General features: G+C 40.3%; 4 protein-coding genes and 2 long non-coding RNA genes across 6 annotated transcripts; 2 read left to right on the top strand and 4 right to left on the bottom strand.

Moving 5' to 3' along the window:
* Window positions 1–9,683: 9,683 nt before the first annotated feature.
* LOC144531344 (bile salt-activated lipase-like) lies at window positions 9,684–13,885 on the bottom strand. The gene is made up of 11 exons (XM_078271430.1): window positions 13,820–13,885; window positions 13,252–13,399; window positions 13,011–13,130; window positions 12,730–12,927; window positions 12,464–12,594; window positions 12,224–12,331; window positions 11,976–12,090; window positions 11,017–11,203; window positions 10,666–10,869; window positions 10,059–10,268; window positions 9,684–9,950 (listed from the first exon to the last, which is right to left on the bottom strand). Exons 1-11 carry the CDS (start codon window positions 13,883–13,885, stop codon window positions 9,770–9,772), a joined length of 1,668 nt encoding a protein of 555 aa, XP_078127556.1. The 3' UTR covers window positions 9,684–9,769.
* Window positions 13,886–16,995: 3,110 nt separating this feature from the next.
* On the bottom strand, window positions 16,996–23,508 carry LOC144531483 (bile salt-activated lipase-like). Its single transcript, XM_078271639.1, has 11 exons — window positions 22,551–23,508; window positions 22,084–22,231; window positions 21,054–21,173; window positions 20,775–20,972; window positions 20,510–20,640; window positions 20,259–20,366; window positions 20,011–20,125; window positions 18,548–18,734; window positions 18,203–18,406; window positions 17,616–17,825; window positions 16,996–17,507 (listed from the first exon to the last, which is right to left on the bottom strand). The coding sequence occupies exons 1-11, from the start codon at window positions 22,614–22,616 to the stop codon at window positions 17,327–17,329; spliced, it is 1,668 nt and encodes a 555-aa protein (XP_078127765.1). The 5' UTR covers window positions 22,617–23,508; the 3' UTR covers window positions 16,996–17,326.
* Window positions 23,509–23,610: 102 nt separating this feature from the next.
* gtf3c5 (general transcription factor IIIC, polypeptide 5) lies at window positions 23,611–39,338 on the bottom strand. The gene is made up of 11 exons (XM_078271638.1): window positions 39,004–39,338; window positions 35,339–35,537; window positions 34,954–35,155; window positions 34,668–34,851; window positions 32,284–32,388; window positions 31,094–31,208; window positions 30,818–30,898; window positions 29,937–30,025; window positions 29,479–29,561; window positions 26,818–26,957; window positions 23,611–23,892 (listed from the first exon to the last, which is right to left on the bottom strand). Exons 1-11 carry the CDS (start codon window positions 39,205–39,207, stop codon window positions 23,711–23,713), a joined length of 1,584 nt encoding a protein of 527 aa, XP_078127764.1. The 5' UTR covers window positions 39,208–39,338; the 3' UTR covers window positions 23,611–23,710.
* Window positions 39,339–40,988: 1,650 nt separating this feature from the next.
* Window positions 40,989–45,336, top strand: LOC144531859 (uncharacterized). The gene is made up of 2 exons (XR_013503261.1): window positions 40,989–41,077; window positions 42,592–45,336. It is a non-coding gene; the product is annotated as an uncharacterized LOC144531859 (long non-coding RNA).
* Window positions 45,337–46,702: 1,366 nt separating this feature from the next.
* LOC144531787 (uncharacterized) lies at window positions 46,703–49,124 on the top strand. Its single transcript, XR_013503254.1, has 3 exons — window positions 46,703–46,859; window positions 46,943–46,989; window positions 48,872–49,124. It is a non-coding gene; the product is annotated as an uncharacterized LOC144531787 (long non-coding RNA).
* An 84-nt stretch (window positions 49,125–49,208) lies between these two features.
* Window positions 49,209–55,447, bottom strand: gfi1b (growth factor independent 1B transcription repressor). The gene is made up of 7 exons (XM_078272085.1): window positions 55,090–55,447; window positions 54,591–54,691; window positions 53,938–54,117; window positions 52,797–53,026; window positions 52,476–52,613; window positions 50,687–50,852; window positions 49,209–49,756 (listed from the first exon to the last, which is right to left on the bottom strand). The coding sequence occupies exons 2-7, from the start codon at window positions 54,682–54,684 to the stop codon at window positions 49,578–49,580; spliced, it is 987 nt and encodes a 328-aa protein (XP_078128211.1). The 5' UTR covers window positions 54,685–54,691; window positions 55,090–55,447; the 3' UTR covers window positions 49,209–49,577.
* Window positions 55,448–56,797: the final 1,350 nt, after the last annotated feature.

Raw genomic sequence — 56,797 nt, 5'->3', positions numbered from 1 at the left:
AACATTTCACTTCAACAACAACAACAAATCCGGATGTTGTCCAGAGTTTTCCCCCGTAGATCCTGGTTGAGCTTTGCCAACCACAAGCGCCTCCTTTCCTCTGATAACTTCTGGCATTCCTCTCCCTGGTTTTTAATAACTTTTGGAAGTCGATAGTATTCCAAATGTTTTTCTCGGTCTGACCTATTGGTACAACCTAAAACACGGCAATAATTAACCATTTTCCTTGACGACGTTCGGGATCTACTTCAGTGCCTGTGCTTTGTTGTGATGCGGAGTACCTCCAACATGGCGGCTTCCGGTCTGATGACGTGTCGTGAAAACCCTCTATAATTTAATGCAAACTGCAATATTTTGCGACTGCAGAGTCGTCTTAATAGGCTATTACATCGCATATTTCTTGTGAAATGCCGAAGTCAAAGAGAAACACCCTGCCCTGACCGTGAAACTCAGAGTAAAAGCAACGGTGGCAATGTGGAGAGCGCTAGCAAGGATGGCTATCCTGAACCTATGTCAGCCAACGTGATTAGCCTAATTGAAAAGTTCAGAGGAGAGACTCCTTCTAGTCTATTCAGGGAATGCCCATCCAGCCAAATCAACTGCCCATTTGTGATCGGGCTCATCTAGCCTGGCACCTAAACCGAAGGACCCCAAGCGACCCCCCGGCCAATCATCATGCAGGTGCATCACGACAGGCCAGACGCGAAATACTTTGACTATCACGGGAGAAGGGCGAGCTGTATTTTCGCAAGCACAGGGTGCACATTTTTCAGGATTGGCCTCCAGACGTTGCTCGTCGGAAGGCTGCTTTCAAGGATGTTAAAGTGAAGATGAAGGATCTCCCTGGTGTACGGTATGGCCTGCACCCCACTGCAAAGCTACAGGTGACTTTAAGGTAAGCGACAACTTTTTGACAAGCCTGAGGACGCAGACTTTCTTTGCCCAAACAGTCGCTCCACTGCTGAAAGCTACGACGACAAACGATGCAGAAACTAGGGGAGTGCACGGCAGTGACATTGATACTCGGTGTGATTAATGCTTTTGACGAGCTAAGGCATTCCCAATATTTTTCTAAATGTCTTAAAAAATAAATAAATAAATAAATATATATATATATATATATATATATATATATATATATATATATATATATATATATATATCACATTTATAGTGGCATTTAGTTATGATTGTTTTTTATCTTCTGATAGCCTATTCTTCTTTGTTGTGGAATCGCTTGGGATACTGTGTTGCTGTGTGTTGCCATAGCCTGTGGAAATACTTTGTACATTTATCACACAGCAGTCTATGTCTGTAGAAATTAGCCTACATCATTGTACTGCCTAGGCTGTTCACAAGATAACGGATATGCTGCGCTCAGTCCGCAGCTGCTATGTTTGCAGTTGAATTGTTCATGTAGGAGTACTGGTTCTAGTGCAAAATGCACAAACGTGTGCACTTCAACGTGAGGGAAGTGTCAAAGGGGGATGGCTGGGGTTTCTTTTATTGGGGTTTTGCTTATGTGTTCTTTGTTCATTTTTGTTTGGTTAGACAACAGGTCTAATTATTTCATGCATTTATTGAAAACTCAGAGCATTTTCTTAGCATTATTTCATGCATATAATAGAAATGACAGATTGTAAGGTACAAATAATTTGCAAGAGGCTATCACAGTCAACTCATTCTAATCATTTTAATGTATCTATGTTGCAAGTATAACCTCCCTTAAAGTATGCTCATGGAATGTGCATGGCATTCATAATCCTATCAACCGCAAGAAGATTTTGTGTTATCTTAAAAAAGAGAGGGTTCAGATAGCTCTACTGCAGGAAACACATCTGACTGATTTAGAGCATTTGAAACTAAAAAGAGACTGGGTGGGCCTAGTGTATTATGCCTCCTTCAGTAGCAGACAGAGAGGTGTTGCAATTTTATGATATAAATCGCTGCCATTGCCTGAAGTGGAGGTTAAATCAGGTAAACTGGGCCGATATGTTTTAATCAAGTGCCTCCTATATGGGGAATTTGTCATTTCTGAACATCTATGCCCCCCCCAAATCACACACCATCGCTGCACACAACTATATTCTCTACTTTTTACACCTAAAGTATCATTACATCATTTCATGCACAATTGGCAACATTCTGATAACCGATGCACCAGTGTTCCTGGAACTTTCATGCTCAGCTGAGAGAACATGTGGGGGTTGGAGGTTCAAAAATTACTTGTTAAAAGACCCAGCATTTAAGACATATTTTAGAGAACCGTTCCAACACTTATTACTGAAAATAACACTCTGTAGTAAAATCTCACCTGTTGTGGATAACAGTCAAAGCATTTATACGAGGGGTCATTATCTCATACGTGGCACATCAGAGGAAAACTCAGACAATGAAACGCCTGGAGCTTGAAAATCAATTCTCAGATTTACAGAAGACATATAATATCAATCCATCAAATGAACTGCGAGTACAGCCTGATGTGACCAAAACCACTCTTGAGACTATTCTTAATTCAGAGGCTGAAAGGACGCTGCTTTTCTGTAAGCAGAGAATGTATGAGTATGGAAATAAGCCAAGTAGATACCTAGCAAATTTATTACGTAAAAAAGAACAATCACAGGCTATCCCAATAATAAAAGACAGACTTCATCATAATAACATTAATGCCACTTTTCAGGCGTTTTATGAAGATTTATACAAATTTGAGACGAATGATAAGGCCAAGCATAATATGCTGAGCTTCACGTCAAATATTGAGTTGCCATATTTATCTTCAGAAGAGAGAGAAAAGCTCAATGACCCCATTTGGCCAGGAAGAGTTACTCAGTGCAATAAGTAAACTTTGTAATAATAAGGCTCTGGGGCCTAATGGCCTTATAGCAGAATGTTTTTAAGGATTGCCTGGTGGAGCCATTACTGGCCGCATTAGTTCAGTCTTTTGAAGATGGGTTACTTCCTAGTTCTGCAACTGAGGCTTGTATTTCTTTGATTTACAAAAAAGGTAGACCGGCTGATGAGTGTTCATCTTTTCAGCCAATTTCCTTATTAAACCTAGACAGGAAAATATTGGCTAAAATATTAGCAAAGCACATTGAGGCTGTGGCACCACAGCTAGTATCTGCAGACCAGACAGGGTTTATACAGGGGCGCAATTCATGCAATAATGTAAGAAGGCTATTAAATGTAGTACAATATGGTGCCAGGATGAAAGAGAAGGCATTAGTAGTGTCACTTGAGAATGACCATATTTATTCCATGTCCTTGATAAGTTTGGACTAGGTGATAACTTCCTTAACTGAATGAAGGTGCTATATGCTGGGCCAAAAGCGTCTGTATTGACTAATGGCAAACGATCTGCTGTCTTTCCTACTTGGGCGAGGCACTGCGCAGGGCTGCCCATTTTCACCCCTTCTCTTTGCGTTAGCAATAGAGCCATTAGCAGAGGCCATCTGTGTAGATTCTTGCATTAAAGGCATACAAACGCAGGTCAAGCAGCATAAAATATCCCTTTATGCTGACAATGTATAATTGTACTTAAGTAGCCTGGCAGGGTCTATTCAATGTCTTATTGAGCTTATAGACATGTTCTCTACATTCTCTGGATACAAAATTAATTATCTGAAATCTGAGGCAATGTCCCTCTCAAGGCAGGATCCATGTGTTCCTGCCGATGCGTCTCCATTTAGATGGTCCCCCTCAGGGTTCACTTATTTAGGCATCCACATTACCCCTTCTCTGCCTGGTCTGTATAAGGCCAATTTTGTTCCACTTATTCACCGTATTAAACAAGACCTCACTCGTTGGTCCAGTCTCCCACTGTCATTTCTGGGCAGGGTACACTTATTCAAAATGAACATTTTACAACGTTTACTTTACCCCTTCCAAATGGTTCCTATATTACTGACACGCACATCTTTGTCAGAGCTAAATAGTGTGCGTATAGCCTTTCTGTGGCAAATAGGGGATCAAGATTGAAATTAGCCCGCCTACAACTTCCATTAGGTCTAGCTGTTCCTAACATTAAATTGTACCAACTGTCATGCCTCTGCAGATATATTTGAGACTGGTTCCAGGAGGACCCAGAGTCCACTTGGCTTGATATTGAATCAAACCATATATCCCCAATACCTTTTGAAAAACATGTTGTACACTTCCACGAAGTGGGTCAACTCAGCTGGTAAAGGTGACTTTCTCTTACAAAACACTCTTAAAGTCTGGAGGTTAACAAGAAAATTGGAGAGCCTGGAACAAAATCACATCCCCACTAACACCGCTATATTTGAACCCAGATTTCCCTCCTGGTCTTGAGCAGGACTGCTTCAGCGTGTGGCATGACAGGGGCATTAGGACGCTAGGAGACATGGTGGTAAACAGACTATTGTCGAGCTTTGACCAGTTAAAAGTAGATATGAAATTCCAAGAGTTCTAAAAAGTTGGTTTTGCGCGATATTGTGAAAAAACGTTTGAGCGAAAATGGGCGTGGCCTATATCATGTGATTCAGCTTGATTCAAGGAAGATGTGGATGTAAGGATTTCTAATGTGCGATGTGTAATGTGGGAGTTAAAAGCAAAAAAACATTGTAGCGCCACCTAGTGGTCCACATGTGTATTTTTTGGTAGGTGTGGTCCATGACCCATTGTCTATCTACCCTGTAAATTTAAAGTTGTTCACGTTAGTGTAAGTAGTAAATTTAGACGTGGGTCCCATAGGCCACGCCCACTTTGACCCCTCAGTACCCCACTCTAGGGTTGGCCTCAGGAGTGTCCCTAGATGGTACCCAACAATTTTTGTAAAAATCGGATGAGCGGTTCATGAGATATAAACTTTTTGTACTTGTAGCGCCCCCTAGTGACCAATTTTTGTAAAACGCGTGAGCGACCTCCAGAGGGTCACGATGAACAAGAATCTAAAGTTTGGCGTTGATAGCATTTATTTTGGCTGAGGTTATTTATGGCAAAGTTGGTGTTTTCATAGTTAGCTACACAAATTTGTTTGTGCGTAATATGCGCAATTTTTATCCTATCAAAATAATTGTTATTAACTTTTTGTCAGGCCCATCTGGAGATGATACCTGCTAAATTTCGTGCCGATCGGTCGCATAGTCTAGGAGGAGTTCAAAAAAGTAGGTTTTTGATAAATCACGATTTTTCATGTATAAAAGTTTAGGCGGAAATGGGCGTGGCCTATATCACGTGATTCAGTTGGATCCAGGGAACGCGTGGATATATGGTTTTTAAATGTCCGGTGTACGGTGTGGGAGTTATAGGGCCAAACGTGTTTTTTCTGCTATAGCGCCACCTAGAGGTGGAAGTGGGTCAATTGTTGCGCCTGAGGTCCTTGCGGAGTTTCGGACCAGTCCTGAAGATGGCAACCCCCCCCCACCATGTACGGTTTAGGCTGTAGTTTTAGGCGGAGAAGAATGATGATGAATAATAATCAGTAGAAAAACAATAGGGTTCGCACAGCCCTGCTGTGCGAACGGCGTAGCTCTTGCTACCGCCGGCTCTTGCAGACTCGGGCTTGGACCCCTAATTACTTTAAGATGCTTCTTCAGGTTGGAGGTGGAGTAATTTGGACGCTGAAAGGAGGTTGGTTGCTGGCAAGCAGAGGTTGCACTGCACAGTTATATTTCGTTCTCCCTGTTCTTTCTTTAATGTGAAATGCTGTTTGAATTTCCAAGATAGAAACGCATTCCTGCCCTGGCTCTGTTGTGCTAGTTCCTGCTCCATCTCTACCTCTATCAGTGATCTCGCAAATGGCTAATTTTTTCGTTTTCATATTGGGGCTTGTGGGAAATGCATGGAGTTGCCTTAATTTATTCAGAGAGTGAATACACTCGTGAAACAGAAGTATCGTCATGTAATCCATTGATTTCAGCAATGTAACTGTATTCTAAATACCAACTATTTAAATTGTGACTGCAATGGAATACAGTTACTCATAATTTGTATTCTGAATACGTAACGCCGGTACATGTATTCCGTTACTCCCCAACACTGGTTAACCTTGATTACTCTTTTAAATTGTAACTCAGAATGAAACCTCATGTACAAAATCTGAGACCCAACAAGTATACTTTAAATGCAACAAACCCAGATAAGGAAATTTATTTAAAGTACAAAAATAATATGAAAACACATTTATGGTATTACAAAAATAAACACAAGTGAGGCCAGTATAAATAACTTTTTTTTTAATGACACACAAAATAATATATTGCCTCAATATTAGGGTTGGGTACTGAAACGGTGCCAATAGGGCACCGGTTCCGACGTTAACGGTAGTATCTAGACCGAATAAGAACGAAAATTTTGGTTCCTCATTTCGGTGCCGGACTTTTGTTTTTTTCAGAAGCATCGCTGCACGGGACGCTATGTTACCGTTAGTTAATAGCTGGATTAAACACAATGGTTAAAATGCTGACAGCTAACGTTAAACGGTGTAAAGTGTGACTGTATTTCCCTGTAGAGGATTCCAACACCGGGACGTAACAGTCTGCAGGCAGAACAACACACGTTCACTTGAAACTCGCCAGCCTTGTGGTGCATTTTAAGTTATTGTAAAATACCCTTTTCCCACTGGTGGTTGTTTACCAGCAATTTACTGGTGAAATAAGTCATTGTTATAAGTTATTGTTATTAGAATATTAATCAATCATTTAATTTTGACAATTGGCCTTAGCAATAAACAAGCCGTTCTTTAATGTCGCCGACTGTTGTTTTGTGCGCCTTTTTTATATTATATACATTATAAATATATTATATATATTTCAGTTCAGGCATCGCTTGGGCACCGGCACTAGGGCTGAACGATTAATTGCATTTGCAATAATATCGCAATATGTTAAAATGCGATTTCCTAATAGCAAAGGCTGCGATTTTGGTCGCAAATCAGTCTGCACTCCGCAGAGAAAGCATCAACTTTGTCATTCAAACAACTGAGTTGTAGTTTAAAACTTTTACAGCCATTTTAATAAAATGAAGGGTTTTATTCGGGCTTGAGTCCATACATGCAGTTAATGGATACAGGCACGCAGAACTGAAAGGCTCCGTTAGCAACGATTAGCTCTGATTAGCGGTTAGCTCCAGTTAATAGCTCTGTTATAAAGATATGGAGTGGAGGAGACTGCAGCGGAGAGGGGTAACAACCAGACTCTGATAAATGATGTTCGGGGAGCTTTCACAGCAGCGTGGCTGCGTTGTTTCAACGGTTTTATTAGTACAGTTAATCCCACGGCAAGACCAGCAGCAGCACGCTACTGCTAACGTAACGATAGCCTCTCTGAGAAAGTGCAACGTTGACGCTGTCATGCACGCAGCACGCAACTTCATGAGGGGAGGGAGGGGCTGGAGGCAGCTCCTCTGTGTGCACTGTAAAAAATACACCACATACACACACACACACAGCCACATATTTGTTTTTATATTTCTGTAATCTGCACTTTAGTTTGTGTGATTTTGTTTCTGACTTTCATATGAATGTTTCCACCAGGCTTGGTCAGTGCTCAATATACTACTGTGATTGAAGTAGTCAAAAGATGTCATTCATATAAATTCATGCATCACCTTATTTCATCATCACATACAGGCCTGGCCTCCAGGAAAGAACAGTTTGTTTAATCTATCTAATCTTGTGTTGTTCATACTATTAGAGATGCACCGATTACAATTTTTAGGCCATTTCCGATTTTTCTTTGAGTTTGACGAGCCGATACCGATTTTAGCCGATTCTATTTAATATTTTCTAACCACTTTACAGCACACACAAATATTTATTTTCTATCTTTTCTTTAATAGAAAATTTTATATTTTGCATAGAACATAGAACATTTTTTGAATAGATAATCAATCACTATAAAATAGAACTATATAAATTACTCCTGGTGTGGGAAATTCACACACATCTAAAGTGCAATGTTATGGAAGAACCATTTCCTTCTTTTCACATCCAATATCCAACTAAACAAATGTGATATATTTAGCAAACTAAACTTCTATGTATGAAAACAGGTAATGGCAATAAAATAATATATAAATAACAAATAAAAATAAAATAAATATGGCCTTGCAGTATAAAGAGATTTTTCAAAACATATACACAGGCCTGTTTGAACGTCAATAGTAACGTTACCTGAAAACAGTGTGTATTTCCTTTTTTTTAGCAAGTTTGTTTATGTGTCATTGTACATAAATATGAACACTGCCGTTGCTGTCAACGGGCTTGTCTGCTAACGTTAGCTACCGACGGTTACCTCGGAACAATCCAGCAAATAGACGGTACCCTAGAGTGCCGTTACCTGAAACAGATGATTTAACCCTACTCAATATAGCTTTCAGAGTATACTATAAATTGTTACCTCTGCTTAGGTTTCAATAAAATAAATGCATAAAACCTTTTGACATGTAAACCTCAATAATTATCTGTGGGCCCACACTCACACATTCATACTCAGCAATCAAAATACAAACAAAAAACCCTGTTGCAGGCCTGAGTAGAAACTTGGGAGCGTGGCGGCCTAAAACTGTGACAGCCGTTTCACTTGTTTACACAAGCAATACAATAAAATGAACGTACAATATACTCAGTACTCACGAATCCTGGTGATAGTCAAGGGGACATATGAAAACAGGCGAACTTGGCAATGGCAGCAGGAAGCGACAGCCTACATCACACCAGCAGGATGGAAAACCGCTCTCTGTGTGGTCCAGGAGCTTCCCCGACCCTCTCTCTTTTACAGTCACAAATGTCCGTCTCCTGAATCAAATAGATTAACTGAGCAAGCAGGTCCATACAGTATTTCACGGCGAATTAGCGGTAGCTTGTCTCAACCAATTATTTCACATGCACAGCTAACAGTACGAAAGCAATGCTAATCTGGCAATTGTGCTAATGCTAACGGCTATTCACAATTAGTAACACAATAGGTGATTTCATACTGCAACACTTAGCTAGTTACAGCATATAAAATCACACACACGTGTATATTTACTTCTTGTAGATTACAATACTCCAAAACACAGCATAACTGGTCGTCAGCCTCAGTAATGGATAACATTGTCCTTCTACAAACTACTGAACCTCACGAAGTATGTTCACTTATAAAAACGGGAATCTCTGTATGTTACAACTAAGCTCATCTACATGGGATTGTAATTACATTGGCTGATAGGTCATGACCCTCCAACAAAAGTAAAGAAAGACGAGGATTGACATATTAGGCTGCTATCAAGTTCAGCTGTGTGGCTGATTACCATAGACTGTGTATATAGAAGCTGATTACACGTGCTGAACATAGACTGTATATAGAAGAGCGGTGCTGAATCATGTACACTTCACTCAAACTACAGTCAATTGCATGAACTTCAAACTTTGACCTTTTTAAAAACTGTAAATATAACTGTTATATTTTAAACATTTTATTCATGTTAACCATTTTAACATATATATGGCATTAACTTATATTTTCTTCACCATATTTATATATTTGTACTGCATTTAAATAATTTCAATGACTGTTTTAACTACTTAACTTTCAATATCTAAATGAAATTTAGCCAGGGCTACACAAACAAAACCAATACCAAGGTTTCATGCAAAGTAAATATGTTTAGCAATAAATATTAAAGAGGCCTCACGTAATAAAAAACACAACAATGAAATGTAATTTGTATTTGTCATCAATTTATTTTTCATAAACCAATACTAATTTAATACTTCAGGTCTTTAGGTCCACATTTCAGGTGCACAGGTGATTGCACACGGTCTTTACTCTGAGAAGGATATGGGAAGGTTGGGTAAGATGCTAGTCCAGAAATGCACATAACGCATTCTTATCTTCTGTCCTACATAGTTCTTGTTCATCTTAGAATTGATCTCCAGGTACTGGTGTCCAGTGCTGGTGAATCTAGGCCAGGTAACGGGCACACTCTCTCCTTTGTTAGGGTCCCTGTGGACATAACCAGAGAAAAGGACATATGAATTGAGGCAGTTTAGTTTTCTATTTCAATGTCTGATTCCGGTTGGTATTATTTCTGTGATTCTCGTATGTTTATACCCAGTTTTGGCGAAGTTGGTCCAGTAGGCGATCATGTAGCCAGAGACGTCACGGTGGCTAGGCCAGTACCCCAGTGGTGTGGAGAAGGGCTTTCCGAACACGTACTGCAGGTCATCAGCGTGGTCGGCTCCCATCCAGCTGGGGTAGGGCCTACCAATGCCACCCATACGGTTGGGCTGAGAGAAGAGGTACGAGTAGGTACGGCCAGTTCTTTGGTAAGACAAGGAGAGAATAGGGATGACTACACCAAACGAGGCTAAATAAAGATGGAGTGTGTCACAAGAATAATTATTATCCTTAAGTAAATTAAGTGAATTCATTTGATTCATAAAATACAATTAAATAGTTAACGTAATTTGTATTTGAATTATGCAATCACAATATAATACAATTATCATTCAATTGTTACCATATTATGCCATTCAATTATTAAGAAAATAAAGTAAAAAAATGCAGAATAAAACAAGTTTTTTTGTTTTATTCTATTATCAAACTGTCACCTTCATTACATTTGGCTTCTGCTTTACGGTTTGATTTATGTCATCAACACTTAAGGGCTACCAGTCTTTAAAGACAAATTGTATGTACAGCAAGATCTTATTCTCACGTGGCGTTGGCAGCATGAAGGTAGAGGGCAGCCTGAGTAGGAACCAGGAAGATGTAGTCTGTTCCAATCTCCACAACGGTTTTCTTGATGGTCTCCTTGCTGGGGTTTGAGCCCCAGGTGGAGGTGTATGTGGAGTAAGCGTTGTCCAAACCAGCCTTGCCCTTCTCCTTAGTGTAAGAAGCCAGGAGCCTCTTTACATCCTCGCTGCAATCAGGAAGGTTTGAAAATGAGGTCTGATAAAACACCATAGCAACACACTTAACAAAAGTAGAGTGTTGCTCTTGGTAAATCCATTCACAATTGCCCTTTTTTTCCCCCAAGTTACACTGTGATCAAATGGCTTAAACTCACATAGGGGTGTCCAACAGGGGGGAGTTGATTGAGGGAACATCTAAACCAGTAAATATGTGTCCATCCATGTTATTGACTCCAGCGATGTAGTCAATGGCAGCGGTATTGTGGAACAGTTTGGAAGGCTCATCCGGCAGGAAGTCCCCATCAATCACAGGAGACAGGAACAGGTTCCATACAAGTGGGTCTGACAGAGACAGACACAACCAGACCCTTACTATGTACAGTACTAACTGTATAATTTATACCTAACTAGCAATCTAATTTCCCATATGCTGGATCTGCTATTGGTCCGTGAAGATGAGCTGGAGGAATATAGCCCTGCATGGCACATGTGCACCCACAGATTTTCTTTAATAATTTATGCTTTACACATGTGCATACAACTTAACTCTTAATATGAAAGGAATAGATAGGAGACAATCGATTTCTCAAAATTGCCAGTTTGGATAAAACACATTATCCAATATAGTGCCATCAAAAGCCACTACACAGGTAGCACTGTGGCAGCAATGTCAACCAATGTGCACTGCAGAATTGACACGCATGTTGATGGTCAGTTGGCCATTGGGTGTAGTCTTTGCTGTTGGTTCAAGTACACATTTTAGAAGACATTAGGCAGAGTGAAGCCACTTTCTGTTTGAGGTCAGCTTGGTGTGTTAGACCAACACTCACTAGCCAAATTTCCATGCAAATTAGGCGGGGGGGAATCTGCAAAAGAAAATGCTAATCAATGTTTGTTTCCATCCACTACTGTCATGTGAACATTTGGAGTTGGACGCATCAAGAAAAATCTAATAAATATATAGCAGCACAATTCCTCCAGTGGTGCCATTAAACCACTGCAGAACAAGGGGGCGCAACAAGATGACTTTTTCATCTATTCATTGCTCTGGTAGAAAGCACCACAATGTCTAAAAGAAAAATGTAAACGTGGCTATGTGGAGTGCAGTCCTTACGATCGGGTGAGCTGGACAGACTGAGAGAGCCAGCCAGAGTAAGGAGAGCAGGATCAGTCATCTTCAAACAGGCAGCCATGTTTTGATCTGTGGGGCAGTTGACCTTCAGAGCAACCTGGGGAGAGGGTTCAAATCATCTTAATTGTTTCCTAGCCCTGACATTATATACACCGTTAAATTAACTATTCCAAAAAAGTGTTAAAAGTTCCATAGAAGAAATAAAACATGTCAGAGAAGCTGTTGTGTACCTCTTCAGCGAACCTGCGTGGGTTCTTATTAATACCCCATGGGCAAAGGGCGACACCGCTCTGGGAGATGGCTCTCTTGAACAGCCCTCTGTTGTGGGGAGTGAGAGTCTATGGGCAGATATTATTTATTTTTTAGTTAGATTCAATATTAACAAGTTGTGAATGTTATTTAATTTCATATATATCATCAATCTCTCATCTCACACAATGAGTTAGACACCTAGAAAAAAAGCTTCTCACCTGGAAGCTGACACTAGCTCCACCTGCAGACTCTCCAAAGATGGTGATGTTGTTAGGGTCTCCTCCAAACGAGCGGATGTTCCTGTTCACCCAGGCAATGGCAGCATGCTGGTCCCAAAGGCCATAGTTTCCTGACGCGGATCAAACATTTCACTCAATCTCATCAGAAATTACTTATTTAATGGAACATTTTATAAAAATGGGAGGCGGGGCCAACATTTTCTAGGTAGAATTTTGTCACTGTTGTGAAAGAAACTGGCACCTACCGGGTAAGTCAGAGTCTCCAGTGCTCAGGAAGCCCATAGTGCCCACACGGTATCCCAGTGTCACCACAATAACATTTCCTCTGTCTGCAATCTCCTGCCCGCTGTACAGATAGTTGTCCAGGAAGCTAGCACCCATCGAGCCCCCAGCCAGGAAGCCTCCCCCATAGATCCAGACCATGACCGGCAGACCAGTGGACACTAGGAGACAGAGAAAATGAGAGCCAGTTGTAGAGAGTAGATCTAATATGGGTGAATCTCTGTAGGCTTCTCTCAGTCTTTACCTTTGCGGTCGTGAGGAACCCAGATGTTAAGGTAAAGACAGTCCTCACTGCCTCTGGTGTCAGACATCAAGAGATTCACCTGAATGCATCTCTGCCTGTACTCGGTGGCTTTCAGAATACCTGATTAGAGACACACACAAGTGTAAGAGCAGGGTAGGACTTGGGCAAATTGTGAAATGTTTTGTATTTTTGGATCTAGATGTAAAATCCAGTCATTGATATGTTAAATCAGACTACTCACCGTCCCAGCCAGGGTGACGCTTTGGTTTCTCAAACCTTCCAGGGATGTCAGCAAAGGGAATCCCCTTGAAGACGTCCATGCGACGGAATAAGCCAATACGAATGTTTTCTCCCTCCACCATACCTCCCTCTGTGTACACCACCCCGAGCTACAGGAAATCGAGCACAAAGAAATGCAAGAAGATTGACTGGATATGGTAGTTCACTCAGATTAGTTGTTTTTTTTACATAGAACTACAAATGAAATGTGGCATGCTGCATTTAGAATTGAATTCTCAGTTTCCTTTTGGCATGTTTTGAAAAAAATGAAAATGTTTGAATCAATCAGTCATGCAACACTAGCAATTTAAAGAATGCTTTGTAACAAATACATTGTTAGAAATTTGGTGTGAGAGAGACATGGTGTAAGACTTTTGATCCAATGCAAAACGATATACTCATCAGTGATTGACGGCTCAAATTATCATACATTCAAAACCAACAATAGAAGCTTAATTTCAGGACTGAACAGAGAACCTTCAGAAATGGTTCTTTGGATACACTAGCATACACATTTTTGTGACACTTACAGAGGCCCCAGAGACCGTCTCCAGAAACACGGCAACAGCTACCAAAATCCCCAGCTTCACCATCATGACCACACTGTGCCAATCGGGTTGGTCGTCAGCCAGACTTTTATATTGGAGATCCCTCCCCTAAACAACACCTGGCCAGTGGGCATGCTTTTTCCATTGTTACATAACACATAATATTTAACCACATTGCATCATCAGCACTTTCCTCAATACTTCACATAGATTACCTTAAACATGTCATCAAAATAACAGTGGTAATCAAACCAAAATATAGGCTGATTTTTATAGCTTCCAACATGGGAGATGAGTGGTTTTCAGTGGACATTGGACAGATTGGACAGCTTTCAATAATCCCTTCTTTCTCTAAGACATATGTAATCTAAAATGTGATTCCTTGGCCTTGTGGTTGTATTTCCTTATCACACAAGAATAACTATCTTTACCAACTCCACCCCATAAGAAACTGCCAACATGCAAACTGACTAAAGAAGTGAAGTTGTGTGAGGATGGCCATGGCAATGGACTGATCTGGTCCTGTCCTTAGAAGCTCTCCTCTCCATGGAGCCAAATAGGGAATGATTAAATAGTGAAGACAAATAAAAGGGTGAAAGGGGGCATCCTTGTCTTGTGCCATTTGACTCCGTTGAAAGTTCCCTCTCGACCTAGGCCAAGAAGTAGGTTGGAGTTTTGGCCAAAACATCTATAGCTGTCTCAAAGGAGAGGATCCTCATACAGTTTTAGTAGAAGGGAAATTATGTCATCACCTAATCCAAAAGTCTTGTGTCAGGCTTTCTTTTGGTTTTAAGATCGTTTTGAGATATCTAATGGGGGACTTTGAATAAATTGCTGGGGGAAAAAACCCGTACACAGATATGCCTTGGCCTTCATGGAAAAGGTTTGTGTGACTGCTGTTGAGATGTGATTTTTAGTTTCCAACTTTTGATGTGTATCAGGAATCTGCTGAGTTGACACAGCTGTCCAACTGGACTCAAAGTCACACTGCTGGAGCAATCCAAAAGTTAATCCTTTTTTCATGGATGAACCTTTTCCTAATGCTGCAAAGTTTTAGTAAATAAAGTGGACATAAGCATCTCTCCAAAATGTTACATATCTTATTTTACTATGGCCAGTGAGGGTACAGTATATCAATCTAGCCAATAACCTACACACAAGCATTTTTATGGCTGTCCAAAAGAACCTGTGTACTGTAGAAATGTGGACATAAATATTTATTACCATATTTATATGTGTATACAGTATACACTATGTTCAGCTGGGGACCACAAACCACCAGGAACAACTGTTAGATTAGTAGTAGTTTGTAGCATTTGTGATCAACTATCCTGTATTTTTTTTTCTCATTGCTGTTTTCTAGTTTGTCATGTTTTTTTCATTTTATCTCAGTCTTTCTTGGGAAATACATTTGTTATTAGGCCTACTGTTAAATAAAGGATGCACAATATGTACGAACCAGGGCTTGAGGCATAGACTGCATAAGTGAAGTTGATGATGTAGGCTATATTATATTTTTATTCCATAACTACATTTTGCACATTTGTATACTTCTGTCGCATAGACCTCTGTAAGTAATATGTACAACTAAATTCAGTGATATTGTTGTACAACAGAGTCAAAAAGCAAAACACTTTGCTCATGAATGTCTTGTGTCCGTATCTATATGAGATAATTAGTGTTTGTTGTGATGAATACAACTTAATCTGGGTATGTCACTTATATAGTTGGGGTATTGATCAATATATCAATCTAAAATTGGTTGTACGTCAGTAGCCTACATTTAATGTCCCGTTGTAATGACTTTTTGGTCCGTGTTTGTGTTAACCTACCATTTTTGTCCCTCTGTACTTGTGTAAAGCGTCCTTGGGTTTCATGAAAGGGGCTATATGAATTTAAGTTAGACCAGCCACTAGAATCAACACAAACTGAAAGTTCCTACTTTAAGAAAAGCCAAGACAAAACAGATTGATTTGAGTGTAGTAGAGCTATGTTTTCCTACATGATTCTGAATACATAATGCTGAACAAATCCGAGAAGAACAAATAATTTGTATAAAATGCATTACTTCACTTATCCTTTGCAGATTATTGTATTCACATTTAGGATCCCCCTAGTCTTGCTTTGCCAGACCTATCTCCTATTTCTTTGAATCAATCACAATCATCTTGGATGGCGCTAATCGTTGGACGGAGCAACAGTGCCTCTGCGAAATAGCCTCGGGACACATCTTTTCCTCTTTTAAGCAAAAAGGACTTAGTATTACCAGAGGTATGGACAAAAACAAACCTATGAGACATTAGTTGGGGATGTTAGCAAGCTGGTTGCGGTTAAATGTTCTAGCTAACTGCTCAGGATATATTCAGCTAGTAGCTAGCTACATCTACCGAACATAACATGGCTTTCCTCATTCCCTCCTTTTCTTGAAGAGAAATGCTTCAGCAGTAAGCAGACAGGTTAGCGGTCTCATTATGCTGGCTTTTAAAATTAGTTAAATTGCTGTTAGATGGCTGTCCCAACCAATTTATTTTACATCATGTATTATAACTCATCTTTATTTAAATTCCTGTTCCTTGTATGAAATTATGTGGAACAGAAGAAAATAGCCAACCCAGGGTTGGAGCATGGACAAACGGCATCGATTAGCTAATTTAGCTACGTTAGCTAGAGCCTAAGTTAGCTAAATCGAACAGGCATAGTCTCCACTTAATTTTCACGATTATCTCAATTATTTGTCTTTGAGTTAATGAAACACAGCCTTACCTTTTTGTTATTTTTGTGTCCATGTAATAACAGTGTTAACAACCTCTAAAGGCCTTGCTTTAAAACTGGTCCAGCTCTTTTAATGTCTTGAATTAGCTAGGAAACTAACGTAGCTAATGGATTTGGTAAAGACAGCTCTAAATTTGCATTGTAGAAATCTTCGACTCTGCCTCGTCTTATTTTCCTGTATTATTATGGTACCTTGTTGTTCATTGACACGCATTTACCAAGCACATTACCTTAAACAACATCAGCTGTCATAAAGTTGTTTAAATCTGGCTACCTGTACGCTAACGTTAGCAAACGAAGTTGAACTGCTAACAAAATGGGAGTGGAATCGGAATAACAAAATGCATCAATATCGTGTTGCAATATCTCCATTTTGATTCTTTTTTGATTTTGTTTATTTTGTTTTGCAAAGTTAACACATACTTCTGCACCATCAATAATGTTTTGTACATTAAGATCCATACCAAAATATGATTAACGTAGCATCTGTTATCATCCAAAACTAACCAAAAACCAAACAAACCCAATAGGTTTCATATGTGCAAAGTGAATTTGTTTATCACTACATACTGTAAAGAGGCCCAACACATAATAAAATAAAACCAAGGAAATATAATTTGTAGGCCTATTCATCATCAATTTTTCATGAACCAATACTAATTTTAATATTAGTCTATAGGTCCAGATTGCAGGTACACAGGTGATTGCACACAGTCTTTACTCTGAGAAGGATATGGGAAGGTTGGGTAAGACGCTAGTCCAGAAATGCACATAACGCATTCTCATCTTCTGTCCTACATAGTTCTTGTTCATCTTAGAATTGATCTCCAGGTACTGGTGTCCAGTGCTGGTGAATCTAGGCCAGGTAACGGGCACGCTCTCTCCTTTGTTAGGGTCCCTGTGGACATAACCAGAGAAAAGGACATATGAATTGAGGCAGTTTAGTTTTCTATTTCAATGTCTGATTCCGGTTGGTATTATTTCTGTGATTCTCGTATGTTTATACCCAGTTTTGGCAAAGTTGGTCCAGTAGGCGATCATGTAGCCAGAGACGTCACGGTGGCTAGGCCAGTACCCCAGTGGTGTGGAGAAAGGCTTTCCGAACACATACTGCAGGTCATCAACGTGGTCGGCTCCCATCCAGCTGGGGTAGGGCCTACCAATGCCACCCATACGGTTGGGCTGAGAGAAGAGGTACGAGTAGGTACGGCCAGTTCTTTGGTAAGACAAGGAGAGAAAAGGGATGACTACACCAAACGAGGCTAAATAAAGATGGAGTGTGTCACAAGAATAATTATTATCCTTTGGTAAATTAAGTGAATTCATTAATTTACATGCAATTTGAAGTAAATAACTTATTTTGTATTTAAAAGATGCAATCAAATATACTATATTTTACAATAACCATTCAATTATTAAGAAAATAAAGTAAAAAAATGCAGAATAAAACAAGTTTTTTTGTTTTATTCTATTATCAAACTGTCACCTTCATTACATTTGGCTTCTGCTTTACGGTTTGATTTATGTCATCAACACTTAAGGGCTACCAGTCTTTAAAGACAAATTGTATGTACAGCAAGATCTTATTCTCACGTGGCGTTGGCAGCATGAAGGTAGAGGGCAGCCTGAGTAGGAACCAGGAAGATGTAGTCTGTTCCAATCTCCACAACGGTTTTCTTGATGGTCTCCTTGCTGGGGTTTGAGCCCCAGGTGGAGGTGTATGTGGAGTAAGCGTTGTCCAAACCAGCCTTGCCCTTCTCCTTAGTGTAAGAAGCCAGGAGCCTCTTTACATCCTCGCTGCAATCAGGAAGGTTTGAAAATGAGGTCTGATAAAACACCATAGCAACACACTTCTAGAAAAACAAACAGTGTTGCTCTGAGTAGAACCAACATAGAATTGTGAATGTTTCACACTGTGATCAAATGACTTCAACTCACATAGGGGTGTCCACCAGGGGGGCATTGATTGAGGGAACATCTAAACCAGTAAATGTGTGTCCATCCATGTCGTTGACTCCAGCGATGTAGTCAATGGCAGCGGCATTGTGGAACAGTTTGGAAGGCTCATCTGGCAGGAAGTCCCCATCAATCACAGGAGACAGGAACAGGTTCCATACAATTGGGTCTGACAGAGACAGACACAACCAGACCCTTACTATGTACAGTACTAACTGTAAAATTTATACCTAACTAGCAATCTAATTTCCCATATGCTGGATCTGTTATTAGTCTGAAAAGACCAAGCTAGAGGAATTTAGCCCTGCAATGCACACATGTGCACCCACAGATTTGTTTAATAATTTATGCTTTATATATGTGCAAAAATTAAACTGTTAATTCTTATAAAAAGGAATAGATAGTCAAACGATTTCTCAAAATTGCCACTTTGAATAAAACACATTATTGACATCAAAATCTACTACAGTGTGGGGTAGCATTTGAAATTTGACACTGTGGCAGCAATGTCCACCAATGTGCACTGGAGAATTTACACGCATGTTGATGTTCAGCAGAGATGTGGACTTGAGACTTAGTGACTTGGACTCGAGTCAACTGAAGTCATCGTTTTAATGACTTGCGACTTGACTTGAAAAATAAATGACTCGAGATGACTTGACTTGAGGCATGACTGGCTGTCAGTCAAACTCATGCTATAGCAACACCCCTGATGAAGCCTCATTAGTCAGACCACAACCAGTAATCACTTTTGGATTTAATAATTTTATATGGATTCAATTCATTGTCATACTTTTTGTACTAGTTATACAAACTAGCCAATCATTTTAATTAGATGGGCTACTAAAACCTTGTCTTTTTTTTTTATAAAGATCGGTAAAAGTGCATTATCTTGGGTGTAAAAAAAAAAAAAAAGTGACTTGATTTGGAACTTGATTTGCCTGAACTAAGGACTCGACTCGACTTGCCCCCCCCAAAAAACTCGTGACTTAGTTGAGACTTGAGACCAAATGACTTGGGACTTAAGCAAAGATGACTTGGACACAACACTGATGGTCAGTCAGCCATTGGGTATAGTCTTTGCTGTGTGTTCATGTAAACATTTAGAAGAAATTAGGCAGAGTGAGGCTGCTTTCTGTTTAAGCCCAAATGTCCATCTAAATTTAGTGCAAAAAAAATTAAATCATTTTATGTAAATCTGCAAAAGAAAATGCTAATTAATGTGTTTTCCATTCACTATTGTTATATGAACATTAGGAGTTAGGCATTAAGATGAATATAATATAATCAATATATAGTGCCATTATTTTCTCCAGTGTGGTGCCATTAAACCATTGCAGAAGAAGCAATGAGATGACTTTTTCATCTATTCATTGCTCTGGTAGAAAGCACCACAATGTCTAAAAGAAAAATGTAAACGTGGCTATGTGGAGTGCAGTCCTTACGATCGGGTGAGCTGGACAGACTGAGAGGGCCAGCCAGCGTAAGGAGAGCAGGATCAGTCATCTTCAAACAGGCAGCCATGTTTTGATCTGTGGGGCAGTTGACCTTCAGAGCAACCTGGGGAGAGGGTTCAAATCATCTTAATTGTTTCCTAGCCCTGACATTATATACACCGTTAAATTAACTATTCCAAAAAAGTGTTAAAAGTTCCATAGAAGAAATAAAACATGTCAGAGAAGCTGTTGTGTACCTCCTCAGCGAACCTGCGTGGGTTCTTATTAATACCCCATGAGCAAAGGGCGACACCGCTCTGGGAGATGGCTCTCTTGAACAGCCCTTTGTTGTGGGGAGTGAGAGTCTGTGGGCAGATATTATTATTATTTTTTTATAAATAAAGTTAGATTCATATTTACAAGTTGTGAATGTTATTTAATTTCATATATATCATCAATCTCTCATCTCACACAATGAGTTAGACACCTAGAAAAAAAAGCTTCTCACCTGGAAGCTGACACTAGCTCCACCTGCAGACTCTCCAAAGATGGTGATGTTGTCAGGGTCTCCTCCAAACGAGCGGATGTTCCTGTTCACCCAGGCAATGGCAGCATGCTGGTCCCAAAGGCCATAGTTTCCTGACGCGGATCAAACATTTCACTCAATCTCATCAGAAATTACTTATTTAATGGAACATTTTATAAAAATGGGAGGCGGGCCAACATTTTCTAGGTAGAATTTTGTCACTGTTGTGAAAGAAACTGGCACCTACCGGGTAAGTCAGAGTCTCCAGTGCTCAGGAAGCCCATAGTGCCCACACGGTATCCCAGTGTCACCACAATAACATTTCCTCTGTCTGCAATCTCCTGCCCGCTGTACAGATAGTTGTCCAGGAAGTTAGCACCCATCGAGCCCCCAGCCAGGAAGCCTCCCCCATAGATCCAGACCATGACCGGCAGACCAGTGGACACTAGGAGACAGAGAAAATGAGAGCCAGTTGTAGAGTGTAGATCTAATATGGGTGAATCTCTGTAGGCTTCTCTGTCTTTACCTTTGCGGTCGTGAGGAACCCAGATGTTAAGGTAAAGACAGTCCTCACTGCCTCTGGTGTCAGACATCAACATATTCACCTGAATGCATCTCTGCCTGTAGTCAGTGGCCTTCAGAATACCTGATTAGAGACACACACAGTGTGGGTAATGATGTACTGTATGTTTTCATGACACATTACAAAACTTTTTAACTTCAAGTTAAAAGAGAAGGGGTGGCAGGAGTGACTGATGATGCTATGATTGCTAGAAGAGCAAACATGTCTAGTTGCACTAGGTAACAAGTGTGCTGCAAAAATGTACCAACTAGTTAAATAGTAGAGGCTGTTTTCGCTAGCACTAGTAAGTGCAAATGTTCTAGTAAGCAGTGTTGCAGTCGAGTCACCAACTGTCAAGTCTGAGTCAAGTCTCGAGTAACCAAAGAAGAGTCCAAGTTGGTTCGAGTTTAATAAAAAATAATAATAATAACTTATTTATATAGCGCCTTTCAAGAAACCCAAGGACACTTTACAGAATTACAGTGGCTATACTAAGTGAGGTTGCAGGCTGTGGTAAACAGGTGGTGTTTCGGGAGGTTTTTTCTTTTTTTTTTTTTTAAATGTCCAGGGATGTAGCATTTTGGACATCTGCAGGGATGGTGTTCCAGAGGGCTGGGGCTGCAACACTCAAGGCTCTGTTTAGTCACCATTATCTGAGTTTAGGTACGAGTCAAGTCACGAGACCAGAGACTCCAGTCCAGGACTCGAGTACTCCATCACTTCTAGTAAGACCAAAAAGGATGCCACCTTTTTTTTTTTTTTTTTAACCTTACTAGTGGTACTAGTAGACATTTTATGCCCTACTAATGGAAAATGTGCACTTACTAGTTAACTAGTAAGGCATAAATATCCTCTACTAGTGAACTTGTTGACATTTTTTGAACTAGTGCCCCATCTAGTTAACTAGTTGAGGAAATTGTTGTTTGATATTGTGGATATGTATTTGATGATCAAATGGCTTTCCATAGATGATAAGTTAAATCAGTGTACCCACCGTCCCAGCCAGGGTGACGCTTTGGTTTCTCAAACCTTCCAGGGATGTCAGCAAAGGGAATCCCCTTGAAGACGTCCATGCGACGGAATAAGCCAATACGAATGTTTTTACCCTCCACCATACCTCCCTCTGTGTACACCACCCCGAGCTACAGGAAATCGAGCACAAAGAAATGCAAGAAGATTGACTGGATATGGTAGTTCACTCAGATTAGTTTTTTTTTGTTTTTTTTTACATAGAACTACAAATGAAATGTGGCATGCTGCGTTTAGATTTGAATTCTCAGTTTCCTTTTGGCATGTTTTGGGGAAAAAATGCTTTGCAATATTCTCATCAGTGATTGATGGCTCAACAATTAACAAATGACCATACTTTCTTAATTAAGAATAGAAGCTTAATTTCAGGATTGAACAGAGTTAACACATGGTTCTTTGGATATACTAGAATGACATTTTTGAGACACTTACTGAGGCCCCAGAGACCGTCTCCAGAAACACGGCAACAGCTACCAAAATCCCCAGCTTCATCATCATGACCACACTGTGCCAATCGGGTTGGTCGTCAGCCAGACTTTTATAAAGGAGACCCCTCCTCTAAACAACACCTGATCAGTCAGTGGGCCTGCTTTTTCCACTGTTACATAACATAACACATATGTAACCACATTGTATTATCAGCACTTTTCCCCCAACACACCCCACATGAAATTGCCAACATGTAAGTGAAGTTGTATGAGGATGGCCATGGCAATGGACTGATCCTGTCCTGTCCTTAGCTCTTCTCGCCATATATAATACATAAATACAGAATAGTTAAATAGTAATATCTAGTGGGGGGGGGGGGTAACCCCTACACAGACATGCCTTGGCCTTCCTGGGAAAGGTGTGTGTGACTGATGTTTGAGATGTGACTTTTCGTTTCCGTTGGCAACCTCTGCTGAGTTGACACAGCTGTCCAGCTGGACTCAAAGTCACACTGCTGGAGCAATCCAAAAGTTAATCATCATGGACGACTCTCTTTCTAACACTGTCAAGCTTTAGTGAGTTAAAGTGGACATACGCATCTCTCAAAAATGTTACATATCTATGTTACTATGGTGTATAGCCAATAACCTACACACCAGCGTCTTTATGCCTGTCCAAAAGCACCTGTATAGAAATGTGGACATAAACAGTTTGTACCTTTTTTTTAATGAACTATCCTTTGTTTGTTTGTGTTTATCACCTTCATTGGGGTTTTCTCATTTGTTGTGATTTATCCATTTTATCTCAGTCTTTCTTAGAATAATGATTTCTTATTACTATTAAATAAAGGATACACAGTATGTACGCACAGGATGTGACCACCACATGGCATTTCTAAGCTATTTGCCTCGACAATGATGTGCATCTCTTGTGTCATGACTTTGAACGTTATTTTGAGATGTGAAAAAAACAAACTGCATATTGATTAGTATCCCTGACATATGTCAGTGTACTGTATTAACCAAAAACATAATTACAAAAACGATACGGTTCTCACACAAACCACTAGAACTACTGCCATGTTTATTTACATATTTCAAACACGTCTTTTTTTTCTTATTTTAACAGAATACTGTAAGATATTAACAATCAAGATTGTTTTGTTACATGTAGTCCAGAATTTCTGTCTCCATCTCGTTTTCACTGCCCTCCGACGGCAGGAACTCATCATCTTCATCATCATCCTTGTCGTCGTCCTGCACCTCTTCCTCTGAATCCGAATCTCTCCCTGCGTATTTGGAAGTTAGGGTTGTGTGTCTGCGCTTCTTTGGGAGGTCTGGCAATGCTGGGGGAAAGAAATGGCATCAGTTAACTAGAAAAGTGCCCTCAGTAGAGGGAGTCAGAGCCAGGTGTGTCTAGGGACATGTGGGTGGGGAACAGGGAGTCCCTTTTCTTTCAGATGCAGAGAATAGTGCAAGGTTATTGTAAGCCAATGTCCTGGATCCACCTAGCTGTATAAACTTGATAAGGAAACAATAAAACGAGACAATAAGTCCAAACTTCTCAATTTAAAAAAGGTTTTGTAACAAACCACACCAACTTTAACCTCCCTTTCCAAACAAAGAAGAGTTGAATCCCACTCATTTGTCCCTCCCAGCTCCCTTACAGTCAAGATGGTGGCGAAGATAACAAAAACAGGGGTTTATTCATCTCTTATCGTGCCTAACTTCATTCCTCATCATTACATATCGGTCTGGAATTAATCTGCAGATGCTGTGGTTCAAAATGAGACCAAAACGTCCTTCCTTCCTATGTATTTTGGAGTGAGAAAACGCCCAAATTGTGGCCTGCAACAGACTAGGTGAGGCATGTTTTCAAGCCTAGCCGGTTTCGGTTTACCGAGTGACCGTGTTAACTGGTGACTCAGCCGAATGCGTCATGGTTGTTCGTAGCGACAGAAGCTGTTGAAAACACCAACATGTAAGTGTCCTCGTTTAAAGCTTTTCATTTCACGTGGCCAGGATGAAGGCGGAAATGCCCCAAAAACATAATCTTTGGGAAAAGCTTTTCATTTTACTTTAATCAACTGAAATACAAACTCATCGGTGTTCATTTTCTACGGCAACCATTTATGCAACTTTCTAGGAGCATCTACGGACGCATTCAGCTAAAAGTCACCAATTAACAATCTCTCATTAAACCAAAACACCCGCTGGTTGAGTTTGCAAACCCCTTTTACTTCAATTCATCAAGAATCTTTTCCATTTTTACATTCTTCGTTCACCGTGGAGGCATGCGAGAACATTTTCTTCACAAATTCAAGGTAACACCGGGTGAGTAATTCATATACAAATGATCATTACGGGGGTTGAAGTATTCATTTAATATCCAAGTATTAAACAACTGCATATCCCATGAGTCGTCTTGTCCATAGAAACACTGTTAAACAGTCCCAGGATTTCGCGGTGTCGCCAATTCACACAAATCCAACCAATCACCACGAATTTGGTGCGACTCGCAATTTTGACCAAGCACCGCAACTTTTCCGCAAATTTGACCAATAACCTGAAGTTTCCCGCGACTTCAACCAATCACAGCAGTCCCACGTGCCGTCAGTATGTGACTCTGAGAGCCAATGATAAAGCGGGAGTGAGAACGGGTTGATCATTTCCTTGTTTCTGATGAAGACGAGACGTGTGTGTGAGACTGACTCGAACATCTCACATTTACCAACAAAACGTACAGCGAAAGATTTTTAAGAATTTTAACATTTATGTACGCTGTGACGTTTTTTCTCTCTAAAGTCGCTGAAAGCTGCTGCTGTTTCAATCCTGTCGGCTCTCTGCAGCGGGCGGGGCTGAGTTCCCCCCGCGACTGGCGCGCGCGCACACACGCACAAACACACACAATCTCTCTCACACACACACACACACACACACACACACACACACAAAATCGCACACGGTGGCTGCAGGAAAAACCGGAGATGAGATGTACACGATGACCTAAATTGAGGACAGCTACGCTCGTTATTGTAAGTGCAATGATAAGTTAAAGTCCAATAAGTACTTTATCAAACCGTATGAATGTGTGTCCCAGGCCAGGTTAGGAAATTAACAATGTAAAGATCAACAAGCCACTGACAGTGACACATATGTTCAGATTTGATTCATTCAATAAATTATAACTTTTTGTCTTAAACCCACCAGCCATTTTCATATTATACCAACATTTGCAGCATCCTGAGCCTTTTTGGTAAGGTTACATAGGAAAGGTTATTCTCCCCAAAACAAGTTTCCTTTTTATTTTCAAAGAACTATAAAAAAAGAGAAAAAAATAAAATTTAAAAACGCAACTTTTTGCAACTTTCACTGTCTCCCGCAACTTCAATGCAACAAACGACATCGCAACTTTTATCTCAACTTTTTACGAAAGCTCCCGCAAAATCAGGCAGTTTGGGCTGCAACAATCTTTAAAAAAAAATCCTGGAGGGACTGGTTAAAGCCTCATATGACAAGCTAACAAAACGATCAATCTTTTGTCTTGGTTAAAATGACAAAAGTGTTCAATGCTGATGCCAGCATGCGAACAGTAACAACGCTAACATTCTGCCTCGCTCCAGCACCAGCGCTTGTCACACATTTGTCCATATGTCTACGGTAAGAGTAGTGTAACTGTAGAACTGTTAAAGTGCTCATATTATGCTCATTTTCAGGTTCATAATTGTATTTAGAGGTTGTACCAGGATAGGTTTACATGGTTTAATTTTCAAAAAACACCATATTTTTGTCGTACTGCACATTGCTGCAGCTCCTCTTTTCACCCGGTGCGTTGAGCTCTCTTTTAGCTACAGAGTGAGACATCTCACTTCTGTACGATCTTTGTTGGGAGTCGCACATGCGCAGTAGCTAGATAAGGACTACTAGCCAGTCAGAAGTATGAGGGCGTGCCATGCTAGCAGCTAGGCGAGCATTATAACGTGTGTTACAAAGTGATGCATGTTTGTCCCTGAAGTAAAGGCTGGACTACAATAGAGCTGTTTGGAGCAGTTTGTGAACAGTGTTTTCTGTTGGAGATGGTAAGTCCCTCTGGGGTGGACTTTGGGCTTTTTCACTTTGTAAACCTATAACATGCACAAAAAAAGATATGACACAAAGTAAATGGAAAAAGCCAAAAAGCATAATATGAGCACTTTAATGTGTGATCACACGTTTCCATACAGTGACCCTGAATGAGGGCAGCCGTTCTTGGTGAGGGATATTCTGCTTACCTGGTTTCTGGGCTCGGATGAGCTTCTTGATCATGGCAGAGATCATGTCCCTCAGGTGGTCAGTGGTCCCGAGGCGACACCAGCCGTCCCGCTCGTCACACACCTGCTCATCGCCCTTCTGCTCAATCACCTTTTTGATACTGGACACACACACACACACACACACACACACACACACACACAGTGGGGGGCACTTAAGTATAATTCTGTAGTATTGGTTCTTTACTATAGGACTTACATTTTTCTGAAACTTTACTCCACTACTTTGTGAAAGCTTTATTCTATTTGTGAAAATGCAATAAAGGGAGATTTTACTGTTTGTTTCACACACAGACCACATTGGACCAGGTCCAGATCCAAAACCACAATACTTAGACTTGTCAAATCAGGACTAAATTATCCCAGAGAGTCTAAAGAGTCTTAAAAACAGATTTAAGATTAGTAATGCTTTTATAGCAGGTCCACTGTTTTATTTTATTGCCACAGCATGGCCTTTGCTAATTGCCATTCAACGTAGAAGTCCACGTCTCTCCATGTCATTTCTTATATCCATGAGCAGGTCTTCCTTCTCACTTCAAAAGAAAAGTAGAAAAAGTTATTTTTACCTTTTTGGAAATCAATCAAAATATCTTCATAGATTTGCCAATGGTTTAATTTACTCTTCAAGTCCTTCTCCTTAAACATAAGTGTTGTTCTCTCACCTTTCCTCAGAAAAAGAGGCAGGACTGAGTAATTAAGATTTTTTTTGTATTCATACTTCATAGGCCATTGTCTCAGGTGAGGAGCAACCCCACTTTACTTCTAGGGAACGCTGGGTCCCAATCTTCTTTGATGATGAAACCCAGCTGGACAGGATTGTGAAATACCTGTCAAACTTCCCTGACAGCTGTGACACACACACTCTGATAAAGTGTGCACCATGGTGTCTTCTGACAGGATCAAATACATCCTAAATGTGTTGCTGTCAGAGGTAGGTCCACAGCAGTTCCACGTTATATTCACGAAGACATTTTTTTCCTATGACTTAAAGTGGATATATGTAACTTTCAGTTTGTGTTGATTCTAGCGGCCACTTTGGACAAAAGTGGTAGTATTTTCACCACACCTGTCGTAAAGGTCTTTTCTTCACGGTGCTGTATTGCCCACTGTAGATTACCAAGTTTGCGTTACCTTGTTTACACAAGTACAGGGGAAGACCTGCTCATGGATATAATAAATGACATGGAGAGCCGTGGGTTAATTCTTGTCCAGTTTTGACAAGTTTAGGTGTAGTGGTTTTGGATCTGGACCTGGTCCAATCATATGCAAAAAACAGTAAAATCTCCCTTTTATTGCATTTTCACAAATAGAATAAAGCTTTCACAAATCTGAAACTGGGTTATTAAGACTCTTTAGACTCTCTGGGATAATTTAGTCCTGATTTGACAAGTCTAGGTACTGCGGTTTTGGATCTGGACCTGGTCCAATGTGGTCTAAATGTGAAAAAAACGGTGAAATCTCCCTTTATTGTGTTCTCATAAAGACAAAGCTTTCACAAATCTAAAAGTGTGTTTTAGACATAATTATAAATTTACCTTAATGACTAACACAAATTCAATACAGTAAGAGGTTCAAAAAACAGAGGATCAGTCACTTAGCAATGTAAATTATGTTTCCCTGCTGAATCCGACAGTTTTAAGTTCCTCTTAAATTTCCCCTTAACTGCCGAATTGGAAGCTGCGAATCGGATGCCAACTTCAGCGTCGTATAAGTTAGCCTAGCAGCTAGCAGACGTCTGCTCATAGCATAAAGGGTGATTTTTTTTGTTTGGTTTTAACCTGGACCCTATTTTGCAGTTTTCTACTGATACTCTCTTTCAACTAACCCTGAGTGTCTGTCGCAATGTGTTTGCCAAGATGATATCTCGATAAAACATTTTTTTTAAATGATTTGTTGTGCGGCCGTAATCTGCATGCACGTTTCTTTCAGCCTAACGTGGTTGAATAATCAACAGAGCAGCTAATATTGGCAACGAGAGCAACAAGTTAGCGGTCTGCCAAGTCGTCACTGCACCTTACTGTCTGCTGCGCTGCTGTGTGTGTGTGTGTGTGTGTGTGTGTGTGTGTGTGTGTGTGTGTGTGTGTGTGTGTGTGTGGAGAGGAGAAAAGCAACAGTACATAACAGCAAAACTCACGCTTAGCTGAAATAGAAAAACACTGAGCTGCAACAAGTTTTTTAGTTTAATAAAAGGTATTCATTTTTAGGATTCTGTTATTCTACAGTGTTCAAGGACAAAACGAATATCTGAATCCCAAAACTGAGAACCAAATACCTACCCAACGAACGAATATCTGAATATTTGGGTCCAGCCCTGCTGTTTGCTATGTGAAATTTGTCCTCGTAATGCAGTTAAGGGTGAAGTAATAGCTGCCATGCAGTTGCCACCCCAGTGTCTTACCCCTTCAGAGCATAATATTTACATTTTAAAAAACAAATGTACCATGATATATACCGTGTATAACGTCTGTGCTTCAAATTATACCGTGATGTAAATGTCAGGCCACGCCGTCCAGCCCTACTTAATCATATTTGAGACAATTTAAGGCCTTTACATACACTTCATTCACCAATTCTTAGGACTTTTCCAGAAACAAGTAGTGTATGCACAGCACTTTGACGTACCTTTCCACATCCAAATCACAGAGCTGGTAAAACATCTGTCTGTGAGGAGGCAGCATGCCTTCTCTGAAAATGTAGGATGCCTCCTGCGGAGATGAAACAGAGGTCTGTTGGTCTGCAGCAGATATCATTCAGCAGATTGCGTCGAATGAAAAGTTTTCCATGACTGTGATAGGCAATCCCTTCCCTCGTCCATTTTAGACTGTCAGAACAGATAAGACAACCCCTTATCATCTTAACCTTTAAGTTTATGGAGATCCAAATTGTTTGGAGAGAAAAAATAATTATATATAAATAAAATATATATTTATTTTTTTATTTGAATAAATACAGACAAAATACAAAAGCTAACCATGAAATCAGTTTTGCCATTAAGCAAGAATAGCTTGAAACTAGCATGTTAGCACCATTGTCCAATAATGTCCCATTACTACAGGAGGAGATACTGAACACTGACGGACCTTCAGCTGGTAAGAGACTGGGACGGGATCTCGACTGATGCTTGGACCCTCCTGAGCTGGAAGTTCCATCACACTTGCTGCCTGGGGACCTGGAGGAAGAAGGAGAAAAAAAAAGCCACAGCACTTTTTCCAACATGTAGTTTACCTTGGCAACAGCAGCGGAACGGGGGAAATTATTCGTTAATTTGTACCCACTTTTTCACACAGGACACATCACATCAAGGTTATAAAGACTGATTGCAGCCATGCGCATTTTGGATGGTGGTGTGGCCCTGGAACATATCTGAGCAAGCTTGACACAGACTAATCCCTGAGGACACAAGCCTCCCTGGCAGAGCCTGAGATGCACAACTTTTAATGAACACATATTGATAGGTTTGGTATTTGTGCATGCAGGTGTTCGAATGTATCTCATCTAGTCTGAGGAGCTTCTATGAACGGGTCAGTTTTAAGGTGACATTGTCTCACAGAAATACCAAGCTTAGAATGTGTGAATCTATTATGAGTTTGGGTACAACCTTCACACAGAGGAATTGGAGCCTGGAATGTGAGACTATTAGTAGAATCTTCCATAAAAGATGCAGTTTGAAAGCAACTGTTCCACTAAAATAGATAGCTTGGACTGTGTGAGGACAAAAAGAGTTTAAAAAGGATCCATTTTGATGTTCATGTTAGTCACCCTTGGGCAGACGCTTTTGTGTGCTCACGGTTGTCTCATTTCCATGAGAGTTTGTTCACTGTTTAAATAAAGCTGCATTTGAACTCATCGGACTGGTCGTCGTCCTTGAAGTCTCCCAACATCATTTCTGAGTTATTAACCGATAACACACATTAAAAGGAACTAAGGGAGAGTTTCAATCTAAATACATCCACAGACTCACCAGATTTGTTAAATGTGATGGGCAGACTGTAGTTAAGGGCACTCCTCTTGGCTTTTACTGGCATGTCAGATATAGAATACCCTAGAAGTGGGGAAAAGAGAGGAACAAACAGTCAGTGTCAGGCAGACAGGTCTTGACTCAAAAAAAAGATGTACAAAATTATTGATTTGGAACACTTAATTTTGGTCTTCATATCTGATGTCAAAAATAGAAAGCGCCCATACATTTGAATAAAAACCTCTTTGAAAATATACAGTAACGGCCTCAGGTTGTTACCGTGCTTGGTGCTACAGCGGATCCTGAAGTCCAGCAGCTGGTATTGCTTGGAGTCGCTTCTCTTTCGGGGGTCATAGCCCAGCTTCACCCACAGACTTCTCCACGGCCCTGTCACCTACAAAACACATCTGTTTGTTTAAAGGAAGGGAAGGAACTTCACAAAATAATCATTTGTATATACCAGTGTTACCTTGAATCTCTGAAGAAGTACTTTGTTTTTCTCGTATGTGTCCACGGTGAACAAAGAATCCAAAAAACGGAGAACATTCTTGATGAACTGCCGCATTGAACAACGGCAAAGTTCTATCAAAACATCCGTTCACACACCCCTCGTGCAGTATAATACAAGTCTCGTATTTATCCGGTCATATACTCAGTGCTTCACATATGCCTTTTGCTACGGCCTTTGTAACCAGTCTCACCCTTGCACAGGACCGTTACTCGCCATGCACTCATCTTTTATATTATTACACTGCACGAGTTGTGTGAGAGTTTAACGGGTGTTTTGATATAGCTTTGCTGTTCATCGCGGCCCCCCATTACTTCAATTCATCAAGAATATTCTGTTTTTGGATTCTTTGTTCACCGTGAACACCTGCGAGAAAAACATGATTTCCATGTAACAGAGGGTGAGTAATTGATATGATATAATAGATATATAATTGATCATTTTTTTGTAGGTGAAATATTCCTTTAACTTACTGTACATTTGGACAGAACAAAATGTTTATTCTCCCTTTTCATTTTTGAGCACATTTCTTTTGATTTAAATAGGACTTCATGATGTCATTAAAGCAAAGAACAGACTGTATGAGTCACTGTACAGTGAGTGGACAAAGCATGAACCCTCGTACAAGAAAATGGAATTAAGTAGAGTAGCTTTGCAACAAACACTGCCTTTGTGAAGCTCATAGTATTGACCGAAATTTTATAGTGTGTATTCAAAGGTGCTTCACAGCCCCTCAACGCATTGTTATACATTTCCTATATTTTTGTCACAAATCTATTTCAACGAATATTTCTGTTCAGCTACTGCAAAGCAACGGCTGACTGAGGCTTCGTGCTCAATTTTCATTTAAGATTCAAAGTTTCTAAATATATCTGAATAGCATTTACTTTTTCACCTGAAATGCCCCCCCCACACACACACTCTCTTCGTTACCAGTTACTGCGGTGTCAGCTCAGCTCACCATGTAGTAGGCGAAGACGGGCAGCAGCAGTTTGAGTTTATCAGGGTGGATGTTGATGTTTGCCTTGACCGCATTCCGGGACCAGATGGGCCGGCTCTCAAACATCTAGTGACAAAAGTGGCTTGAGATTAGATAAAGTCATACATCTGTAACATTATGCAACATCCGACTTTTCCGACTGCAACCAGATGCCATTCCTGGGATGAAAACTGTTGTTGTATGTAGGTTGTATGATTGATTGATTGATTTCTTTTATTTTGAACATGTAAATAAAATATCAGAAAACAATATTAATTAAAAAAAAAAAGTTAAAAAATAAAACTCCATAATTTCCAGTACTTAAAGACCTCTATTCACACATGCAAAAAGGAGTAGGAAGAAGTAAAACTTATGTACTCCTACCCCTTTGTATCCTTTCTATCATATTAAATGAGTTAGCTACAAAATAATAAGTCTATAGAGATAATAAATCTGTAATCAATGAAAATATATTTACAGAAGTTCAATTCACATTCATATATTTACCCATACACAACAATAATTATACACATACCACAAATTGTGTTTCTCTGTACCTCTGGAATATAATTTCTTTGAACATCTTTTTGAATTTGAATATGTTTAGGCATTGCTTTAATTCATTATGTAGTTTATTCCACAATGTTGTGCCACTGACAGATAAACAGAAACTTTTCCTTGTAGTTCGACAACTCGGAGTCTTAAAATTTGACTTTCCCCTTAATTCGTAGCCCCCCCTCTCTTTCAGAAAATCTTTTCTGTATATTGCCAGGCAATAAATTGTTTCTCGCCATGAACATAATTACTGCTGTTTGAAATTCGACTAGGTCAAGTCATTTTAATGCTTTAGACTGTGAAAATAGTGAATTGGTGTGTTCCAAATATGCAGTGTTATGAATTATTCTTATTGCTCTTTTTTGAAGTATAATTAACGATTTCAATGAATTTTGATATGTGTTTCCCCAAACCTCTACAGATTAATTTAAATATGGTAACACCATTGAACAATACAAAATGTGGAGTGATTTGTAGTCTAAAATGTGCTTTGCTTTAGCCAAGACTGAAATACTTCTAGACAGTTTTATTTGGATATATTTTATGTGAGATTTCCAGCAAATCTTGTCATCTATAATCACTCCAAGGAATTTCATTTTGTATACTCTTTCTATATTGGCACCTTCTATCTGTAACTGAACTCGATTGATTGATTTACGATTGCCAAATATCATGAATTTGGTTTTACTCACATTTAATGATAACTTATTTGTGTCAAACCACTTGTTTTATTTTTCTGAATTCTGAAGTGATTATGTCCAGGGGTTGCTGTAAATTCTGACCATAACCAAAGATGTTTGTGTCCTCTGCAAATAATACAAATTTCAGTAATTCAGATACTTTACATATATCGTTTATATAGAGAATAAATAGTTTTGGTCCCAATACTGACCCCTGGGGGACACCACATGCAATGTCTAAACATTCAGATGTATAATCGCCCAACTTCACAAATTGTTGCCTGTCTTTTAAATAACTGCTTAACCAATTCAACACTATCCCCTAAATTAAAAATATGAGTTAATGGTTTTGAGATCCCATCAATTACATTTTTTACTATCTTGATATCTATTTTATTACAATCAGTGGATGCTTTAGTTTTGCATTTTTTAACAATGTCTATTATTTATTTTTCTTCTACTGCTTTAAGAAACATTGAACATTGATTTCTTTCAATAAGATCATAACTGTTATCGATTATCTGCGGAATAGGAATTTTTATTTTACTATGCACAACAAGAGAGAAAAAAAATGAAATACTATTTATATATTGTGAACAGAACAGGGGAGGAAACTATTCTTCTTTATTGATTACTCTATCCATTTTTTTCCCCATATAAAATCTCATATTTTGAAAATGACCATCACTATTTGGCTGATTTCCCTATTAATTAAGATGATTAATGTTCAATCTAATCGACTGTTTCAGCGCTGGAATATACGGCAAAGGATCGTCAGCCTAATATTAGCTTCAGTGTGAATTATTTACTTGATTTTAGTATTTTACATTTGCAGTTTGCCATTTGTCAAATGTGCCCTTACTTCATTAAAGAGCCAGCATTGATTTCTATCTGGTGAGCCCTGGATGACATTTCCTCTGGAGAAGCCTGTCTGTGGCCAGTTTGGATTGCTGGCACTTGTAAGTTATTGTCCCTCCTGTCTTAATAAAGGACTTAACTTAATTCAGAGTGCCATGGATTTCCTAATATCTTTTCTAAATTATTCTTCACATTACACTTGTGACCCTGGCCATCAGAGTGCGTGTTTTTGCTTTCAGTAACCAGCAGCCGTTATTACAGCAGCAAACATACTTTTCTCAATTGCTCTTCAGCCTGCCTGTCACTCTCCTTCACGGAGATTCGTGCCCAGTTGGCCTTGGCTGCCTCCAGGCACTCGGTGGGCACAGTGGGCTCAGTGAAGCTGACAAAAATGGCGTTGTGGGGCCGTCGAGCTCGATTCAAACCAATAAAGTTCCTGTTGTTACTGAATTCATGGCTGTAAACAGAAAGGAGGAGAAATATTATAAATATATTCCTGATAAGCTGCATCAGCATCACGAAGTAATGATGGGTTTTTTTCCCCCCACAGAGCCCTTACAGTGACTTTTGATAGACGTCAGGCCGGTAATAATAATCCACAGGACAGTCGAGGCGTGAGAAGATGGCCGGGGGAAGAAAGAGGGGCACGGGCTTCTCAAAGAACTCTTGATTCTCTGATTTGCGGAGGATGATTTTGTCGTACAAAGAAGTGTCTTTTCCACCATCTGAGTGCACAGCTAGGCACTGAAAGTCTGCCATCCCTGCAAAAAAACAAACACTTAATCAAAAACAACTAACCTCATCTATTTCTTTTTTTCCATGTCACTCTTTTTTATGTTCAAACAATGTCTATGTGATAAAAAGTGCATGAATATAAAACATCTCAGTGTTCAACCGTAGTGAAAGGAAAGAAAACGTCAGACTATGAGGACTTTAAATCAAACCTTGGAATTTGTATGTCGTTCCTATGACTCCGAGTATATCCATGTGGATCTCGGCGTCCTTGGGGTCCTTTTTCCGCACCCGTCGCCGCACTCTGAGTACGAGGTTGCTCGATGGGAAGCGGTTTCCACACAGAGGGTGACAGAAAGGGTCCTGAGGTCGGAAGCGTAGCTCAAGACGCCTGTTGGGGTGAGCGAAGGACTGTGGGATTCACAGGAAATGCAGACGGGTATCAGATTAGGGCAGTTTAGCTACAGCGGTGATGATGAACCAGAGCAAATATGTTGACAGTTACGTACTCACAAAACAGCCACTTGACTAAACTGTGTTAAAAACCATTCAGGCCCCTTTTGAACATCAGTGGTGTATATTTCTCAAAGAAGTTACAATTAAACTACGGGTATTGTGGCCCCTGTGGGTCAGGGCCTCAGGGCAGTTGCCTGCTTAAAAGGTACAGCGTTCTTATGGAAGACAGTTGCTTGGGAACTGAAGGGTCAAGTCCCCGGTAAGTAAGAAGTGTGAAGTCTGTGGAGGACCGGTAGCTCCTGGGCAAGGCACCGAACCCCCAACTGCCCTGAGCCCCCTCCCTCGGACATTTCTCCCCTTATGCATGTCTAGGGCTACTATTTGTGCATGTGTGTGTATTTCATGTGTGTAATGAATAACAACAACAGAGTATAACAATTGAATTTCCATTGAATGTTCCTGCTTCGTCTTCTTTTGTTAGCTAGGTGGACAGACGTTTCTGAAACTCTGAAATGTAGCATTTTGGCTAACTATCAAGCTATGATATTTTAAAGCGCCCATATGCTCATTTTCAGGTTCATAATTGTATTTTAAGGTTGTACCAGAATAGGTTTACATGGTTTAAGTTTAAAAAAAACACCATATTTTTGTTGTACTGCATAGCTCTCTCTCACTGCTGCAGATCCTCTTTTCACCTGGTTTCTGTTTTAACTACAGAGTGAGACCTCTTTTCTTCTTCTTCTGTACTACCTTTGATTGCACATGCAGTAGCTCAGATGTAGATCATGTCAGCTACCTAGCTCCATAGACAGTAAAAGAAAGGCTGTTTCTCCAACTTCAGTCAGTTACAAGGCAGGATTAGCTGGGAGACTTCTAAATGAGGGCGCACATGTAAGTAGTTCTTTTGTATATTATGGTGAACTTGTGTGTGTTGTAGCAGTGCTTTGCTATTGAGAACGAGGTAGCATGCTAGCATTAGCATTAGCGTTAGCATGCAAACGCTACGAGCTAACGGTTGCGGTTAGCCAGCTCGTTTCGGCACGGCTTGTGACGTCACAAGCCGTGCCGATTTTGAACAGCTCACCCAGAGACTGAAGGCAGGACACATTCAGAAACCGTATCTCACTCAAAACAGCATGGATGGATTTTTTTCAAAGTTGGTATGCGTGTGGAAGCACCAGAGACACAAAAGAACACCCCAAATCCCAGAAAGTGTTTTTTTCATAATATGGGCACTTTAAATTCGAATAACGTTACTTCAACATTACAAAGTATTACAATTAAAATATATAGGTTAATATAATATGACATTATATAACAATTTATTTTGCAGTTTATGGCAATGTCTTTTATTCGCGATGTCTTGGATAAGTACTTAATTACCCACAATCCTGAACAATCCCACAGTGATGCCTCTGATTGGTGGAACTCATGCTGGTGAGGAGGGGGGGGTGTCAGTACCCGATCTCTGCTGCCTGCACGATCCGCCACGAGGATTTACGACACTGCACGAATCACGATCTGTTCCACGCTTCTGATGTTAGCCTCTGCCGGGAAGCTAACGTTAGTTTAGCTAACAGCTAATTCGGCTAACCGCTAGCTGACAGCTTGATTCAGTCTAAAATAACGTTAACTCAAACTTAACACTGGGTAAAGCCGTCTACAGCTGACGTAACAGCTGTTATATATGTTAACATGAAAATGTCATTTTCAGGTTTTATTTTGAGGGTCTTTTACAGTTATTACATGCTGTCTCAGCTAGCGGTTAGCCAAATTAGCTGTTAGCTAAACTAACGTTAGCTTCCTTTGTTCAGTGGTGCGCGGTGGTTTATGGGATGAGTAGTTCCTTCGCTCTGAGATGGAGATATGTACAGTCTTGTACCTTTGATCTTTTTGGGATTTTCTGTTCGTTTTTTTACTCGAAATGATACTTTGTATGCTTATGAGTCACGTACCGCCTGGTTAGCCTAAGGCGTGGTCTAAAACTCTTTATATACAGATTTTTCCAGACGTCAATGGGAGAAATGAATGGGAAATTTACTTCCGGAACCCAAGGTCTCTCAGAGGAGGGGCGGGACTGTTGAGCTCTATAGGGGGTTATACGTGCAGTTTAGTGTCCCAAATTATTTTCCAAAAACTGAAAAAAATGATGAGGGTCTTATTTGAGACAGGTTAGTTTATTATCCCTAACCCTTACCCTAACAGCACAGGTGGTTTAGCAGGTTCATAATTAATTAAGGACATTTTATGGGGAATTTGGGACACTTAACTGCACGTATACCCCCATGGGGGTCGATAATAAACAACCAAGCCCAGGGCTCCAGACTGCGACCAAATGGTCGCATTTTGCGACCAAAATTTTAGAGTGTGCAACCAGTAAATTTGCCCCCTTTTTTACACGTTAAACGGCAAAATTTCGGTACCTGAGAGCGCGTAAGCTCAAGCTTATCTGTCCTCTCTAAAAATTGACGGAGAGCAGAGCTCTGACACAAACACACACACACTCGCACAAACAGGCATAGCTGCGGACGGTGCAAACTACGTCGGCTCTGCAGTTTTTACAGTTACAGTTTTTCAAAACTCCACGCAGACAGCGTTTGCTGCGATATGATATTAATGGCGAGGCGAAAGCGGTCGCAGTGCTGTTGACGTTACACTTCCTAAGCAGGCACAACAGTGGTTTCTGTGCCCTGGTGACTGACAGGCTGAGGTTGTAAGGCAAGGCAACTTTATTTCTACAGCACCTTTCAGCAACAAGGAAATTCAAAGTGCTTTACATGAAACATTAAAGAGCAATTAAAAACGGTCATGAAAATAAAACAGGCTAAAAAAGAATATACAAATACAAGAATAAAAGTTACAGTGAGTAAGAAATGAATAATTATTCAATTTAATAGGTTGTATGGATGGGTTTGGGAGGAGAGAGGGAGTTTTTTTGTTTTTTTTTTGTTTAGAGTGTAACATATTCTAATAAAATAACATAATGTTCTAAGTACATAGGATAAATAGGTTTGACAATAATTTTTACAACTGAAATCATTTCAGGTATCGGTACCGATACTGGTTCAGTAGTAGCCTAAACACTGCATGTTTAATTTTAAGTTGAATTCATTGTAATTGTAGACTAGAGCTGGTATGTATGTATATATATGTGTGTGTGTGTGTGTGTGTGCGTGTGTGTGTGTGCATGTGTATGTATATATATAAATAATGTAATTTCTGCATCTATTATCAATGTATTTATTAGTAATAGAGCGGAAATTAGTAGAAATGTGAATATTTGGTTAGCATGTTGATTTACGGTGTGTGCCACTACATTTTCTGTTGGGGGCCACTGTGCTCCTAGTGAAAAAAGTTAGTCTGGAGCCCTGAGGCCTGATAACTACAACAGTCTATCCCAGTTGTGAGTTAGTCTGCTTACTTTAGACACAGCTTTTTCCCCTCCGAGAGTCTCCAGCATCTTGTCCGTACTGGTAACCAACGCCGGATACTCCACACACACCAGTTTCTTGTCCTTCAGCTCCACGCTGGACGAGCTGCCGGGAATATCTGCATCTTCAGTCTGACAGGAAAGAGTCAGTTCTTTCAGAGTAAAATCCATCTTCAACTCCCTTAAATCCGCCATAGTGTCTGTTTTAATTGGGATAATCACGCGGGCATTAATACTGACACTAGAAGACCTAGGAGAGAGAAGACCCGCTCTTGCACAACAACCAGCGCGAGTGTGTGTGCAAGTGCAAAATAACGCCGGGCGGAAACGCAACCGCGCACATATAGTTCCGCATGCATCCATTAAGACTCTGGGTTCCTTTTACTTCTTTCCATATAAACTCTACCTTGTTAGCACAATTCATTGAATATTCAAGTACAACAATCTAACCATAATTAGGAATATTGAGACATCTTTCGATCGTTTAAATCTTAACTTAAAACAAAATGTAAAAACAAAGATGTCATGAAATGCGCTAGATATGTATCTTAATTATGAGCTTTAACTTACTGACATTCCAAGAATTGCATGTTTTTACAAATGTTTTAAATACTATACTATACTGTATTATTACTATTAGAACACATTTGGCCATAGGGTGGCGGTGTAAAACCAAACAACAGTAGCAGTCAATGGAGGAAATTCTCTGGCAGTGGGAGTGCCATCATTTCTCCAGCAAAGTTAAACAAGTCAAGTAACTACATCTTCTTGAATGCTCTGAGTCCATGTGAGCGATCTGTATTGTAATTTTATATTGAGCATTTGGTTTTTTTAACAGCCACTAAAAGTATATTTGTATTGTCAGAAGGAAACATCCACTGTTGTCACAGGGACCAAAAGAGGATTTGCGTGCTGTCCCTCCCAGAAACTGTCAACAGACTGTCATCCCCTCAGAGAAGAAGGAAGACTTTGAAGAAACAGTTGTATTGACCAAGTTATTTAAGATGCTGTTATATTATAGTCGGATGTGACAGTGTTTACTTAGATTCTAGTTTGTCTTCTTCTCTCATGCCTTCAGGGGAGCACGAGGCTTAACGTTGGAGTCTTAACAATATGGGCTTATAGCCATCTCATATTCACTTTTTGAAATTACCGCTATTTAATCAAGAGTATTACGTTTTTTTAATTATTTTTTTTATTTTATGTTGCCGTTTTTTAAAGAACAGTTTGACAATTTGATAAAATATATATTTTTTTTATAATTATGTCCTGTGAGATGTTCCTGTGTGGTGAATATGCAGGTTTAAGTGCAATATGACTGAAAAGTCCGCTGGAATAATAATAATAATAATAATAATAATAATAATAATAATAATAGGTTTATTTAAAATAGCACATTTTAAAGACAGTCACAACGTGCTTAACAAGAGAAAAAATAAATGGTGCATTCAAGTGCAATTTTAGAGATTGGGAAAATAACTTCCCTAATTGGAGGTCAGCTCAAGAATGTGATGCTGTTTTTGGTTGACTCTCCTGTGCTGCGTGTAAAACTGCAACTAGTAAATGATCCACCTGTAGATCTGGGACAGGTTTAGCCTAGCTTAGCTCAAAAATTACAAACAGTAAGTGAAAAACAGTTCAAGTGTCACGCATTGAGCGTGACAGTCACTCATTTCGGTCTTTTGTCACGCACTCCCGCCACACATTGTATTTCTCACGCGGAAAAACTATTTATAATATATTTAATATGCCGCAGTGCCCAAAATTTCTCTGGCGCGCCGCTCTCAATATGGAGAGTTCTGGAGTTCTTAGTTGAGCCTGCCACTTATCAGCCAATCAAAAAAAGAAAGGGGCTACACAATAGCCAATCAGAAAATAGCACTATTGTATCTGGGTAAGATTTAACGCAACAACCAATGAAAGAAAAGCATAGAGCAGCGTACAGACACTTCCCTAAACGTTCGCTCATTCAGAGACCCAACGGGGGACTCTGTGTCTGTCAGACGGTCTGAGATCTACCGTATCAGCGGAGCAATCACGTAACGCACAGCAGACTATGGTGCAGGTAGATTATTTTCTGAAATATAGTGAATATTATAACTTTATTTTTCTCAAAATATCACTACTCCTCCAAATATCAGAGAACACAGATATATTTTGAATGTGCACAAAGTTTTGAACATGAGCAGAAATCTTGCTCAAACTTAACAATATTACAGTCCAGGGGTTTATTAATAAATTAAAATGAATTAATGTATCACTGAGGTGAATAATTGTCATATGCACATTTAAGGAGGTTACTTCCTCAACAAAAGATGCAAAAGAGAAGGGAAGAGTAGATGATGCCTAGGCGACGTGTGTGCTGACTCAGATATAATTAGAAAAGTCGATCTACAGGAGAATAAATAGATGAAAGCAATTCCATTTTGCATATTCCATTATGTTTTTATATTTGGATTATAATCTATGTTTCCCTTTACATAAAGATATTTCCAGCATAGATTGATTCAGAAAAAGGTAGAAATAGGTGCATACAAATTCACCAGAATGCAGGAAATGAAGTGTTTAATGCTCAAAATCTTTTCTTTGACCTCCTAATGGGGGGGGAGAATGTCAGTCTTCCCTGTAAAAACTTGAGAGCCCTGTAAAAACATGCCTTCCAACAAGTGTAAATGTGTCTATTTAACACTGCATCTTGTTGAGATAAAACATGGTTTTATAAGGTTTATAGGCTAGCACATTTATAGGCTAGCACGCAAAGGCTCTAAAGTTCTATCAGAGCGCGGTTGCCAGTTTTGAGCGCTGCCACAACTCTGAACAAAATCCATGTGTCTGGATGTGTTGGTGAGTTAGCTTGCCACATGTAAAGTAAATAAGACAGCTTTGAAATTAGTTTTTAAAAGGGCTATGCTAACAGGTTCCCCCTGATTCCAGTCGTTGCGCTAAGCTAGGCTAAGCAGTTCCTGAACCAATCCATACATTCATGATTTTCTCATCAGACTCTGCGTAACATTTTACACATTTCTCACAGCAGACATTTTTGACTTGTCATAGCAGCAAAGGCACAGGTGTAATTAATAACGTTAATGATGCTCTCTGGATGACATACACCACTCACTGTGATAGGAGCCATCGTTAACGTCATTCATTAGAAACACCTGTGCTTTTTTTCTGCTATGACAAGTTAAAATGTCCGCTGTAAAAGGAGTCTGTTGCTTATGGTCTTATAGTGGCAAGGAAACTACTACTACATACACTGGACAATATCAGAACCAAATGTGGAGAAGTCCATACCAATTCCAACAGTAAATAGTAGTATGTGTTCTGTTGACCTGGCTTCCATTTATGGAAAAAAATAAGCAACTTTGTGAACCCTATCAGAGCTTCAATAAAAACATAAATGGTGACATCCAGCCCGGCCTATCATAATGTTATGAAGCTCAGTGTTTGTGGGAGGGATTTAAAGAGGAGGAGACAGAGGGTACCCAAGGCTCTGACTGACAATCTGTTGTCTGCTGTGGTGAAGTAAGGATTTTGACAATCTTTCTCTTTTTGTCTTTCTTCTCTCTCTTTCTCTAGAGGGCCCTCGTCCATCAAACATTCGTCCAGCAGCTCTTGGTGCTATCTCAGGCGAGGGCCTGTCCGCTCCTCCCTGCAGCTCTGCTGGCCTGTTCCAGCCGTTACAGTGTGGGGAAGCCATGATAAGGTTATCAGACGGCCTCCACCGCCACGCTTACTCTGAATAAGCCTGCTGCTCTCAGATTTCACCCCCCTGCTCCCACTCAGACATATCCCCTCTGCTGTCATCCCTTCTCTTAGCTTCTGCGCCTCCAACCTCCGGACCTGCAGCCGGCTTTTTGTTAGTTTCTGTATGTGTGGCCATATTTGAATATGTGATGTAGACATTAGGCCAAACCTACAAGGCCTGGTCGCTTTCTGTAGGCAAAACGAAGGATTATCATCAGTGATTGCTTTCGCTGCACTCGTAATCATAATTTATTCAAGTGGCTTCGTTGTGAAGATCTGCCCATGACTATCATGCTACTGCACAAGCTTTAATTTAGATACAACTCTCAGAATGCTAATGGCTTCTTGTGATCCACACCAGCTGTTGAATATGTTTGTGCACTGTGACCAAGACAATCGGAGTGATTTTGTTTCCCTGTTTTATCTGAATAGTTTTTAGAGGCCTGAAAATGAAAAAAAGGATCCAGTAATTTCTAAGTTTACAAGACTAAAAGAGTCTACAGCCCTGGGCTCTGGGCTGTACTTTAGCACAGTGTTGCTTTGAGTTAAAGTAGGTGCTAAAGGAAAGATCAGGGGATCACAGACGTCAGTAGGATTCATCCTCTGCGGACCGTGAATGTCAGTACCACATTTCTTGACGATCCATCCAATAGTTGTTGGGAGTATTTGTGGTGGACCGACCAACACACTGATATTGACATTCCTAGATGGTAATAAAAAAGCAAAGACCAGAGGAGTGTTCGAGGCAATTTTGAGCATCATAAATGTTATTTTACAGCTTTCCTATCCCATTTATCATTTTATGAACCTTTAGATAGGTTGGGAGCCACAGTAGACTATCTGCTTGCTGTGATGCTTCCTTTTAAAGGGGCGGCATCACCCAGTAAGAGCATTCACCCCATGTTGGCTGAGTCCTTTGCGGCGGCGCGGGTTCAAATCCGACCTGCTGCCCTTTGCTGCGTGTCGTCCCCCATCGCTCTCCCCCTTTCATGTCTATCCACTGTCACTACATAATAAAGGGAAAAGCCCCAAAAAATAATCTTAAAAGAAAAGATTTCAGCTTGACGTTGTTGTGCAAACATAATCAATTAATAGAAAATAATACATTACTTTTAATTACTAAGCAATATCAAGTCGGCCATTTTTTCCTTTTTGGAGAAGCCAGTGTCAGCACTCACCACTGCTGACATATGTTATTGGCAAGGCACACAGGCGTGTCGATAAATTAATCTTTTGCAACAAGTGCAAATGCATTTAGTTTGGAATGAATGTAAATAGGGCCTTTAATGGCTGCCCGTGCTTGATAGAGAGTTGACTAAGAGTCCGAAGGTCATTGAACATCACAACTTAGAAACTAAACTCAAAATGATTTCTGGGACTCTCCCGTGTAACCACATCAAGGGATGTTCATAAGCGAGTGTTGGGGCTTTTCTCATATTGATAACAGGCCGGAAGTTACTCAAAGGCACCATTTTGAGTTGCCTACGTGTGAAATGGATGATTAAATCCCAGGAAAAGCAACCACAGGAAATGATGGCCTTTTGAGCGTGTCATTATCGGCGCACTTATCTATGGGAGGGCAGGGTGTGCTGGACCACAACACACTGTCACTGGCAATCAAATAGTATCTCAGCCCAACACTGTGACAGCAGCGGATGTGATCATACAGCATCTTCCTGTGTCCAGTCAGACAGAGGAAATCTGCTGACAGTTTATTTTTCTATTTGGAGTATATTCTCTGTTTTTCAAAGCACAGTGATGCCCTACCAGTTTGGAGAAGACGACTGGAGTCCCGACACGGAAGCGATAAGCAATGTACTGCTGCGTACGGGGGCAGCAGCAAAACATATTTTGGCCACCTTAAAAAAAATCAATATCAGTTTAAGTGTACGCTATATTTAGAATATTTTCACCACTGGACTTTGCCATCAGACAGCCCTTTCTGACGGGGAACCGAAGCTGTTATATTCATCTATGCTCTGCTTAGTTCTTATTCACCAAAGACACACAAAAACATAAACAAACTAACCGATGGAGGCAGCGGTAGACCAGCAACTCCTGTGTTCTGCTAGGTAAAATGATTCCGTCAAAGGAGTCTGGTAGACTTAAAGGAGCATTGATTGATATAACTGCTTCCTTTTTCGTCAGACTGATGGCTAAATTTTTTTAGGTGGTTAAAATACGTTTCGATGTGTGGCCCTATCAACAGCAAAATATTGCTTAGCTTCCGTTTTGGTAGTGCCTGCTTCTCCGAACTGGGGCCGTGCTGTCTGCCATCTACTGTAGGTAATAACACCGACTATGGAACAGTACCTCATACAACCCCCCCCCCAAAAGATCCAAACTATCCCTTTGACAGATGCTTACACTCATCACTCATTATTTCATTGGATGATCTTTTTGCAATCCCCCGATTTTGTTATTCAATTATATAGTTTTTAAAAAAAATTATATCTCATATTTATATTCTTTATAAAATTACACTACAATCATTTGTAAATATTCAGTGAAAGCATTAAAAACAGCAGCCCTAGTTAGTCTGGATCTGTTTTTATGAAATAAAAGTAAAGTAACAACTGTGATTTGTAGGCCTACTTATTTTGCAGCTTCATCTTTCCTGGCCTCTTCCATGTGCTTCTGTAACACCTGAATAAATACTCTCTATTTTTATTTTAAAACGAAAGCCACATTTTCAAATGCTCTTTCTTTGCATAATGTTGAACCCAAAAGAACCAGTTGGTCTTGTCGTTTTACGTTTGCCCTGATTTTATGGAAAGCATATAACATGTTGCTCCGTCAAATGCAATCTTAGAAGGAGAGGGGGAAAAAAAGGAGGAAGAGGACGTCGTAATAAACACTGAGGAACATGAAAGACAAATCAAAATCCTAAACGGTTGAAACAGCTGACATGGAAGCAGATGGAATGTAGAAACAGGAGGAACAGAGAACAAATCTGGGTCCTACAACTGTAAAAGTGATTTTCTTTTTTTTTCTTTTTTTGGGGGGGGGGGTGTAACAGAGCAGTTGGAGATACAAGTTCTGACACAAGGTTTATTTTGTTGCACATATCTTACAACAGTAAATAGTGACTCAGACACCCAGGGACATTTCTGCGTGGTCCCTCTTGGGAATCTCCCAGTCTCCCATGAATGTGTCATCGATGCCTCAGGCCATCCTTCTATCCTGGAGCGTTTCCACAGTACTGGCCAGGGATCATTTGCATGGAGTCAATTTGCAAGACAAATTTCAGCTGTGTGCTCTTTCTGTTTGTCCTGTGCGTGTGTGTGTGTGTGTGTGTGTGTGTGTGTGTGTGTGTGTGTGTGTGTGTGTGTGTGTGTCTGAGAGACAGCTCTGCATTGGTATTGGGATGTGTTGGTTTTCAACGCCGATGTGTCTTGATTCTTTTAATTTGTTGGTTGGTCTTTGCTCGATGGAACAGATTTGGTATGTCACTGTGGTTGTTAGTGCTTGTTAGACTGTTTCTGCCATCGGATTGTGCTGTTACTCCACTGCAACTTGCAGACATGTTTATGGACTTTTGAAATAAATTGAATGCACCTTTTCACGCGGCTTCTGAACTTTCAAAAACGTCTTGCACGCGAAGCGAAGCGATAGAGCTGAACAGTTAGAAAGACCATCAAGTCAATTTGCAACTTTCAAGATACCACAACGCGTCAGGCAACAGAAGTATGCAAATAGCTGAGGGTTTGTTCAGGAGACGGAAAACCACATAAACAGCTCCAGCACAGTCCTCATCTGCTGTTTTTTCTGGCATCTGTGTTAAAAAAAAAAATCTAAAGGGCTCCACTGCATTAAACTTTTCACACCCATACACCTGTACACAGGTGAAGGAATGTTACAGGTGCATGCAGACCTTTTTTTCATTTCTCCCGGTTTTCACCTGGTTACCCCCCGCAGCACCGCCCCTCCCCTTTCAGGACACATGTCCTGTTTGTTTGGCATGTCCCACCCACGATTTCTCTCTTTTCTGTTGGTTACCTATACAGGATTTTGATTTGCTTTGTCTCCTCTTACCAGGATGCAGCAGTGGCTGCAGCCAGGTCTAACTGTAATGGATCACAACGGACCCTGTTGCCCTGGTAATAGCAACACGTTTTGCATAAATACCTCAGATTTGTTTGCCAGACCGTAAGCCCTCACGTCTCCTCTCTTCCCTGTGCAGACACTGATTTCTGCAGCCGTGACTGACTCCCCATGGCACAACATTAGGTGAACACACTTTTGAACTTTGGCAAAATTATGATCCAAAATGTAATTTCTATACGATTTAAGATTTATTTATGAGGACAATGCACAACAATCAACATTTCTGTAAATGTGCCAGTGTTAGCCAGCCGGCTAATTCTCAACTGTAGTCCTAGTTACCCAGCATGCATGTCTTTATAGTGGGAGGAAACTGGAGCACCCAGGTAAACCCACGCTAACATGGGCAGAACATGCAAACTCCACACAGAAAGGCCCTGTATACGTATCGAGACTCGAGAGCGAGACGCGGAGACCTGGAAACGCTGACCAATGGCTTTTTCAGGACGGGTATTAAAGAGACAGGCTCTGAAACGGAGCGTTTTAGACAGAGGGGCCTATTTTAACGATCTGAAACGCAAATATCAAACGCCAAACTTTGTGGGCGGATCTCGGGAATCTAAAATGGGTTGGTCTGAAGTAGCTACATTACTCATACGTGCGGTTTGGGCGTAACGTGCAATGAACCAATCAGAACGTTATCTCACATTCCCTTTAAAAGCAAGCGCGCTTGTTCCATGGCGGATTGCTATTATAATGGCGGATTTGCTAGGCGCACGCTCTTAATACATCCATGGGAGCACGCCAGGAGCGGTTCACAGCCGAGGAGACCGACGTTTGCTATTGATTTTTCTTTTTGTGAAAATGTAAATAGGCTAAAGAAATGTCACAAAAACATACTTTCCGATGTTTTGGGCTCACTTTCACTGAATCATGAGGTTATGAATGCATGGTGATATTTTTGCAATGTAGTCTAACATTAGACCGAGATTCGCTCACTATTGATGATGCAGCTCTTCTGTCTCTCCTCTCCCGTGCTGCTGATGGGGCATTTGGGTTAAGTGGCATCGGCACATGCAGTTCAACATCACATCTCCTTAAGTCCTCTAATATTTCCTCATTTATGTTATCAACACATCCATGATTCATGGAAATGCTGTGTAAAACAAGGTCATATTTTTCCTTGTATTTATGTATGGCAAAAATGGGAACTGCTGGGTCTGTGAGATGAGAGAAGCAAAGTGTACGCGCGGTGTGCACACTCTACATTACGGCCAAGCATGCGCCCTTTAATATAACATCTGAATAACACGCCACTGACTTTAGACTAGGTTTTTCCTGGTCTGTGGCGGAACTGTTTTCTGAAACACGCCTCCTCTCTTTTTGCTGAACCGCCCCCGGGAGCACAAGTTCATTCCCTAATTTACCGACGTGAGTCTGTGGAGGGAAAAGTCCGCTGTGCGTCGGGTGCAAAATAGGAATGATACAGGTGTAATCAGACACACGGTCTGAGGAAAATAAAGTGTTTCTGAACATCAAAGCATGTTCTAGTTCTAGTAGAACCCTAAAATACAAGTATGAACCTGAAAATGAGCATGATATAAAATAAACATTTCTACAAACACTTCATCTTGATCGTGTCAGATTTAAAAGGGCCAGGTGATGATCTGATTTGCCTCGAGCAGCTTAGTCCTAACAGGTTTGGTGTTTGAGGAAGGTGGTGAGTCTTCATTAGAGCCGCCACTTGTTTGTTGAAGTTAATCCAACAGGCTGGCTGGGTGTGGTAACGACTGACTAAGTAATCAATCCCTTTTCCACAGCCTCCTATTAATCCCTGTATCCCATTAGACTCAACACACTGTAAAGGCCAAGCACTCACACTGCATTGTATGTATGGGAGGGTGTGTGGCCAAAAGTTCATTATGGTCTATCTTGACAGTTTGTGCAATTGTGATTTTTTGTTCTTTTTGAAGTAATAAGTAATAACAAGGACGCTGCTGAGCATCAAACAGAATGAAACATCTCACTTACAGTAATGGCTGCTAACTTTTCTTCGTCTGCTTTCTAGTCGACTCCCAGGAAACAATATCTCTCTGGCCTCGGATTTGCATGGTGTTCCAGGTGTGTTATTTGAATGCAGCATTACTCCATTACTCACTATCTCTGGGACCGTAAGAGATTTTAACCTGAGGCCACAGTCACATAGTTATTCTACATCCTGTTCCAACTGGAAAGTGACTGAGAAAAGCACACAGAAAGAAGCAAACAGGCAGTAAAAGCGTGTTTTCAGTGCTCATCTTAGACAAACGTTGTGCATGTATTTTGCCTTTAAGGTGCAATGGATTTTGTAATATTACACTTAGCATGTCTTTACTTTAAAAAAAAAAAACGACCAAAGATGTTCCTACTTTTCACCCTTTATTTCAATTAAAAGCATTTATCAACTCACACACAGACTCCAGCCAACATCATATACAACACCATGCTCAAGCACACTTTAAATAAATTATATGAAACTAAAAATAACGTTCTTGTTGCTTTTGTTATCAAAAGCCAAAAGCATAATTACATTGATTCTGAATGACAACAGCACATCTCCCATTCATCCACATGTAAACACATCTTTGAAAGGTCACTTTCATTCATTTCTTCATTATACTGATGACACTTTGCTATATTTAAATAGCCTTCAATCAGAATTCCATTATCAGCTTATTGTTTGAATAGAAATGTATTATACACATTAACACACAGGCTCTGGTCTGGCTTCCTCTTCACTTCATGCCGTGCTGGCTCTCGTGGTGCCTGCGGAGATCCACTTTACGCTGGAAGCCCTTGGAGCAAATGTCGCATCCAAACGGTTTGAAGCCTGTGTGTTTCCTGCTGTGGGTGATCAGGTTGGAGCTTTGGCTGAACGCTTTACCACACACTTGGCACTTATGGGGCTTTTCACCTACAAAATAAAACCAGAGATGTGATGTAACTTAGTACATTTACTCAAGTACTGTACTTAAGTACAAATTTGAGGTACTTTACTTGAGGCTTCTCTTTTTATGTCACTTTCTACTTCCACTTCGCTACATTTCAGAGAAAAATAGGGCACTTTTTACTCCACGACATTCATCTGACAGCTTTAGTTTACTAGTCACTTTACAAATTAGGATTTTTGCACACAAAACACATTTAGTTTATAAAAAATGTAAATTAAACTACCCAACAATAGCAGATTAAACACTTAGTTGATGACACAACAGTTTGGATTGTTTCCAATCTCTAAAATGTGAGGGATTTTTCTGCATCAAGTACTTTTACTTTTAATATTTTAAGTACATTTTCCTAAAGATACTTACATACTTTTGCTTAAGTAACATTTTCAATGCAGGACATTTACATGTAAGAGAGTATTTTTACAGTGTGGTATTTGTACTTTTACTTAAGTAAAGGATCTGAATACTTCTTCCACAGTGAGAAAATCATTTAGAAATGATTTGTGTAAACAAGTTGCAGTTTCTTTCCAATTGCTTCGGGAAAATCAGGTTTTTCATCTGTATTGTAAATGGTGCTTGTCTATTTTTTCCCCCCAAAAGATAAAGTTTGCATTAATACATATGGGTGAAGAATCAAGCCATTGTTCAGATTTGTCAAACATTTATTTGCAACAAATGGCGACAGCATAGAGTCCCTTTTACAGAGCTCTGCATGAAGCAGGAAAGCCAGATATGCAAATCCACACGGCATTTGTATAATTTCCTTTTCTGATTTATCAGTAGTTATATTACTCCTGCTAACAATTCCCACATGCTGCACCTGGAAAGCAGATTACAGCAAGAGGAGCCGTGGACAGTTTAATATTTGGTCGCCTGCTGTAAAACAATCTACTTACCCGTGTGAATGTACGTATGTTTCTTCATGTCAGACTTCTGGTGGAACCTCTTGCCGCAGTACTGGCAGGGGTAAGGCCTCGTGTCCGAGTGGATGAGCAGGTGCGTGGAGAGAGTAGAGGAGCGCTTGAATGATTTGCCACACATCTTGCACTCAAAGCTTTTTTCCTGGTCAAAGGCAAAAGTAGAACAAAAAAAGTGTTACACAATCATCCACAAATGAGCAAATGAGAAAAGTTGAGCTTCAAGCTTCATTTTTGGCCTTGAAAGCAACAGTTGACAATCATTTCCATTTTCCTTCTCAGAATAGAGCGGGTTACAATAACCAATTTTAAGGCGGCAGGGTAATTTGTTTATTTTTAAAGGGACAGGCCACCCATTTTACTCCTCGTGAGGAGCACTGCTCAGAAAACAGACGTATAATGTGCTATAATGGGCACTTTCTTTTCAAAATCTTTATTGAAAAAACGTTGAAATATACAACATCTCACCGTAAGGGGTCTATAGATTTAGAAAATAACCCTGATGATGTCATAGTGATGTCACCAGGGTCATATCAGCTTATCACATTTTTAACGTAGAGCCTGTGTCACAAACTGAAGGCGTCGGAATTGAAAGATGTGGACATTTACCAGACAAGAAGAGTCCAGATAAAAACACTAGCATTATGGGACATGTAGGAACTTATTTACTGATCTATTCTGGAGTAGCCCATTAAATGGAAGTTTATTTATTTTTATTTTTTATTTAACCAGGTAGGCCGTTGAGAACAGGTTCTCATTTGCAACGACGACCTGGCCAAGACAAGCGTAGGCGTGCAAGACAACAAATAGTTTACATGAACACAGAATACAATATGCTACATAAAGGGCAGAATAAGTGGGCAATTACAAATGCCAGCACAGAGTGAGGTGCAAGTAAGTCGATGGATATGCAATATACATGAACAGAGAGTCTATATCACTGCTGAGATGGTGTAAAGAGTCAGTAAACAGTTAGTCTAGTGGTCTAGTTAGTGAGGTAGATCAGTTATAGCACAATGTATATGAATAGATAGTCTAGATCAGTGGTTCTCAACCGACAGCTATGTTCATAGACTTTTTAGAGATAAATGATGTTAACGTTTAATGTAGACTATAAAGTTCACGACAAGCCCGATTCCTAACGCTGCAGTACAGAGTTTATATAAGATGATACTCTGACGTCCCGTTCCCATGAAGGCAGCGCGGAGCTGCACCACACAAAGCCTAAAGAAACACTAAAGAGAAGAAGAGTTACGATCCACAGTCTCGTCCAGTCGCAGTGGCAAAAACTGGCAGGTTTTAATGTTGCAGACCACTGTTTTTTGCAAGTACTTTGAAGTGTAAACTCGTATTGTTGTGAACCTTTGGTGTAAACTCGCCTTAAAACAAACGCCCCCCCAAAGGCACCTCAACGCCCCCCTTTCCACAGTATTGCTTCCAGCGCCCCCGGTCATCCTCTGAACGCCCCCTGGGGGGCTGTACCACCCCCGTTGAGAAACACTGGTCTAGATAAATGCTGAGGTGTAGTGAAGAGTCAATCTACAGTTAGTGCAAGTTGCAGTCTATTAAGTGATGTAGATCAGTAATAACACAGTAAGCAGTAATCAATCTATATAAATGCTGAATGTAGAGAAGAGACAATATACAATTAGTGCAAATGGTGGTCTAGGTAGTGATGTATATCAGTAATTATACAATATGCAAGTAACAATATAGAAGTAGCTTATAATGCTTTATAATGTGCAGCGTCTTGGAGTCAGTGATATACCTGAGAGTGGACGTTCATGTGTTGCTCCAGACTGACTGCGTGGCCGAAGGTTTTCCTACAGATGCTGCACCCAAAAGGTCTGGTTCCACTGTGCGACCTCCTGACGTGAACCTCCAGTCCGTGGGGCGTTGAGAACACCTAAAACATTAATGGAGGTGGTTCCAGCTGATACAGTGCAATTTACATTTCCATTTTGTCATTTTGCCTTGATGACGTAGCTTGATGAGAAACTTCACAACAGAAATGAGATCGAATCTCCCGATACTTTAACCTTTTATGTTTGTACAGTATACATATGTGAGGCTAACATGTGGTGCGTACCTTCTCACAGGTGATACAGTGGTAGGTGTTGGAGGTGGGGGAGTAGTGCGTGCTGCAGTCCAGAGGCTGCGGAGGCTGCGGGCTGCGGCTGATGTGACTGCCGTACAGATTGCTGGCGTGCTGCAGCACTGTGGGGCTGAAACTCATCTGATGGAGCTTGTAGGAGGAAGGCACCGGCTCCCAGGCGTAGGGCGGCTTGTAGTAGGGAGGGAATCCAGCCATGTGAGGCTCTGAGGGTGCACATGTACACACACAAAAGATTCACAATCTGATTGAAAGTTATACCGTAGAGCAGCGATATTCAAGAGGGGGTCCGTGACCCCTAGCGGGTCCTTAAGAGTAAAGGCTGTTTTATGCTTCTGCGTAGCTACGCCGTCGCTCCTATGGCGTCGTGACCCTTTTGGAGTTCTGCGTCGGGGTTGAACGCGTTTCTTTGCATCGTGGTGCATTTCACCGCCAGAACGCTAGGGGGGGTGTGGTTTCCGGAGGAATATGACCAATCACAGTCCTTGCGGTCTGCGTAGCCTCGACGCGAAGTTAAAATATTTTGGAAGTGCGCGTCGAGCGACGTCAGAGGGACAGAGGGGTCTGCGGGGGTACGCCGTCAATTTGACGCAGAGGCATAAAACAGCCGTAAGTGGCCGCCAAAGTAAAGCACTTCGAATTGCACTGTTGCTGAGATGTGCTACATAAATAAAATTGCCTTGCCTTGCCAAATAATGTTAAAAATGTTACTTTTCAAGTTTATTTTTTCAAAAATTTAAATATGTCTGAAAATATACAATAATATGAATCCATCATATCCATCCAAATCCGTCAAAATCCATCAAAAGCAAAGATAAATTGGCCTATTTGTGAAAATAAAACATTTCATTTACACATTGAAGATAAGCTTACTATAGGTAAGGTAGCAGCTATGGTAGCCATACAGTTAAACTTAAGGATTCACTGTGCCTTCCACATGCATGTTAAACATTAAAACATGATGTTTAAATAATATGTCAATAGCCATTTATTTCCATCCATCCGGCTTAGTTTAACATGCAACATAATGCTATACAATATATGTACAATAGTAGGGGGTCCCTACTCCATCTCTTATTCAGCTAAAGGGTCCTTGATAAATGCACTGGCAGCTTACCATTTAGGTAGTATGGCTGTGTGGGAGCCATGGGGGGTCTGGTTGGCTCTGGGTGAGCAGGTAAGGGACATTCAAGATCTGCCTCGTCCTTTTCAAAGGAGCAGTGGTCTGCAGGGGAAGACTGCCCCTCCGACCGAGGCCTGTCTTCAGAGTCTGTGCTCTGGACCTCTAGTGGGTCTTCTGCAAATCCACAACAAATTAAAAAGATGTGATTGATTCAAGCAAAAAGACATGTCTCTGTGCGATTAAATAGCAAGCAAATATTCCATCCATCCATCCATCCATCTTCATCCGCTTATCCGGGGTCGGGTCGCGGCAAATATTCTCTAACAACAAAACTCTGTTGTTACTATTGGAGGACATTTTGTTTGAATAAGACACATCTATTCAGTGCTTAGCCTTGACATGTTGAACTGGAGAGTCATGTATGAGTTCATTAATAGCATATAGGCCTATGTATGATTAATGCACATCCTTCTTAAAATCTGCCCTAAAAATTGTTTCAAACGCAGCAGCTGCTAATAATGACATAAGGCTGTAAAAGTAGCCCGTACTAATTGAATTGTTCCAACCATAGCTACACACACACACACACACACACACACACACACACACACACACACAGATAATGTCATCTTTTATGCGAGTCTTACCTGTACTTGTGGGGGCCTTCGGCTCGTCTTCATATGATCGGTGAACATTATAGGACGTGCACCTTTTGTTTTTCACCAGAAATGACCGGGGCATATTGATCCTACACCCCCAAAAAAATAAAAGAATAAAGTGAGTGACACAATTAGGCTTAAAACGTATTTTGAAATAAAGCTTTAGGCTACATCTTGATCTTTTTAGTCTTTAATTGCAGGCGGGTTACTTTGTTACAGGCAAATTTAATGCATTAGGTAATAATCGTATATTAATTAAACTCACGCGCTATTGGCTACAAATAGCCTAGTAGGTTAATAATATAAATGATTCTTTCTTTCTAATTGGTCAACAGGCCTATACAGACCTAACGTGTTATCAGCACGTTTGAGAAACGTTACGGTCTATTCTATTATTTGTGAAAATGTGTTACAAGTCGTCTAAAGTTTCCCTCTAGCTGGGTTTAAAAGTGAATTCACCTTCAGAAGAGAGTCTATAGTTACTCACCGTTAACTCAACAGGTCCCCGTCGAAATGAAACGTGCAGTAGGCCCAATAACAGGCTACTAATACTACTACTAATAATAATAATAATAATGTCCTGGTGTGAAGCGGCTCTGCGGAGGAAAATCCTTTCCTTAAAAGTCCCAAAAGCAAAGCAGCTTAAAACCATCACACTTGTTGCTCTCTCTTTTTCTCCCCTCCCTGATTTACAATCAGATAATTGCGCAGGAGAATCTGACTGTGGTTTCAACCAATGAAATGGCCAACCTGCAGGTGGAAATTTGCGTAAAAAAACACAGGGCCCTTTGGCTGTCTCTGGAACAGTTACACAGAACACCCAGTGCTCCAGGGTGTGTGTGTGTGTGTGTGTGTGTGTGTGTGTGTGTGTGTGTGTGTGTGTGTGTGTGTGTGTGTGTGTGTGTTAATAAGTTAATAAATATTCTCTTCAAGCAGAGCGTTTCATTGCTTTAAAAGAAGGACATATAATAACAAGAATATTGTTTGCATTCAATTGCATATTGCGCCGATCTTAAAAAGAAATAATAATTTAAAAAAAACACACACACACACACCTCAATTTAACATCAACTTATTTTATTTTTATTTTTTTTATTTTTTTAAATACAAGGAAGAATTTCCAACTAAAAACAATCTGACCATTTCCACCTCCCAATGTTTGATTTTCAGGATTTAGTCGGATTATGCTGTGTGTATGACTGTGTTCTGCACAGGGTTTTAATGAGCTAAAGATCATCTGAGTCTGTAGCACCTCCAAAGATACATACACCAAACCAGTCCGGGAGATTAACACTGTTGACTCTTTCTTTATTTATTTATTAAAGCATATCGATATTCAGACAGGCAGATTTATTTAGTCACGCACGCACAGAATGACAACATAGGTTGAAATGAAAGAAATATACACGTGTTTAAAAAGACTATTATTTGGGGAAACGGTTTTCAGAAAATACTGACAACTTATCAAATTATGTTGTTTTGCATCGAGTCGAAGAGTCGACAACCATTCGGAGGAAGATGAGAGGATTAATGAGGGAAGAAGTGCAAGTGCGACATCTTGTGGACAGCGTGTGTATCTTTAATCTTGACACGAATAAGTGCTGGGGTCTTGAGATTTTTCATTTGATTCATTTAGCCTTAAAACAATCTCTGAATATGTGGCCGGGTTGCTTCAGTGGGTAGATCAGGTGCACATAAACATGGAGGTTTATTCCTCGACGCAGAGGTCCAGGGTTCGACTCCGACCTTTGACGATTTCCTGCATGTCTTCCCCCTTTCTCACCTAGCTGTCCTATCCATTAAAGGCGGAAAAGCCCCAAAAAAATATTCTTTAAAAAAACAATATCTGAATCAGTTCTGTGACTGGGCTTTATTTCTCCACAATATTAAACTGAGCAGCCTTTTAAATCATGTTATGCAATGTGTGTATTTATCTTACAGAGCCTATGTTGTGCATGTTATCTGTATTGAAAATCATTTAAAAAAAGAAGTTTGTCAGAGGGGCAAGTTCATAATAAAGCTTCACACACACGCGCACGCACACACACACACACACACACACACACACACACACACACACACACACACACACACACACACACACACAGATAATGTCATCTTTTATGCGAGTCTTACCTGTACTTGTGGGGGCCTTCGGCTCAGGTTTGTGGCACTATCTTTGTGGGGACCCGTCA

The sequence above is a fragment of the Sander vitreus genome, chromosome 16 (assembly GCF_031162955.1).
Source record: "Sander vitreus isolate 19-12246 chromosome 16, sanVit1, whole genome shotgun sequence".
Lineage (NCBI taxonomy): Eukaryota > Metazoa > Chordata > Actinopteri > Perciformes > Percidae > Sander > Sander vitreus.
This window is presented reverse-complemented; position numbering and strand designations above follow the sequence as displayed.

Coding starts and splice junctions, on each gene's coding strand:
- gtf3c5 (XM_078271638.1), bottom strand. CDS start 39,207: ATGGCGGATTTAAGGGAGTTGAAGATGGATTTTACTCTGAAAGAACTG. Junction 32,389..34,667: donor CTGAAGAGCAATTGAGAAAA/GTATGTTTGCTG, acceptor TTTTGTCACTAG/ATGTTTGAGAGCCGGCCCAT. Junction 26,958..29,478: donor TGTGATTTGGATGTGGAAAG/GTACGTCAAAGT, acceptor GTGTGTGTCCAG/TATCAAAAAGGTGATTGAGC.
- gfi1b (XM_078272085.1), bottom strand. CDS start 54,684: ATGCCCCGGTCATTTCTGGTGAAAAACAAAAGGTGCACGTCCTATAAT. Junction 54,118..54,590: donor GAAGGCCCCCACAAGTACAG/GTAAGACTCGCA, acceptor GTGGATTTGCAG/AAGACCCACTAGAGGTCCAG. Junction 53,027..53,937: donor ACAGCCATACTACCTAAATG/GTAAGCTGCCAG, acceptor GTGCACCCTCAG/AGCCTCACATGGCTGGATTC.
- LOC144531483 (XM_078271639.1), bottom strand. CDS start 22,616: ATGATGATGAAGCTGGGGATTTTGGTAGCTGTTGCCGTGTTTCTGGAG. Junction 18,735..20,010: donor TCTGTCCAGCTCACCCGATC/GTAAGGACTGCA, acceptor TGTCTCTGTCAG/ACCCAATTGTATGGAACCTG. Junction 17,508..17,615: donor ACCAACTTTGCCAAAACTGG/GTATAAACATAC, acceptor TTATGTCCACAG/GGACCCTAACAAAGGAGAGA.
- LOC144531344 (XM_078271430.1), bottom strand. CDS start 13,885: ATGATGGTGAAGCTGGGGATTTTGGTAGCTGTTGCCGTGTTTCTGGAG. Junction 13,400..13,819: donor AGACGGTCTCTGGGGCCTCT/GTAAGTGTCACA, acceptor GATTTCCTGTAG/CTCGGGGTGGTGTACACAGA. Junction 13,131..13,251: donor GCGTCACCCTGGCTGGGACG/GTGAGTAGTCTG, acceptor GTCTCTAATCAG/GTATTCTGAAAGCCACCGAG.